Genomic DNA, 72,089 nt, shown 5'->3' with positions numbered 1-72,089 from the left:
CTGCGCCTCTGTTTCCTTGCAGATGAAGATGTACAGGTGAGACCCTCCTCTCTGATGGACACCTGAAATTCAATTATTTTTTCAAGCCTGCTTTGTTCAGTGTACTGCATTACATCTGAATGTGAATAGAATTGTTGAATCTCTTTGTCTTTTCTTTATTGTCCTTGATTAGCTCTGTGTTGTGTTTTTTGTTTCCAATAAAAGACGGACCCCCAATCTCCAAGTATACCACACAGTCCAGTGTCTCCTTTCTCAGGTGTTTCAAATTAATCTCTGCAACACGGGATTTGAGTCTCAAGCAAAAGCGGTTTATTTCAGAAGGTATAACATACAAAAGAACATGGCAATGTCTAATGCACAGATGACCTGTCTGGATGCTGGCTGAACACAAATCAAAGAACATACAGCTGAACAGTGGTTTTAACCCCCTGACGAGAGAGCACGGGCTTACCGGGGCTTCAGCCCCGGGGCCCAACGGCGTAAAGGGCCCACAGCCCGCTGTGGGCCCTTTCCGCTGCACAGCCCGCTACGGGCGTCCTGCGTTCCTTGGAGCGGACTCGAAGTGGCTCAAGTTCAAAGCTAAGCGCGATTCGATTGCCGATTTGATTGGCTCTGTGACGAGTATTTACATACCGGGATTTGATTAGCTGGTGATTTGACTGGCTGCTTGAGTGAAGTTTTGTGAGCGACTTCGACTTGAGAGACAACATAATATAGCCAAAGATGTCAATGGAAACTCAAAGAAAAGTGAAAGTGGGTCGACTAAACGTAAAAAAACAAAGAGATAAATTAGAAAGGGAAACACATTTACTGACAAAAATCCCAAAGTTAACGGGGTATTTCAAAGTAGCTGCAAGTGCTGGGCCTGAGGACGAAGACCCTGCGTCAACATTGGCCGATGAGTCGCCGGCAGTTAGAGCTGAGGAGACGGGCAACATCAGCCACATGCAGGCTAGGCCTTTTGCACACCAGATATTTTGAGCTTGTAAACGAGAATGACAAGTTTAATTAATAAGGTTGATTAACGTTCTACTCCATTGTAACAGGGCCGTAATCAAAGCTATTAATTACACCGATGTAGGCTACGCCTACGATGGATGCCCTGTCAAAGTAGCTATATAGCTACCTGCCTGGCTGTGCAACAGGACTATGCTCTATAGCTAGCATAGCTTTACTCGTTTATGAAAATGTAGCGAAAGCTTTAGCTAAATTCAGCTGCTGCAATGCTTCATAAGAAATACCATTCAGATTAATAAGAAAGATGGACCTGTCTTCAGTATTTCCAAAGATGGATATAGCCTTAAGGATTTACTTAACTCTGCCTGTATCCAATGCCTCTCGAGAGCGCTCCTTTTCAAAACTCAGACCTCAAAAACAGACTGCGCTCTACAATGGGACAAGAAAGACTCAACCACATGACATTGATGTCTTTGGAAAATGACATTCTTAGAGCACTTTACCGCTCTAATTAGGAACTTTGCCAGGCGTAAAGCCAGGAAGAAGCCTTTTTAAAGGTAAGAATGCATTGAATGCAAATCAAATTTAAACCTAAGGCATTATTAGCCTACCTGCGCGTTTCTATTGATCAGCAGGCTATCTTATGCTTGCTCTACTTGTGAGTGGACAGAATGATGCGTGCAGCCAGGTTGTATGTGATGAATAGGTTTTTGTTATTGATGCTCAGGGCTTGTGTTGGTGAGGGAGGGGGGTTAAAGGGAGCGTGCCTGCGTCATTAGTTCAGAGTGATGTTGGCGCTAGAGTGTGGATGTTGAGTTGCTGGACCGGAGTGTGTGCGCCTGGCTTAAGAGTAGAATTGTAAATTTTGACTTATAAATATGAAACTTGGCTCAAATAATAAGCAAATTAATAATACAATATGCTGAGTTGCAGAGATTGTTACAATATAGTGAAATTATTTGTGTGTGTTGGTAGCAGTGGTGGGGGTGGTGTTGCTGGTGGTGGTGAGGGTACTGTTACTGGGAGGGGGGGGGGGGGGGGGGGCTAGGAAAAAGCCTAGCCCCGGGGCCCATGGGTGCCTTAATGCGGGCCTGCCCACACCCTCCCTACGTCCTTCGAGACAAAGCTGTCTCTCTTTCTTCTCAATCATGCGGCCTTGCAACTAAGATAGGATGAGGCGCCTGACGCCCTCGTATCTAAAGAGTCGGTGTTTGTGCACCACATGAGAGACTGTCACCCTTACCCTAGGGACATATACAGCTATACGGTGGGGACCCTAGCTTCCTCTGACTAGCTTCTATCAGTCCTGAACAGAAACAAGCCAGCCACGCACATAAGCCAGGCTGGATCTGGCCTGGTTCTGCTATTCTACTCGCTTCTAGCTGCCAAAGAAAGTCAAATAATCCCTTCTGTTTTTAAGGTTGGCAAATCAGTTTATCACTGTGTTGTGACTCAGCTGCCCTAGCATCATACGCGCAGTTTGACTTTTTGATCAGGGGGGGCAGTCAGTCCCAGCCCCCCCCCCCCCAACCCTAACCCTCATCAAATAGGGATTATAATAGCGCATGGAATGCGCATATTCTGTTACGGCTGCATGATTGACCCACAACATTTCAAAACACAGTGCTTATTCTGTCCGATATCCACGTTTCGTTCAACTGCGCCGTCCATTAGCACAAAAATGTGGAATTCGTTTCAATATAGCCTAGGCCTACTGATATGACCTGATCACTTTCTTCCTTAAATCTGGGTGCTGGGACGAAACCCGCAAGCTCACACTCACAGCTCTGACAGTGCAGAAGACAACACACCCACACACAATGTCATGTCCACTTCCATTGGAGAACATTTCAACATTTCATGAACTTCTAAAGGCAATGGCACAAATGAGCCATGCCTGTCCACAGTCAACTTAGCGTCTTTTCTAGTCAGTGGTAGCCTACAGGGTTGTTGAAGTGTCAACATTCTTGTATCAAGAATAAAGTATTATGACTGAAAATGCCCACACGTATTAAATACTTAAGCTAATAAATGAGACCAAATAAATGCTTTTAGGCAGAGTTTACAGACTTTTTATTTCTTCATTAAAACAGAATGTATGCTACGCCTTTCATGCTTCAATGTCGGGATGTGTCATTATAAACAGCGTATTAGAATCCAGCAATTGCCTCTTCACATGTAGCCTATCTGCATTTATATCAAAGAATAATCACCAAAAGAATAATACTGCTTGCATAATCGATTGGCATGGCTAGCAATGGTAGACCTACAGCTATGGGATTAGCTCATTTGGGTTGCTGTCAAAGCTACCACTCTTATGTTGCTATAGCCTACAATTATCAGAACAATATGAACATTCAGTTGAAAGTTTTCCATCCACCCATAACTGGATGAGGAATAAGCACAGCAAAGCGATCAATTCTCACACAAGCAGGAGCCAGGCTGTTCAGTGCATTTCTCCGATCCGGTCCTCTAGAATACATGTTTTGGACGTGTTGCAGACAGTTTGCGCATCTGGCCACCAGGGGGGCAGTACCCCCCCTTGCCCCAGCCAATCTGCGTGCCTGCCTAGCATCTCATTTTCAATTGACATGACTGCAAGACTGTGAAGCACTTTCTGACCCATTGTTTTACGCAGCCAGGAGTGCAGTACTAAAAGTTCATATTTGTGTTAGTCAGATTTCACTATGACTTTGAAATTCTCTCTTAGGTTATTATACTGTATACTGCAAGAAAAACTACAGAGAAAAAAATAGACTTTCTGATTGAACCAATCCAGAGTATAGTATAATAATTTATGTAATTAAATAACATTCTTTGGACTTTGCTAATATATTTAATAGAGAGAGGATATGGCATAGCTTTACTTAAACACATTAGCACAATCGGCAAATGTATACTGTATACTCTCAAAAATATTGTTAAAAAAATTAGCACGCACACAGTAATAGTTCCTTGGGGCTAAGCCCCACTAAATCTAAAATCCTAGTGACCTTCCCTGGTTTTGTTGATCATGCTTCAACTGAATCAGTCATGTGCAACTCCTGATCTTGTCTTAGAAGTAAGGACTCTTTTAGTCTGCAAAAAGTCTGTGGATTCTGGAGTGCCTCTGCTCTTTATAAGGTCACAGCAGATGCACCGAAGGCTGGGAGCCTAATGGAAAGAGAAAGACGACAGGAAGCACATGTGATGATGGGGTACTTCCTCCCCTACAGCCAATCAGACAAGGGATAAATGTCAAGCTGCCAAAATGCCTCGCTCAGCGCAGGAATTAAGAGAGCGGTTGACTTCCTTGACATCACGTCATGAAGGAAGATCAGCTGAACCGAGTCATGGAAGGTTATGAAAGAGCCAATCACACGACAATGATAATTTCGGTCATGATCTGAAAGCCTATTGAATGAAAATGTTTTTTCTGAGGAATATGTGAACATTTTTTACAAAAAAAAAAGCTAAAATCTACCCTGCTCTCAATGGTTATTGTATTTTGGGAGAAACAGAAGCCTCATGCATTTTATATGTTCAGCAATAGTCATGTTGAGGACTCTTGGGTAGTGTGGATGTTAAATAGTAATTGGAATTGGAAGTTCAACAGAAAAAATTTTTTTTTACACTTCACCATATACTCTCTCAGCAGAGCATGAGTGCTGTAAGCAATCTCTCTGACTGCAGAAAACAGAACGGGTCATTTAGTTGAAACCAGGGAGCAGCAAAAACACCCATCCAAAAACGCAGAATAAGTCATACACACACACTCTCACACACAAACACACACACACACACACACACACACACACCCACACCTCACTGATCCCTGAGAACACACACACACGCACACATACACCACTGATCCCCGAGAACACACACTCACTCTCTCTCTATCTATCTCTCTCTCTCTCTCTCTCTCACACACACACACACACCTCACTGATGCCTGAGAACACACACACTCACACAAACACACTCTCTCTCTCACACATACACACACACACAGACACACTCACCGCTGCCACAGGAATTTGGAAATGTCAACGAATATGGATGCTGAAGTCAATACCCAACTGCTGAGTTATTGGGTAAAACTTCTGAAAATGTATGAGCTGATCAGACTCTACCGAGGGTTTCGCATATCCTATTGGAGCTGTGAATCCTGCTGTTTTTATCACCAGGTTTGGCCCACAGTTGGTGCACCAGAGTTGTAGCAGTCATTGCATTACAGAGTAGATTAAGATCATGTTCTCTCACAAAAACAGCAGCCCTTATATGAACTGTTTATTTTGCAGTAGGCAAAGAGATTACAAGAATTCCAATGTACCTGTACCTGTACTTGTTACACATGGCAAAATAAACCTTCTATTCTATTCTCATTCTAGGCTATGTTTTGCAAGAACCAATTTCGTTTTTCAATAGCACTCTCCAAATTCATGACTGAGGAAACTGGAACACCAGATAAGAAGCTCAGGACCATCTCATATCTATTTCCCTATTCTCCCTAACTCTACTCTACAGTCAGTCTGTTCTTTGATGGAGAAAAAAGAAGATCCAGGTTAGAATGAAGTGGTACAGGCATTCTGAGAAGGTTGAAATGAGATCACTCAAAGCCACGGAGGTACAGTAGCAGAACCCCTTTTCTGACAGGTGAATAACAGATGAAATGCTCCTTGTTTTCTAAGCTCTTGATGCGAGCGGCCGCGCAGCGTAGCGCCGGTTCTGATGAGCTGGCGGCCCCAGGCGAGAGAGAGAGCAGCTGCTGGCCTGATGGAGGGAGCTGAGTAGGTGAATGTTGACCGTCCACACTGCCCTCCTACGTGACTGTCATATTTGTCACAAGTGTGGGAGTAACTATGACAGTACAATGCTACTTTTGTCTGACTTCAGACTGCGTGAGAAAGAAACCCTGTCTCACTCTCAGCTACAATATAGGAGACGAAGTACTGTGTAGTGGGATGAGATACTGTGTAGTATGTCATCCCAGTTACTGTAGTCTAACATGCAGTACCCTGTCTCACTCTCCTGTACAATATATGAGACGAGGTACTGTATGGATATTGTTGCATATTTTACTGTATGGATATTGTCGTATATTTTACTGTATGGATATTGTATATTTTACTGTATGGATATTGTGTATTTTACTGTATGGATGTTGTCATGTATTTTACTGTATGTGGAAATGCTTTATCATCTCTTTTTACAGCTTCTATTATGGTGTCAGTTTTAGGCCCAGTTTGAGTGATTGCTTGTGCTTGGTTGTATTTTATAGGCTACTGTTTGCTAGACGCTGAGCACATACTCTGACTGGGCAGGATGCTCTGCATGTCAGGAGAGGTCACTCTGCCTGTCGGGAAAGGTCATTCTGCTTGTCAGGAGAGGTCACTGCCTGTCAGGAGAGGTCACTGCCTGTCAGGAGAGGTCACTGCCTGTGAGGAGAGGTCACTCTGCCTGTCAGGAGAGGTCATTCTGCTTGTCAGGAGAGGTCACTGCCTGTCAGGAGAGGTCACTCTGCCTGTCAGGAGAGGTCACTCTGCCTTGTATTTCGGTACACCTTTATATCACCCCACTCTGTCTTGCCAATAAGGTAGTGATGAATCATAATTTGTCTTGCCAATAAGGTAGTGATGAATCATCATCATTGACTGTTATAAAGTCTGATATAATGCTCTATCAATTCAATTGATGCCGCAGCCAACTTGGGACTTGTTTTGTTGTTTGTTGTGTGGCACTAAAATGCAAGGTCTCTAACAGAAAACTCTTCATCTGCTGAATTGTTTCACAGCCGTGATTTCTGCTACAATACGAAGAGCCACCCTTAGCTAGTATTGAATTGAATTTAAACCTTTATTGCCCCAGAGGGGTTTAGCACACGTCAAGCATACAGAAAACATTAAAATGAACGCCCATCACCAACACCACAATGTCACTAACCACCATCATCGTCATCACCATCCTCACCAACATCATCGCATCAACATCATCATCACTGCAACAGGCATCAACAGCTGAACAAACAAACAGAGCTCTCGTGTGCGTGTCAGCCGAGTGCCGTAGTAGCCAGGCATATCCAATCTCTGGCTTGTGTTCTAGAAAATGTTTAATGCAACACTACTCTGACAAGTGGCATGGTGGTACAGTACTTTTAGCAGAGGGTTCGATTCCCGCTTGGAATGATGTCGGCACTGGGAATGCTCTCCCCAGGGTTGTCGGTACTCAGGTGGGGTATCTCCCCTTTCTGTGCAGAGTTTGCATGTTCTCCCCGTGATTGCAGGGGTTTCCCCTATAAGGAACCCACTACGAAAAACATGGAGAAGAACAGATGCTTTTCAGTCCGGTCCCTGACCAGCACTTGGACATGGTCCCCGGGTGCCATGAATGATGGCTGCCCACTGCTCCTGCCTGCCACTGGAGAAGGATAGCTTGGATGGGGGTAATGCTGAGGACAGTGTGTACTTACTGTTAACGACTTTTGAGGTACTGTGTACTGTAGCTTGTCAAGAAAAAATAGGAAGTGTGTTTTGCTATAAATCATATAAATGTAAGACTCTGCAAGTCAGCGATCCATGCTTTTAAAAATATTACATAATGCATATTTTTTATCCTCTGTAGAAAAGGTTTTGAAAGGGCTTGAAAGGAATTGAATGATGACTAAATTAATTCTTGTGTGAATATTCACAGTAAAACATTCTAGCTGTAAACGAGTCTTCTTAGAGGAATGAGCACAGCCAGCCTGACGAAGGCTACAGGCCGCAACGCGTAGGTGATCAACATGGTGCATTAAATTATTTATACTCAAGGAGACCTAGAGTGTGCGGCTTTCTTTCTTTCTCACAGCCAGCAAAGGAAAATGACTGAGACTAACTTAAAGAGATTAGATGGATGGATGGATGGATGGATGGATGGATGGATGGATGGATGGATGGATGGATGGATGGATGGATGGATGGATGGATGGATGGATGGATGGATGGATGGATGGATGGATGGATGGATGGATGGATGGATGGATGGATGGATGGATAGATACTGTAGGTAGTTAGGTAGATAGATAGATAGATAGATAGATAGATAGATAGATAGATAGATAGATAGATAGATAGATAGATAGATAGATAGATAGATAGATAGATAGATAGATAGATAGATAGATAGATAGATAGATAGATAGATAGATAGATAGATAGTTCTTTGGGGGGCGCCGGTGTTGCTTATCACCACCTCAGACAGGCAGCGCTGCAGATGGACGCTGCAGGTGTCCTGTCGGTGAGGTAGTCTGTGATCCAGTCCACCATGTCGTAGTCTTCCTGCATTGATGGGAGCTTTAATGCCAGCCAGTGGGCAGAATGGTGTTGAATGCACTGGAAAAGTCAAAGAACATGACTCTCACTGTGCTTCCTGGCCTCTCCAGGTGTGAGTAGGCTCTGTGGAGCAGGTAGATGATTGTATTGTGAATGATGATTGTAGAAGAATTATTTGATCTAAAGTAAAAAAGGATTTGCCAAGGTTCGCTCAAAGAGGTTAAGTCTGGTTTATTGAGAAAACATACGAGCGCAAGGACAAGGAGACGCACGTAAGTGGCATCCAGCAGAAGTGCCGCAGTCTGGTGTTTGCACAGCCTTATATTCAAAGCAATACACAGGTATGACCCTTCCAGGGATGTGATTGGCTAACCTATCTGTACACGTCATAATAAATGGCATACGTCATCAACAGTGGTCAAGAGTTGAGACACGTGATATGAGAAAGAACGGTAAATCTTGCAGGGACAATAGAACAAAGAATGGTTATTCAGGCCAGACAAAGTCTAGGTGTGTTGACCTCCTGAAGAGAGTTCATCCTGTCATAAATTAGGTTAGCACAGCTATGTGAAAGGTTGAGGGAGGTGGTGAATTACAAGGGAGGTGGTGAAACTACAATTTTCTATGACATGATGGAGGGGGGCAGGTGCATTGGGCTGCCCTTTGAGCTCGCAGGGGAGTGTGTGTGTGTGTGTGTGGTTGGTGACAGCCAGGTCAAACCGATTGGAGAACTGGTTCAGTACATTAGCATATTCTTGACCTCCCTCCACATCTGGGCCCGAGACACTCTGCCCAGTGATTTTTTTCATTCCGTCCCATACATCCTTGCTTTTGCTCCAGGTTACCCTCCGGCCTATCCCTGTAGCTGTTTTAGCCATTCTCAACTCCCTCTTCCGCTCCTTCTGGACTGACCTGGCCTCCTCCCTCCATCAGGGCCCTCTTCTTTCTGTTGAGTAAGGCTTTAATATCCTTGCTGATCTACGGTTTGTTGTTGGGGAAGCAGCATACCTTTTAGATGGGTATGATGCATTCCTCCCCATAGTCCTCCGTGAACAGGTCCCAGTCTGTGGTCGGTAGGTTCTCCACAGCCTCTCTCGTCCACACCTCCACAGTCCTGGTGGTAGCCAGCTGCCGCCTAGCAACAGACATCTACCTGGGGACTAGATGTTTTAGGTTGTGGTCTGATCTGCTGAAGCGTTAAGAGAGGGGGGTGGAGCTGTATGCCTCTTTCACATTATCATACAGTAGGTCCAGGATCTTCTTCTCTCTGGTAGTGCATTTCACATACTGGGTGAAGCCTGTCAGTGTTTTGGAGAGGGAGACGTGGTTGAAATCCCCATTGATGGTAATGAAAGCCGGGTGCTGTGTCTGGAGACTCGTGACAGTGGTATGGATGACGTCACCGGCACGCGCAGCCACAGCCGAGGGCAGGATGTTAACAACGACAGTAATGTACGAGGATTTGCGAGGGAGATATGTACAGTATGGTCTCAGTCCTATCGCTAGCAGCTCAATGTCAGGAGGGCAGATTCTCTCCTTCACAGTTATTGTATGTGTCCGGCGTTGTACCATCTCTTGTTGACCAACACTGCTAGCCATCCCCCCCGACTTCTTACCGTTCTCTGGTCCCCTGTACACTCACACTAGCGTGAACCCCTGTAGTTCCACTGTGAAGTCCGGTACGTTTCCATGTAACCAAGGCTCCATGAAAACAAAGCAGAGCTCTCCCTGTACTCACGTTGGCTGCTCACTAGAGATAAAGATGAAAAAAGAGAGAGAGAGAAAGATGAAAGGAGAGAGAGAGAGAGAATACAAAGGCAAAATTCAGTGTACATTGAAATGATGCCATACAATGTTTTATATTAGAATCATTTCGAGATGAAGCTTAAGATCATATGGTTCATTGACATCTTACCAAGCGACACATTAAAAAGGCATTTTGATCAGTAATATTTCACACAGGACAGTAAAGAGGCTTTGCCCGTGGTATATCGTGAATATACAACGGCTCTTAACCAATCAGATTGCGAGGTCGGAACTACCCGTTGCATAATCACATGTTGTTTAGCATGGTACTGTTGTACAGTAGTATAGTCACATGTAACCTTTAGCATGGTAGTACAGTAGTACAGTAAAATGCTAGTACAGTAGTATTGTCACATGTTGTTTAGCATGGCAGTACAGTAGTATAGTCACATGTTGTTTAGCATGGAAGTACAGTAGTATAGTCACATGTTTAGCATGGTAGTACGGTAGTATAGTCACGTGTTTAGCATGGTAGTACAGTAGTATAGTCACATGTTGTTAAGCATCGTAGTACAGTAGTATAGCCACATGTTGTTTAGCATGGTAGTACAGTAGTATAGTCACATGTTTAGCATGGTAGTACATTAGTATAGTCACATATTTAGCATGGTAGTACAGTAGTATAGTCACATGTTTAGCATGGTAGTAAAGTAGTATAGTCCTATACAAGGGTTCGACAGCATGGCTGAGAGAGCGAAACATGCCGGAGTAGTGAGGAGGAGGAGAATCTGTCATTTCTGCTTTTCTGTGTGCAGAACGGTTTGTTGTTCTCCAGTCCTCTAAAAGGTGTCATGATCAACATAGTGCTGATGCTGAAGGAATCCTCAACTAGCCAGTGTTGATACAGTAGGTGCATGCTGAAAATGATTGACCTTTGTGTGGTCTGTTTGTTTGTGTTATTTAATGAATTCCTTCCCAGTTTCCATGTGGCTTATCATTTGATGTTGTTTTTATACATTGTGAGACATTTGGACCAATTCCTAAGGAATTATGTGATGCTCAATAGTACTATATATTCTTACACGTGGAATATTGGTGAGTGTTATTCAACAGTTTTGTGAAGGGCATGTCTTTATGATTTAATGTTGTATCTTAATTTGTCGCTGACAAGCTTAAGTCACAGAGCTTAAGTTAAAACACTTCCTGGACAAAGACCATGTTGTATTGAAATATGCGATTCGGAACGCAGCCCTAGTTTTTATGTAACCTCCGGAAAGGTAGAGGACAGAGAAGCCTGGCGTTGGTCCAGCTTCAGATGGGTGTTGGCCTGAATTGCAGTTGGCAGTGAACGAGGCGGAAGGAGGATGCACTTGAGAGAAAAACAATATGGAGGGTTGTTATGAAACAGCTTTCACAGCAGTGGAATGCTGGTTTGGAATGTGTAGATAACACACACATGCATGTATAGCAATAAGCTGATGTTCCCAGCATACTGGAGCCCACAGCAAGTCGAAATCTAGCCATTCATCTGGTTACCAACGAGTTCTGTCGTAAAAAAATAAAAATAAGTGATTCAGATTACTTATTTATTTTTTAGCGCGGGCAGTCGTAAGCATTCTATTTTTCGCATAGAACATTTCTTAAAGAGCTGCTGTCCAATCCGTCACAGATCACCCCGGGGCTGTCTGCTGCTCGGGGAGACCTCTCCAGCAGAGCTCCCAGCCTGGGACAGAGAGAGGGGACAGGCAAATCGATCCTGTCGCTGTTAGATCCATTATCGGGCCTGTGCCTGGCCTATCAGCCAGGAAGCCGTGTGGTTATCAGATTTTCCATTTTCTTAGCAGGCCGGAAACCGGCCTCCAAACTTCGCAATTACTGTAAGGTCTCTATCTGAGTGTGTGTGTGCGTGTGTGTGTTTTGTCAGGCTTCCCCATGTGAGGAGTTATGAGTGTCAGATGGTGAGAGATCTCCCAGAACCCTAAACCACACCACATTTATACTGTGAACATGACTTCAGTTCTAAATGTGTGATGCCTGCAGTCATGCTCTGTTTCAGCTGGTTCTGTGCTGTGCTTGAGGGTACTGTACATCTTTTCTTTTTTTATAATAGTTTTTTTTATAGATTTTCACAAAACATTACAAAGACAATACTTACTGTACATCTTACAGAGTGGTAGAATTCAACCTGTACCGTACCAGGAAATACAAGTGTGGTCCTGCAGAATCATTCTATTTCTGTGCATCTATGAGGTTCTACGTTACAATGTTGCAAAATAACATTATTATAGTCATACAGAAGAACATTATTGTAGAATGATAACAAGAGAGCAAATGCAAAAAAACAAAGTCTGATGTCTGCTCAGAAATGGAATTGTAGATGAAGCCATTTTGAATGAAGACACCATTATAGTGATATTGTGAATGAAGACACCATTCTATTTATGCTGGGTCCTCTGCTCTCAGGTCTATTCCATCGGCATGGTGCATTTCTGCCCTCATGATGCTGGTTTTGCATAATGATTCTCTGTGGAGAGAGGCCTGTCTACCTGCCTGCCTGTCTGTCTACCTGCATGTCTGTCCACCTGCATGTCTGTCCACCTGCCTGCCTGTCTGTCTGTCTACCTGCCTGTCTGTCTACCTGCCTGTCTGTCTACCTCTGTGCCTGCCTGTCTGTCTGTCTACCTGCCTGTCTGTCTACCTGTGTGCCTGCCTGTCTGTCTGTCTGCAGGGTTGTCGGTCGAGGTCGAATCCTGTCTTCTCCTGTCCACATGTCGAAGTGTCCTTGGGCAAGACACTGAAACCCAAATTGCTCCCAGTGAGCAGGCTAGCACCTTGCATGGCAGCTGCCGCCATTGGTGTGTGAATGTGTGTGTGAATGGGTGAATGAGAGGCCACTGTAAAGCGCTTTGTCCATTAAGGTAGAAAGGCACTATAAGTTCTATAATTTATATATCTGTCTACCTGTCTTGGCTGTCTGCCTATGAACATGATATAATACTAAAACAGGGTTAATACTAATTGAGTATCAATAAAGAGGAGGATCAATAAAGTAATCAATCAGGGTTAATGAATGTATTCCTATAAATATGTGCAATGCCCACTCCTACTTAACCTCTTGACAGCCCTCCTGTCTCAGTCATGCTAGTCAATAAATGGCAGAGCTGAGGATGATAACAGCCAACATGACTTCTGATTTGATAACAGCCAACATCCCTTTTGATTTCTTCCTCTGATTTCTCCTTTTAGACCCTGTGTAAATGTATTTAATTTTATTCTTAGATTTCACTACTTCAGCAAATCTCTTTTAAGATAAGATAAGACTTTAAAGGACATAAGGCATATCAGCAGTTGAAAAATTACAGAAAGGTTCGACAGAAGAGAAACACTAGATACAGAGTAACAAAAAAAGACACTAGATAAGGGGGGTAGCAGCATAAAAAGATGGATATCAGGAGCGATATACATCCATATGTACAGTAACTGTGCAGTATAGAATAGAATAAGATGTATATGTAACTGCATACATTCAGTCTGTATAAATATATATAACTATACAAGTATATAAGTCAAGGAGTATACATACATACATACATACATACATACATACATCCAGGCTGTCTACTGTAGGTATATCTACTGTAGTAATACACATGGATACATACAGTACGTGCATACCTCTATGACACGGAACGCTCAGGCACTATTGTATAGTCTGATGGCTGCTGGCACAAAGGAACCTCTCCGTATTGCACCTGGGTGGGATGAGCTTGTGGCTGAAAGTGCTCCCCATCTACTGTACCACAGCTCACCATGGAGGGGATTGGAGGGGTTGTCTAGGATAGACTTCAGTTTGTCCCTCATCCTCAGTCTCCAGGCTGTCCAGTTGTTGCGACGGAGCCAGTCCTCCTCACCAGCTTGTTCAGCTTGTTTGACTCCCCAGACCTGGTGCTGCGGCCCCAGCAGCCGACAGCAAAGAACAGTGTGCTGACTACAACAGACTGGTAGAACATCCTCAGTAGGCTGCTACACATGTCGATGAGCCTCCTGAGGAAGAACAGTCTGGTCTGTCCTTTCCTATAGAGGACCTCAGTGTTGTCAGTCCAGACCAGTTTGTATCAACCTTCTCCCCCTTGATGCTGATGGGGGAAGGAGGCCCCCTGTTCTTTCTGAAGTCCATCACCAGTTCCTTGGTTGAGTTGGAGCTGGTTCTCCTCAGAACATTCAACGAGTCTCCTGACCACGTCCTGTCTATTCTGATAGTCATTTCCTCTCTGACAGGATGTGCTACCCATTGTTTAAGCACAATATAATGGGTAGTAGGGCATTCTGATAGTCATTACCCTATAATGGGTAGTAGGGCATTCTGATAGTCATTACCCTATAATGGGTAGTAGGGCATTCTGATAGTCACTACCCTATAATGGGTAGTAGGGCATTCTGATATTCATTTCCTACTTGAATGTAGGAATGTACACCTATAGTGTGCTTATAGTGCATCCTGTCAGAGCAGAAATGTCTATCAGAATGCCCTATGACCCATTATTGTGCTTAATTTATGAGTAGCATCCTGTCAGGTAGGAAATGTCGAAATGTAAAGCACACATTTAAAGCACACCTTGGTGTGATAAAGAATATCTACCACCATCTGCATTGGACCTGTTGCTGTTAAATTAAAGTAAATATGATGCAAATGGTTGATTTCACACCAGCAGAGGGCAGTAGAGTTTGCTGATAAACCTGCACCACTTACTTTACCACCTGGGTGTGATGTTTTAATTATTAGCCAATCAGATGAGGATTCATGTACTAACTGTGAACTAACACTGGTGGCAATTCTACTTGAAAGTCAAGGCGAGATGTAAGGTACTGTGTATCATCTACTGTAGTACAATACTGAGACAGGGTAAGCAGTAAGCACTCTAGTCATGACAAGGCAAGGCCTCATATTTACCAGCGTATGTTTCTAACACAGTTTGATTTTCCACGTTTCACTGGGTTTCAACTCAGGACATTACCAGAAGTGAGAGCCCCTTTGATTAAACAGTCCACGATCTAGTATTGAGATTGCAATGAAAAGTGCTTTATAAATAAAAATTAATCATTATTATTGTTATTATTATTATTTAGGGTTGTTTTGAATGCGAGCTAAAGTATAGATAGAAGTTAGAAGATAGAAGTTAACTAATACAGTATGGTTATTTTATTTATTTTATTTCATCTTTATTGAAGCAGGGAAGTCCTGTTGAGATCAGTGTCTTTTTTGAAGGAGCCCTGGCAAAGACAGCCGCTAGCCCTGGTCCAGGTCGGTATACTATTGGGGGCTATCCCCTGGTATACCGCCCTGCCAGAGACCATTTATTGCGCCATTTACTTTTTTCACTTGCAGTACATTTCTGAGAAGCATACAACAACATGAAGGTAAAGCACGCATCTGTCCTCCACAATGTGTCATCCTCAATCCAATCATCACCCTTTATGAACGACACAACCAGGACCGCTGTAAACCAATGAACACCGCCACCCACCAAGGACCACCCAGGAGGAGACACTTCTGGTTGCCTAATTGCATCGGTGACATTGTCGGTAAGTGGATTGTTTTTGTAATGAGATCCGGCAGCAGTCAGAGGTCTGCATACGAGTGTCATGAGGGATGAGGACGCTTGAGTGTGTGTCATCACATCCTCGAGGGCGACGCGGAAAAACTTATGACGGTTAAGGATGGGCCTGCCTCACGCCTCCTCCCCGAACACGGTCTGAACACAGAGAGTAATTTGCTTGCAAACAGTTGCACAGAATAATAATTACTGGAACAGTCGAGGATCTTTTATAAGCCACACGGCAGTGATACAGACAAATACACGTGAATGAGCAACACACTACACACACACACACACACACACAGCTATGGTTGCTGGTGGAATTTATCCTCTGCATTTTTCTCATCCAAGCCGTCCTCCTCCAGGGCCAGCCAGGAGCAGTGGGCAGCCTCATCAGTGGCGCCCAGGGACCAAGTCCAAGTGCTCAGTCCAGGTCCTGGTCAGGGACAGGAATGAGGAGCATCTGTTCTTCTGCATGTTTTTCATATTGGGATGTGGAGGGAACCCGAGTGAGCACATGGAGAACATGCAAACTCCACACAGAAGTACACCCTCTACACCAACAGCTGCACCTCCAGCCACCAGTGTGTCAAGCTCCTGAAGTTTGCGGACGATACCACCCTCATCGGACGATACCACCCTCATCGGACTCATGCCTAGTCTGCCTACAGGTGGAAGATTGACCAGCTTCCTTCCTGGTGTGGCCAAAACAACCTGGAGCTCAATGCTCTCAAGACAGTGGAGATGATTGTAGACTTTAGAAAGAAACCAGCCCCATCACACTAAATGACACCCCGGTGTCCACTGGGGACTCCTTCCACTTCCTGGGCACCACCATATCCTGGGACCTCAAATGGGAACTTAAGACCAGCTACCTCGCAAAGAAGGCACAGCAGAGAATGTACTTCCTGAGGCAGCTGAAAAAATTCAGACTACCAAAGAAAATGATGGTACTCTTCTACACCTCCATCATCGAGTTCATCCTCGCCTCCTCCATCACCATCTGGTACTCCGCCCCCACAGCCAAGGACAGGGCCAGACTGCAGCTTGTGATCCGATCCGCCAAGAATGTGATCGGCTGCAACTTGCCCTCCCTCCTGGTCCTGCACAACTCCAGGACCCTGAAGCGGGCCAGGAACATTGCGGCTGACCCCTCCCACCTCAGCCATAATCTCTTCATACCACTCCCCTCAGGCAGGAGGCTGCGGTCCATCGGGACCATATCTGCACACCAGAGGCAGCTTCTTCTCCACGGCCATCAGCCTCTTCAACCAGGCTTGTGTCCCCCTCTGACTTCCCCGGCCCCACCACCACTGAGAGACACTGTCTATAGACACATGACCTGAATGTACTGTATAGACGCACTGCCCTCACATATCACGCCACACACACATACACACATCCACTTACACATTACACTCTGCATACTCACTGTATATACACTACACTACTTTTTGTATATGTTCTTTTGCACTCGCCTTTTGTACTCGCTCCTTGCTCATCCCTGCACCCTGTCCAATGTTGTCTCAATGTTATGCACTACGACCGAAAGCAAATTTCTAGTACGTCAATAAACGGATTCTGACCATATTCTGCACATATATACATCAGACTAATATATGTCATACATACCTGTATATACAGCATCAGACTAATATATGTCATACATATATACAACATCAGACTAATACTGTATGCCATACATATATACAACATCAGACTAATACTGTGTACAGTATGTCATACATATATACAACATTAGAATAATATATGTCATGACTAATACTGTGTATGTCATACATATATACAACATCAGACTAATACTGTGTATGTCATACATATAGACAACATCAGACTAATACTGTGTATGTCATACATATATACAACATTAGACTAATATATGTCATGACTAATACTGTGTATGTCATACATATATACAACATCAGACTAATACTGTGTATGTCATACATATAGACAACATCAGACTAATTCTGTGTATGTCATACATATATACAACATTAGACTAATATATGTCATGACTAATACTGTGTATGTCATACATATAGACAACATCAGACTAATACTGTGTATGTCATACATATAGACAACAGCGTGTGAACAAGTGTGCGTGTGACAGGAGACACCAGGAGAGTTCTCTAGGCGGTGGAGGGGGGGGGGGGGTTGTAGTGTACATAAATAAACAAGGTTAGGACATTTCTTCTCAGCGATGCCTCGTGGGCACCGACTACAAAAGCCTCTTTCTGTGGGCCATTAGGGGCTGTAATTTAGTTGTGTGGAACAAGGCCAGTGACCGAAGCCCACTGAGCAGAATGGAAAGGTCAGTGGACACAGCTTATTGGGTTGCTGTTACCCTGTCCTGGAGGCTTCCACCATTTGCAACAAATCTCTTCCGACAGATAAACGGATCAGCCGCTATTTGTGGAAACATAACATTTACTTACCATTCGATGAGCTTGAAGGCTGGAGCCCCGATGTGTGTTCGAGACCATTAGCAAACACCTGGAGACCCAAGTACAACACTTATGAACTTATATGCTTGAGACCATCATGTCAGTTGTAAAGTTGACAATGACAGCAGTGATGCTGAAACATACATGCCTTCATTCATGTGTACTGACTGACACACTGACACAGTACTGACTGTACATCCGGTATCGTACCAAACAAGATCCTACAAGCCTGGGAAATACTGAAGTAATGCGTGCATAATGGTGGGTGCGGTTTTGATAAGTAATTAGTTGGTTATTAATTATACATGAGTTCGATTTGGTGGGATAAGTCACTATGACTACAGTTGTCCTGTAAGTGAAGAGTACTTCTAACTAGTAGCTGACAATTCAGGTCACCTTCCAGACTGATTTTGAAACTATGTTATGTGGAGGATGAGCACAAAATAGATTCCGTTTCTCATAAATTATAAGCGAGGATGACTTGCTGGACCAACGCATGACAACTGGACAACTGGAGAGACACAGGCAGGTTACGCAGGTTTTGCTGGGTCAAACAGGCCAGCTAGACATGAAGCAGAGGACCTGATATGACAGCTCAGAAGAACCAGGGCACTACAGTATGATTTAATCTTGCGTCTCTTGAAAGGACCACGGATAAACTGCTTCAACAGCTGTGGAAAGATCTGAAGACCTGAATAATTGAAAGGATTAGAGTTGTTTGAGTTTGATTTCTGACGAGCTCCAGGATTGACAAAGCAAAGCTGATTGAGGTCTAACTTTCAGGTTGACATTACCTAGATGTAATTTATGCTGAAATCAAAAAGACAAAATTGATTGAACTCATATCCAGGCTTTTTTCCCATGGGTCAGCTACTTCACAGCTTTCAAAATACACCCCACTTCTAAATCCTGCCTATATTACGTCTGTCAATCAAGAGAGTATCTGGTTCATGTACGGTGAACAACAGACACAGACAAAGTTGGCACTGTCACAATATTCTGTGATTTAGAAGATCTGATTTACTGTGTTGTTTTCCTGTGCATATTGCTCATAAGAGACGTGGGCACGACCTTCTGAGAGCTCAGTACATGTGTTCTCCTTAGCTGCCACCCAGGTTGTTGAGCGTTGATTGCAGACGTGTTGTCAGCCGGGTGTCTGGAGATGAGTCTCAGCTTCGTGGGGCTCGCCGGTGTCAGTGATGTCCTGGTTGTTGTAACCAGTGAGATCATCTGCCGTCTATCTGCCAAGGTAGACAATGGATAGCCCTAAGAGGGAAATTTGCAGCGGCCCGGGTTCCATGTCCTCCTCTCTCTCTCCTACCTTTCCTGTTTACATACTGTACTGTCTTAAATAATGAAGCAGAAATGCCTTCCAAAAAATATATCTTCTTTTTTTAGTTGATTTTATGGTAGCCACTTTTCAATTAGAATGTAAAAAAAAAAAAAAAGAACTATAGGGAGGACTATCCAATGACGGATACTTTGCATGAAAAAAATTCAACCATTAAAAAGATAAGAAACAAGCATTAGATTGTAATCCTGCTTTATGAGTACAGTGTAACCTGTGAGTACAGTATAACCATTGAGTTTATATTCGCAGGCAAAGATGAACTTGCACTTCAAAACAGTGGCTGTTAATTAATATAAATAATATAATACAAGAAAATAAGGCCTTTGAAGGAAAAAAATACATTATTCTCCAACTCTTTACATTGATCTGTACATACATTATTATTTTCATAGTCCAGAACATTTAACACAGAAGAGATAATGTATTTACAGCTACTGAAGAAGTATTGTGATGTCAAGGCATTTCTTTAGACAACATATATGAACAAGTGATACAGAGTCTAGATGAGACTAAGATGAGAGTTGTTTTTACATCACAAATCAAACTGTCTTTTCTACATTATCAGGTAAAAGCCATATGTTCACACACTCAGTAGGGGGTTACAGGGGGGAAACACAATTTCAGCTTGTGTAACGTTCATCAAATAAAACAAGCTTGAATACTGTCTTAAACCATCTAGTTCAGACGCCCAGCATGGTAGAGGCCTAAAGGCCTTTTTTGACAAACATTCCTCGGATATCGTTTTTCACTTTGGTTCTCTGAGGAGCTGGAAAAAAACAGTCCACTGAATGTCAGCATCGCCTACGCTCTGAATTACTGATAGGCTGTTTCTGAAGCTCTGCCTCTCTCGTCGTGAATCCACGTGAACCGTGACACAGTACAACAAAACCGGAGCGCCATCGGTCTCTGTTGAAGCGGTCAGTGCTGCTGAGCAATTAGCCACACTCAAACGAACAAAGGTTTATTTGGATGACGCAGGACAATTAAGAGCTGTGCTGAGCCACTGGAACCACGAATTGCAGGTGCAATAATCACGCTTCCCTCCTCAAACAAAGACATCATAAACGTCCGCTTTGCCCGGTTTCTCTCATTCGCTTGCTTGACAGTTCTACAAAAAGCAGGCTAGAGTAGTTTACTGCAGTATCCCCGAATGAATAAGAATGGGTTCACAGGGTAAACACTAAAATATGTCTTTGATCATACAGTATGCCTAAGTAATAACTATGGTTGCCCGCGGGACTGAATGCAACAACAAGGGCGTTATGCAGGAGGACGCTGCTCGTAATTCCGGCCTCTCGGTCTCCACAGCGACATCCTGAGGGTGCTGCGTCTGAGAAGGGCTGGGAGGCGATGACTTGGCTCCAGATCGCCCCCCCCCCCCTGTGACAGCGACATAACGCCCCCTAATGAGATGTCGTATTCCACCAGAGAGGCGTTGACTGAAACGTCCCTCCCGCATGTGGCTACAGCTAGCGGAGGGCGTCAGGCAGCGTTCCGGGTTGCGGGGCTGGCGTCGGGGCTGGTTCAGGGCTTGCCTGCGAGCGCGGCCATGGTAATTGGCGGGAAATTCCTGATACGGTACATGGACACACGCGACAAGGGCGCGGGACGCCCTGGGAGGTTCCTGTTTCTGGTTATCCAACACTCTGGTGTCATCCGGGAGGTCGGAGGTCACGGGTCGTGTCGGGCTCAGGCGGGGGTCGTGTGATGTCACTGCGGCAAGCCCCTCCTCCGCTGTTCCAGCATGTGAAGACCCTCCTCTCGACCCAGAGCATGCTGGGTACCCACTTTGTGGGCAGTCTCGGTGGCAGTGATGTCAATCTGGGCATACTTAGTGGAACTCTTTCCTGTTGAGACACAGAACAGGCTCTCCTATAACTCTGGCGGTGAGCAATGTCTCTCTAGTGATGCATGTAAATTGAATTTAAAAATGCAGAGGAGTTTATTGCAAAACTGATTTGAGCATGGATGTGTATGATTATAATTCAAATGAGCAATATATTCCTGTCTGCGAGCTATGAAAAGGTTGTGAAAACAACTTTGAGTTATGCTTTCCCTAGGCAGTCTCATAAATACACATGCATCCACACTCTCAAAAATATGACCCCATTAGCACAATTCAATTCGCACCAGAATTCTGAACGACCCTGTGACCCCCGCCCCCGAGCATCTTAGACAGGAGACACTCCTCCTCGCAGATAAATGATGACATACCGCAATGGAAACTGTATCGCTGCCACTGGAAATTAACCTTTCTCCCAGCGAGCCGGAGTGCTCCTCATATTCCTGGGAGTAATGACGTTAATAGACGACCGACCTCTAGCGATTAAACCAACACGCCCCCAGGCGTCATGACGACAGCGTCTCGCCTCTCACTTGGCGAGGCAGGAATAATCAATGTGATGGTTTAGGGCGTTTCCGTATCTCCGGCTGAGGTAAATAGAATTACTGGACCCTCGTTTACCCAGCGTCTCTGAAGTCTGATTGAAATCAATATAAGCTAGCGGTCGTACACAATATTCTACCCCTCCTGCCCATTCTATTGGGATTAAACAACAAATCTGAATGATTGTACTAATTGTTATATTTTGCCTTAGCAGGCACTTACACAATTACATACTTCTACTGCATAATATGAAGAGTTTTGGCGGACAACAACGTTATCACGTTCTGCAGCGCAACTTCCAAATGTCACCTCAAACTAACAGAAGAAAACACTTAGGCCCACACCGGGGAATTGGCTTGTGGGATAGCCAGTAGGTTTGATGTCCTGTCAGGTGAGGTGTGATGTGTTCTTACTCTGTCAGGTGTGGTGAGGTGTGGTGTGTTCTTACTCTGTCAGGTGTGGTGAGGTGTGGTGTGTTCTTACTCTGTCAGGTGACGTGTGTTCTTACGCTGTCAGGTGTGGTGAGGTGTGGTGTGTTCTTACTCTGTCAGGTGTGGTGAGGTGAGGTGTGTTCTTACTCTGTCAGGTGTGGTGAGGTGTGGTGTGTTCTTACTCTGTCAGGTGACGTGTGTTCTTACTCTGTCAGGTGTGGTGAGGTGTGGTGTGTTCTTACTCTGTCAGGTGACGTGTGTTCTTACTCTGTCAGGTGTGGTGAGGTGTGGTGTGTTCTTATTCTGTCAGGTGACGTGTGTTCTTACGCTGTCAGGTGTGGTGAGGTGTGGTGTGTTCTTACTCTGTCAGGTGTGGTGAGGTGAGGTGTGTTCTTACTCTGTCAGGTGTGGTGAGGTGTGGTGTGTTCTTACTCTGTCAGGTGATGTGTGTTCTTACTCTGTCAGGTGTGGTGAGGTGTGGTGTGTTCTTATTCTGTCAGGTGACGTGTGTTCTTACTCTGTCAGGTGTGGTGAGGTGTGGTGTGTTCTTACTCTGTCAGGTGTGGTGAGGTGTGGTGTGTTCTTACTCTGTCAGGTGTGGTGAGGTGAGGTGTGTTCTTACTCTGTCAGGTGTGGTGAGGTGTGGTGTGTTCTTACTCTGTCAGGTGACGTGTGTTCTTACTCTGTCAGGTGTGGTGAGGTGTGGTGTGTTCTTACTCTGTCAGGTGTGGTGAGGTGTGGTGTGTTCTTACTCTGTCAGGTGAGGAGAGGTGTGATGTGTCCTTACACTGTCAGGTGATGTGTCCTTACTCTGTCTTGTCAGGTGACGTGTGATGTGTCCTTACTCTGTGTAGTGTGTCCAGGGACGTCACATTTTTTGAGAGTATACAGTATACATTTGCCGATCGCGCTAATATGTTTAAGTAAAGCTATGCCATATCCTCTCTCTATTAAATATATTAACAAAGTCCAAAGAATGTTATTTAATTACATAAATTATTATACTATACTGTGGATTGGTTCAATCAGAAAGTCTATTTTTTCTCTGTAGTTTTGCTTGCAGTATACAGTATAATGACCTAAGAGAGAATTTCAAAGTCATTATGAAATCTGACTAACACAAATATGAACTTTTAGTACTGCACTCCTGGCTGCGTAAAACAATGGGTCAGAAAAGGCCTCACAGTCTTGCAGTCATGTCAATTGAAAATGAGATGCTAGGGCAGCTGAGTCACAACACAGTGATAGACCGATTTGCCACCCTTAAAAGCAGAAGGGATTCTTTGATGCTTCCACCCACTAAGTAGTCATTAGCCTGTGATTCCATACCACCTCTCTCTCTCTCTCTCTCTCTCTCTCTCATGTCAACCGTTTATCACGACTTTTCGTTCCAGCAAAAACGAAATGTAATCTATTGAATCGCTCTACACAGAGCGAATTTCATAACAATTTCGCTCTGGACTGGACGAAACTTTAGCCCATGTATTTCTATGGAACGCTGACTGCCTTCCGAAAAACAAGTGCCCTGCCGGGCCTGGTCCCTGGACGGTTTCCCGGGCAGGGCAGTCATTTTTCGGTACAATAGCTGCATATCTGGGTTTGTGTGAGGGTCTGGAGGTCTGGAGCTGCACCTGATTTCATTCTTAACAACTAAATTGAATGATTAAAATTTGTGAGACCCGAAAGTAATCCACCTAATAAACATAGCTATCACATCAAGCCTAATATATATATTTATTACCGTATTTATTACCGTATTTGACTCAGCAGTGAGTAGGGTATGTAGGTTTGTCGCTCGAGAATTGATTGCTTACTCCGGTACGGTAGGTGGCGGTATGTAAAGCTAAGATTGAGATATGTCAATAGCCTTAATCACCTACATCCTGATTCTGGTGGTCCAAAGGGACATTACCGTATTGTAGGAAATTAATTCCACAATGTTTATTAGGTGGGCAAGCTTGTAGAAGTTTGGTTATAAGCCCTATTAACCATCATGTGAAATTTTGAAGATGTACCTCCTTTGACTGCTGAGAAAAATTATTTGGCTACATGATTTGTCTCTTCCTACTCTGGGGTCTAGTTCTACTTTGCTGGTTATTAAGAGGGTAACTGGAGTAACTGGGTAAATGTTTCTGCACAGCTGGCTGGCTCAGGACTTGGAGAGGTAATACCTCTTGCCCTCCTCAGCACCAGCCTGTTCTGTGGCCTGCTCTGAAGGTGCGGCATCTTCTTACCACTCGGTGGACCTTCCCAGGAGCAGTGGACCTACCCAGGAGCAGATGGTATAACCTACAATAGGTTAATGTTAAGCCTATCAGTTCTTGGTGTGTTCTTACTCTGTCCTGTGAGGTGAGCTCTGGTGTGTCCTTACTCTGTCAGGTGAGGTCAATGTGGCGTGTTCTTACTCTGTCCTGTGAGGTCAGTGTGGTGTGTTCTTACTCTGTCAGGTGAGGTCAATGTGGCGTGTTCTTACTCTGTCCTGTGAGGTCAGTGTGGTGTGTTCTTACTCTGTCCTGTGAGGTCAATGTGGTGTGTTCTTACTCTGTCAGGTGAGGTCAATGTGGTGTGTTCTTACTCTGTCAGGTGAGGTCAATGTGGCGTGTTCTTACTCTGTCCTGTGAGGTCAGTGTGGTGTGTCCTTACTCTGTCCTGTGAGGTCAGTGTGGTGTGTTCTTACTCTGTCCTGTGAGGTGCGTGCTCCCCCGTGCCCCGGACGCAGCCTCCTGCAGCTCCAGCTCCATGTAGTTGAGCTGCTTCTTGGACGTGGGGCTGACGGGGATGTTGACGTAGTTCACGCCGTCACCGCGAGGCGGAGGGGGAGGTCTGTCTGGCGCCGGCACGTCCGGCGGGAACACGGCACCTGAGCGAGCAGGAACAGGAGGGCGTCACATAATCGTTCCTCGCACGCGGCGTCTGTGTGGTGTAACGATGTTCAGGGGGCATCAGCAGCTGTTCATCAGCAGCTGGGCAGTGAGAGATGCGGAGGATGGCCTCAATACAAAAGAGAGGTGGCTGGGAGAAAATGCTTGAGAAAAGCAAATAGTCTTCATCTGTTAACTTTATTTCAATGTTTTACTGAAAGGCATAATCCATCATCAGGCTACGGTGATTTCCTAATAAAATGTTAACTTTGAACCCCTGCGGGACAGCTTTAGCTGATAGAGTGCTTACACCAGTTACCTCAGTCACATGTGGCCAACGGGACAAAAAGGTGTGATTTACTGCTGAATGGTTGGGCTGAGTGAGAGCCCTGTCTGTCCGGACTCCCCCTGGTTTCAGAGGTAGGAGGTGCCCTGTCAAACTCTCTAATGGAGATGTAGTTGGCCTGTAAAGTGTCGACCCGTCTGTGATTAGGGGAGGCTAGTGCTGGTGTGAGGGTGTGATCAGGAAAGGCTTGTGAGGGTGCGATCAGGAGAGACCAACGCTGGTGTGATGCTCTACTATCTGTTTAGAGCCATCTGCCATTTTCATAAGGAACAAAATGCTTACAGTACAATGGAACAGTAGGCATCTGGCTATAAAAACTGGGTCCCCATGGCTCCCGGAGAGGACCCCCTGCCATCCTCTTGTCCAGTTCCATCCCAATCTGTGTCGCCAGCTGTTCCTATCAAGTCGCCCCCCCCCCCCTTTTTTTTTTTTTTTGTTTTACTCTTGGCTCTCTGCTTTTTGTCTCCCCACTTCTGCTTAGCAGCTATACCTAGTTTACTCTACATTTTTATGAGCCTGTCTGCTACGTGTGCTTTGTTATATGATTCACTTATATCCTATTATGGGCTACAGGGATAGCTACAGTAGCACATAATGGCCTACCATGTAGGCAACATCTCTGTAACCATTGATCTACTGTACTGTTAGTCATCTCTAATAATAATAATAATAATAATAATAATAATAACTTTAATGTATATAGCGCCTTTCATGAAACCCAAGGTCGCTTTAATCAGAGCAATAAACAGACAAAAGACAACAACAAGAACAAAGAACAAACACCAACACCAACAACAACAACAAGGACAACCAATCTAGCTGCCAAAGGCCTGGGTGAACAAGTGTCTTTTCAGTGCAGACTTGAAACTGTCCAGTGTTGGCGCATGGCGAATCTCCATGGGGAGAGAGTTCCACAGGGTAGGGGCTGCTAAAGGCTCTGTCCCCGAAGGTTCGCCTGCTGGTGTGTTCTCCTTTGAAGTATTTAGCCCATGTTTATTGCTCTGTAAATGTTCTTAGCTAATAAAAACAATTTCCAGGAGCTTGCTCGATCGTCTCGTTGAGAGAGGTCAGGGAGGAATTTTTACAGTTTTTCGTCCCTTGGGTGAACTGTTTTTTTGCTTCCCTCTGGAATATGTAGGGGTAGATGCTATGTCCTTATGTCTTAACACACATCTATGGCTTAACACTGAACTCTATATCAAGAGTCCTCACTATCCAGTCACAGAGAGATATCAGCCAGTACTCACTACCCAGTCACAGATATATCAGCTAGGCTGCACTACCCAGTCACAGAGAGATATCAGCCAGTACTCACTACCCAGTCACAGAGAGATATCAGCCAGGCTGCACTACCCAGTCACAGAGATATCAGCCAGGACTCACTACCCAGTCACAGAGAGATATCAGCCAGGACTCACTTCCCAGTCACTGAGAGATATCAGCCAGGCTGCACTACCCAGTCACTGAGAGATATCAGCCAGGACTCACTTCCCAGTCACTGAGAGATATCAGCCAGACTAAACTACCCAGTCACTGAGAGATATCAGCCAAGACTCACTACCCAGTCACAGAGATATCAGCCAGGCTGCACTACCCAGTCACAGAGAGACACTTCCTCCTTAGTCACTGGAGAGGCGTTTGACCCTGGTGTCAGTCTCTGTGTTCTGTCCCCTGGGGTGTCTTAGTAAGCCTAGCCTGACAACACATCCTGAATTGGATTTCGCTGCACTGCTGTATCTACTGCTATATATGATTTATACTACTATAATTCAAATCTGAGTTTAGTTTATTGGGCAGTTGTTAAAATGCATGATAGAGCAAGTAATGCAACATAAAAATGTCAAGGATAGCACAAAAAGTCAAAAATCTAATTAAATCCACAGAGAATAATGATAGCTGGCAGAGCAATTTGAGTATGGATTTGTCAGGCTATCATAAACCAGCCCTCACACACACACACACACACACACACACACACACACACACACACACACACACACACACACACACACACACACACAGTACACACACTCTGTTCTCAAAGCAGACTATCATAAACCATCCCTCACACACACACACACACACACACACACACACACACACACAGTACACACACTCTGTTCTCAAACCAGGCTATCATAAACCAGCCCTCACACACACACACACACACACACACTACACACACTCGGTTCTCAAACCAGGCTATCATAAACCAGCCCTCACACACACACTGTTCTCAAACAGCTGTCAGTGCAGTCCCACCTGTTGGGCTGGACAGCAGGTTCAGGGCTAGAAATGTCTAGGGTCATTTAGTTGTTTACCCACAATGACCCCAGCGTCTGGGCAGAGCTGAGGCCTCACCTCTGTGGGTTCTCTCTGGGCAAGTTCAGAGGGGTCAGCTTTTAGAACACAGGGTCTTTGCTAATGAGTAACCAGGCCAGGTCCAGCCTGGCTTATGTGCGTGGCTGGCTTGTTTCTGTTCAGGACTGGTAGGACGGAAGCTAGTCATGCCACTGAAATAACTGAATTGAAATGACATGAAATGATGTCTGATAAATTAAGATAAGTTTTGTCGCCTGGACACATCAGTTCCAATGCTTCCAATGCTAATCCTGCACAATAAGAGCGAGATAGCCAGTTAGCTCATGAGCTCACAACAACTAACCTAGCAGCAGCTTCCATGACATTAATGGTAGCGGTGAGTGGCTAAAGCAGTTACACTGATGATTCCTGTAATGTTAGCTATTTCGCTGCAATTGGTTCAACTTCGGTTTCTGGACAAAGGTAAGGGATAAACCCAGATAACAAAAGGCTAGCAGACCTACAGCAGGTCCCCAATGGATGAGTTGGTGGACCTCCAGCGGAATATAACACAAGGCTAGCGGACCTACAGCGGGTCCAAGATGGATGCTCCACCACCATTCCACCGGTAGTTAATTGTCTATATCCTAGGTCCATTGGCCGTGGGGTCAGTGGCGTGGTGGTGAGACTCCGCCCCCTCGCGTCAGAGCGGTTCGGGTGTAGTGCAGTTACTTCCTCGCAATCTCCATACACCCACTGGTGAACACCGTGTCTCTAGCCCGCTCAAAGGCTGAGTTGTGGAGTTCATGGCATGGATAGTGGCGTGGTGGCGAGACTCCGCCCCCTCGGGTCAAAGCTGGTCGTGGACAGTGTACTGTACTGAACTCAAATACTCATTGAATTGCTGAAACTGAACAAGGAACCACTGTCTACCTAAGCCTGTTGCTGCCCTTTTGTGGCCGAAAACGGTAAATGCTCTTGTGGTAGCAACATAGAACTGCAGGTTCTGGGACCACTGCCTTTTATGGGAGCAACATAGAACTGCAGATTCCGATCAACAACGGGGCAGAGGCAGCTAGGGAGTAAGCCAGGGAGGGACTGCAAATGGATATTTGCTATCCTAGGTGCACTGGCTTACAGCCACGCACAAAAAATATATCCATCTGTCAGTGATGAGGGCAGCTCCAGGCCAGGTGTGTGTCGGGCACTGAGGGCGCGCAGCATCGGAGGGTATCAGCAGCCTGGGTGGTCAGAGCTCCCCTGACGCCCGTCCCTCTCCTCACATCACCGCCGACATTCAGTGTGTGTGTGTGTGTGTGTCTGTCATCTTAGAGCCACCGCAAAACACAGTGGCTCCTTATGCTACACAAGTCTGCATAGAAACGCAATGGGCGCACGAGACGCTCTGCCGTTTCCATGTACTGCCCAGATGTGGGCCGCCGAGGCCGTAGGTGTGTGAAGCCGTAGCTGTTCTACCTGCACTCTGTCCCTCAGCCCCGTCTGTGCCATCATCCTGCTCTCTACGTAGCCAATCTAAATGAGCCTCATTTCACACAAATAAGCACAGATGCACTCATCCGTGTGACAGGTGTTGATGTTGTTTCATGATGACTCATCAAAATTATTTCTGGACTGTGAGCACAGGCAATTATGGGAAACAGGGCAGAGTGAAGTTGAACTTGTCTGGAACAAACAGAGGCAAACCCGCCAATGGAGGGAGATTAAATGAATCTGTCATGGCCGCCACCTGAGAATGTCTGACCGGCTACAGCCTCATTTGTACTTCGTGAGACAAGCCCTGCGAGACAGATTCTTTGGGCTCATGGAAGTAAATTTGGAACGGATCCCAGGCTGCGAGCCACTTGGATCACGCCTCCGGAAATTTCCAAGGGCTCACTCCACACCATTACATGTCTAGCTTTCTCCACTTCCCTGCTCATCTCTCTGCTGTTTTAATGGACGGGCCGACATTCCACCTTCTTTCGCGCCTGTTCTCCACCTTGAGTACTTCTTATTCCTCCAGCGTTAGTGACTCTAGATCATCAATCATCGCCATAGTTGCATAGTTGCCATAGTTGCTTGGGTGAAATCAAGGTGAACAAGGTAAACAGAAACACATGTGGGGTCTACAGTTGCCATGGACACTCGCTCGCACCTCGGCGCAGCTTTGACGTCGCCATGGACACGGGACGCTTGTCGGTGAGCCGATCTATTGACAGCTACCGTGTGAGCTGTGAGCCGTACGTCTAACGTTTGTTTGCTGTGAGCTTGCTGGTCTATGAGTGTTGAGATGGAACACTGGCAGTTCTGGAACACAGAATGCACACTTACCCTCAGTGTCCTGATGGGGCCTCTGGTGTCCACAGCTGCCCATGAGCTCGTACTTGCTTCTCTCTTCTTGCTGAAAGTTAGTCAGGAAGCAGAGAATGCCATAAATAACAGCAATCTCTTCAAAGTCTCAAAGCATCTCTTGTTTACGCTTGGCTTTGGGGTTAGATCTAATTATCAGCTAAAATGTAATTATCAGTAGCTGGAGGCACTCGAGGTTAGATCTGCTGTATGAGCTAATTGGAGTCCATTTGCAATCTCACAGGCCTTGATGTCTGATTCATCCCTCATTACAGAACTGTATTCATGCCTTTCAGATTGCGTCAATGAGGCAGGGTTTCAAACAGACAGGCAATTCAGCGCTGGATCGGCGACCGCGGTGTGAAAGCGGCGGAACATTGCCCCCTCACCGCCCCTGACCTGGCACGGAGCGACAGACCCTGAGGTAAACTCCGGTGCAATCTGTTCCAGCTCTCAGCAACAGAAGGCACTGCGAGGCTCTCATCGAAAGTCGCATCGCCCGCACGCAACTTTAAAAACATATGAAGCTCGGTTTGGACATAATGCGCTGACGCTGAGTGCTACGCGTGTTAGCCGGATACTCCGGGGTCTTCATACAGTAGGGGAGAACCGGGTCAAAAGTCGCGCGGGACCAAAGTCGCGTTGCCATTTTCTCCAGAATGACTGGACCTGCAATCACGTGGTTAAACATGCCTGCGCATATTACCGTGTAGGAGCTCCCTTCAAATTTTGGGCGCGATCGCAGCATATTTGACGGAGAGAACGACGGAAAACCACTTTTGCCCCATATAAGTAAAATAATGGTCTCATAAGCATTTTTCGATTGTAAAATTGTGTTCACTTGTATTAGTTTGCAAACATATGCACTTTTCTTAGCACATCTGCTGGCTACATGATAGCATAGGTTTCAAGTTTCGTGCGATCAAGTCGTGCCTGCAAGCCAGGGAGAAATGACAGGAGACCGTGGCGGGGCAGAAGTCGCGTCCCGTAGAGGGACAGAAGTCGCGTTGTGATGGCTTAGAACCAGAGGGGTGCGCGAGTGACATTTGGGCAGAATGAACAGGTCAAATGAAAGCTCTCTTAATGATCTTTCTAATGCTATTGACCAACTTTGTATGCAGATTATCACTTACCTATAGCCTAAATATTGTGGAGAAGCAGACGCAACTTGATGTGATAAATGGACATTTCACTTCGAGCGAACGCACTGGCAACTGACTGGTAAGGGTCTCCGCGCGCACCTGGATAAGTGAGGTCAACTAGGGGTGGTCTTTCCTGAAAGGATGATAGCTGCTAGGCTGTTAAATTCCTGGAAGAAAGACAGCTCATAGGCTGTTATATTCAAGTGGAAACGAGACAAGGAAATGACTAGTGCAGACTAACCATTCGTCTAATAAATTAATTTCCTGCCGATAGGCTATCCTATCGCCAAACATTGCTGTTAACCCCGCATTATTTCTATGGATTTTGAACCTATAACATTGATTACTTTGATACAAACATGATATTATGTCTAATAATACATTCGTTGAAAGTAAAGAGAATTACATGCCCAAAAAACAGAGATAGGACACATTTTGCAGCCGTGCGACGTTTGCCCCTCTCCTATGAGACTTCTGTCCCGCTCGGCAGGGACAAATGTCGCATTGCACTCGGTCCGTTCTCGCCCTATTTATGTTAAGCTCTTATATCCTAGCACGAAAATTACAGTTGATAATAGTGAAGGACATGTGCAAGTTGTGTGTCATAACATGTGGAATCTCTATCTCTATTAATTTCGGAGTAAATGGAATCAAACCAAAAAGTGCGACTTTTGACCCGGTTCTCCCCTACATGAAAATGTAGGCCTACTGACATTATTACACAACCGTTCTGCATTGTGATTTTCCACTAGTGTCTAACTCTACGGTGAAGAAAAAGTGTTGCCCCTTCAGGCCCCATAGGGCAGGCAGTTCTTTTAACAGTAGACGTTTCAGCCTGTTAGCCTTCTTCACAATCTACGACTCTATGGTCCCATCAACCGGATGTTTTTTTGGAGCAACCACTAACAGTGACTACAGTATGCCACAGCTGATTGTGGTGCTTACGTAGGCTACTGTATGTATGCCAGCCGTTATCAATCACTGTACCCGTGTATTAACTCTGTAATGAGGCAGCTATATTTCCCCTTTCATCAAACGCTTTATACGAGTATCGTCCGTCACATTACTTTTTTTGAGCGCTGAGCGGGAAATAAAGGTTTGCTAATGTGAAGTGGACGAAGGAATCACAGCTGCGTTGGCCGACCTCAGCGGTCCTCTCCGAGATGCGGTTCTCCATGACCTGGTAGGCCGGCTCCCCGCTGCCTCTCTCCTCTGTACTCTTCCTCTTCTTGTCTGGCGGAGAAGGAAAACCAAGAGCGTCAGAGATTTCGAGACAGTGAGACTCCAATTAAAGTGTCACTAAGCCTGAGAGCACAGCCATTATCACATGCTCTCACGCGTCGGTGGAGAAAAACACATGAGCTGTCTGATCCGAGAGTCGGAGCGACTGGAGGAGATCGCAGGGATGATCTATCATTGTCTCACAGAATGTCTCTGGACAGGATGTATGGTTACATCATCATCCCTGTCTGGAGCTCCTTGGTGTGGTTGGGATGAGTACTGCCTTACTCACGTCTCTGTTACAGACACAGTGGCCAACACAGTGAGCATCTTGTCTCCCGTAACCTCAAAAGGCTACAGCCACAAACAAACAATAACCACAAGCAGACAAGCTAACGCCCGGGTGGTTTGTAGTGTTCTAAAATCATTGACATACAAATAATCACGTTCTGTTTCATCTGGAAGCCTGTTGAGATTCCATGCTTCTCCACCAGCCTTCAGAGCAGCTCAGCCATGAAATCAGTACAATGTGAGAAGAGCAGAAAAGAGCTGGAGACTGCAGAGAAAGGAAAACTCACTCCAAGAACAGAGAGGTCATGGTCTTTTATTAATATCAAAGAGAACAGAAGAGAGAAGACAAGAACAGAGAGAAACAAACTTTAAGGGGGTGCAAACGTCGGAGAGGACTGCCAGGAAGGCTGGCTTTTTTTGTTAGCAGTGAGTTCGGCTGAAGAAGAAGAAGAAGAAGTAGTTTAGATGCTGAGGACTGGCACCCTTACCTTCATCTGTCACTGATTTAGCTTTCACCTCCTCACACTGAAGGTCTCCGTTTTGGACCACATGGTCCACCAGCTGCACTTGTGTTGGGTGGTCTTGTCCAGACGGCCGGGCCTCCACCAGACCTCTGTAACTCTGCTGAACAGCCTCTGCGGTGGCGCCGTTCCTGACGCAGTGAAGCGTTGCAGGCGTGGCCCTTGGCGGCGGGCGGCAGCTCTCCCGTCTGCACTTGGAGCAGTTTTCGTAGACTATGCTCTCTCTGTCTTTACAGAAGCTTAAATTGTGTGAAGGTCCACAAGCGACAGGCGGCTGGGATCTGAGGACACGGCGGCTAAATGCGGAAGCCATCGACTCGTACAGGTTCAGTCTGCCTGACTGTGTGCCTGGCTCTCCGGCCGGGCTGGGATAGCCCAGGAGGTCAGCTAGGAGGCTGGTTAACTTCTCATAGCTTTTGTTCTTTGGCGCCTGCTCCTCGTTCATCTTCTTCAAAATCCGCGGGACCGAGCTGTGATCGGTCAGCTGGGTAGGTAGGGCGTCGGTGTCCACGGCTGCGCTCGAAGCTAAAATCTTGTGCCGTTCTGCTGAGCTGTTATGTCTGCATGGACACTTGTCAGAGCTTTCTTCTGCTGGATTTAACATGGAAGACCCTGGGGTGAATCTTAACACTGCAGTAGTGTTCACAGGCTCTGCCCAAGCATCGTGATGCATCTCCTCATGAATATCACAAGTAAGGAAGTCTGCACATTGATGTTAAGTCAATGTGCAGACTGGCCTACAATACGCATGCATCAAAGTCAAATCTATTCAAATCTATGTACATACAGGTTTCCACAGTAGTGATATGCACACTCATCCCTGGTTGATCCCACTGACCTGGTATGGCAGGAAGGGCCGAGCCCCCCATGTGGGGCGGTGTCCCCTGGGAGAAGAGAAAGACAAGTCAATCTTAAATCATTGAGATTATATGAAGCTATATGTAGAATAATAGTTGTTTGGGGGGCAAATTAATTTGATACTTATGAGTATTTCAATGTTGTTTTTATGTATTTTTCTGTGCTCTGCCACCGAATTACAGAGGGAATTCACTTCCTGAGGTCTTCAAAGCCACAATAACTGTTCTCTATCTATTCTCTATAAATCTCTGTTATCACAAGCTACCGTAGCTCGCCAAGTGATTTATAAAAAGGCAGTTCCGTTATAGATAGAAACCTTTATTTAAACAGAAAAAACTCACACTCTGGTGTAATAAGACTCACACTCTGTCTGGTGTTATAAGACTTACACTCTGTCTGGTGTAATAAGACTCACACACTGTCTGGTGTAATAAGACTCACACTCTGTCTGGTGTAATAAGACTCACACTCTGTCTGGTGCTATAAGACTCACACTCTGTCTGGTGTAATAAGACTCACACTCTGTCTGGTGCTATAAGACTCACACTCTGTCTGGTGTTATAAGACTCACACTCTGTCTGGTGTAATAAGACTCACACTCTGTCTGGTGCTATAAAACTCACACTCTGTCTGGTGTATTAAGACTCACACTCTGTCTGGTGTTATAAGAATGGTGCCAGATAGAGATAGTCAGTGGCAATGAAAAGCTCAACTACACTCCTGAGGAAAGCCTTTAGTGATGACGGAGAGCTGAGCCAAAAACAAGGGGAAGGTAAACACAGAAGCAAGAAGTAGTTTGCAACAAATGTCATCAACTGCTTCTGCATTCACATGGCAATGTACTGCCAGTAGAGAGCGCTGTAAGCTTAAAAGCTCTAGAAAAGTAAAATAAAATACCTAGAAAAGGGAAGATAGTAAATGTTTTTGTTTTTTAAATATCAGGGGTAAAACACACAAGTAGATGAACTGAAATTACAGTAGATGAACTGAAATTGTGATATAGTCACAGTTCTGCATTATCTCAGATATTCCACAGAACACTTTGATATGATAAAAAAAGAGATAGGCCTACTGTATGTTATGTCGCAATAGGGATTGCCAGGATTTGAACACCCGATTTTTGCATGAAGTTTCCCAGATCCATAGAGAGATCTGCAGCATGCAGTAACATAGTTAGCGTAGCTTACGTGGTGTGTCAGCAAAAGAACTCTCATGGGTCTGGCATTGAGAGTACCTCATCACTGGAACAGCTTACCAGTCCACATTAGAAACTGTACCACTGGAACATCTTACCAGTCCCCATTAGAAACTGGAACAGTTAACCAGTCCACATTAAAAATTGGAACATCTTAGCAGTCCACATTAGAAACTGCAACAGCTTACCAGTCCACATTAAGAAACTGGAACAGCTTACCAGTCCACATTAGGAACTGTACCACTGGAACATCTTTCCAGTCCCCATTAGAAACTGGAACAGTTTACCAGTCCACATTAGAAATTGGAACATCTTACCAGCCCATATTAGAAAGTGGAACATTTTACCAGTCCACATTAGAAACTGCACCACTGGAACAGCTTACCAGTCCCCATTAGAAACTGGAACACCTTACCAGTCCACATTAGAAACTGGAACAGTTTACCAGTCCCCATTAGAAACTGGAACACCTTACCAGTCCACATTAGAAACTGGAACAGTTTACCAGTCCACATTAGAAATTGGAACATCATTCTTACCAGTCCACATTAGAAACTGGAACAGCTTACCAGTCCACATTAGAAACTGGAACATGTTACCAGTCCACATTAAGAAACTGGAACAGCTTACCAGCCCATATTAGAAACTGGAACAGATTACCAGTCCACATTAGGAACTGGAACAGTTTACCAGTCCACATTAAGAAACTGGAACAGCTTACCAGTCCACATTAAGAAACTGGAACAGTTTACCAGCCCATATTAGAAACTGGAACAGATTACCAGTCCACATTAGGAACTGGAACAGTTTACCAGTCCACATTAAGAAACTGGAACAGCTTACCAGTCCACATTAGGAACTGGAACAGCTTACCAGTCCATATTAGAAACTGGAACAGCTTACCAGTCCCCATTAGAAACTGCACTGCACAAACTCATTCAAGAAGCAAACCATACATTTCTTATTGGCTCAATTAAGCAATGCAATTTCATAACCACCACTTCCACAATACTCAGGCTTCCTAAGTAAACCTTCACTTCCACAATACTCAGGCTTCCTAAGTAAACCTTTACTTCCACAATACTCAGGCTTCCTAAGTAAACCTTCCTTTGCACCTTTCCTTTATTCATGTCAGTAATTATGTTTTTTTTTTCTTTAGCTGTTTTATGAATGTCTTTGTATGTATTTTATGTTGAGTGTTTGTCATTAGGAGGGCCACCTGAAGCCTCTGTTTTTTGTGTTCCTACTGCACATTTCTTTCTTAGGTTTTGTATTTCACTTCACCAAGGTCTTCAGTTCCTTTTCATCTATCTGTTTTTATTTGTTTTGTATTTTATTTCTTATGTGATAATAAACTCAAACTCAATAAAGTTTCTCAATGTTTCTAGGTTATTTCATTTGCTTTGATTCTGTGATGTGATAATTTCTCAAAGTTTTCTCGAAGTTTTCTTTTCCTCATGGCGTCGGTTCTGAATATTGTATTCCCGATAAACAGATACTGTACGTAGAGCCAGTATCGGCCCCATATCCATACTTGGTGTCCGTACCGGTGACCCTTCAGTGAAACGCACCAAGAGACAATAGAGCAGAATCAGGCTACAGTAGCAGAACTCACTGTACCTTGAGTCCTCCGCAGGTGGAGCAGATTAGGAGGATGGTTTTTGAGCCGGCTGTCTGGGCGCTGCAGATCTGACAGTAGTCGGGGTGTTGGTGACCGCCACCGGGCGGCGCCACCGCGCTCTTACCCTCCTCCGGCAAAACCCCAGGAGCCTCTCCTTCGCTCCCCGCCGCCGGGGCCTTGGTGGGGGGAGGCGGGGGGGGTTCGGGCTCCCTGGGGCCCCCTGCCCCCTCCTGTAGTAGACTCCTGGGGGTGTCGTAGAGGTACCTCAACGATGTGGGCACCTGGTACTCGTGTCCCGGGGCAGGGGGGCAGCAGCAGGGGTTCAGGTCTACGGCCAGGTGGGGAGGCAGGCTGAGCAGAGAGCCAAACTCCTCCCCTGGGCCGATGTCCAGGCTGCCGGCGTAGGAGGAGAAGCTCCCGGAGTAGGAGGAGTGGCTCCCCGTGGCGATGCCGCTGTCCGACGAGCTCTGCCGACCAATCTCCTGGAGCTGCCGGGGACCGGGCGGCTTGGGCACGAGACAGGCCCCGCCCCCCTGGCCGACGGAGAACTTCTCCTCGCTGGGTGTCGCCACCGTGGCCCCGGACTGACCAGCGGTCTGCAAGGAGGCGGGGCTAGTGGCCAGCTCAGTCCAAATGGCCAGCCGGCTTCCAATGCTGCAGTCTGATTGGCTGGTGTCTGAAGCGTCAGAAGAGCCGGATATGCTTCGGTCATCCCCTGCCACAGAGGGGCTGTAGGTGGACGCTGTCAAAACAATGTCCAGGAAATAGTCATTTATCAATACTATTTACTCCATTAAAACCAGTCCTTAATCACCCTATCAAAATCCAACTATATCAAATGTTTCAAAATATAAGTCTCGTCAGTCACTTGTCTGAATTGCATTCACAGTATAGGCATCAATCATCTTTGTATCAACTATGCACACTCCCTTAAATACTTTTAACATGCATCACACCCATAATTTCCAGTGAAGGTTAAAGGAAAATGCTCGTTTTTGACAACCTGGACCTTATTTACGACATATTATAAGAAGTTTGACTCACCCAGATCACTTTTGTGTTGTTCGGAGGCCTGTAGAAGAAATTTAAAATCCAGCGCGAGCCAGTATATCCATGTAATGGCGGCGCACGGGGCATAGGGAATGCAGTTTCTCAAAATCCATTTTCGGCCGCTAAACGGTTGTTTTCATCAATCACATTGCATGAATCGACAGTTGATATTCCTCTACGCGAGCCATTCTTTCGGTTTTCAAATACGTGGTCTGTAGCCTCTGTAATATGATCTTTACACTGGCTATGCTCCCTCACATTCTCTGCGCTACGATCGGATTGTTGCTGACGAATGACGACGACAATATTCTCGGCACCAACTACGATCGTAGCGCAGAGAATGTGAGCCGGAGAATAGCAGGCTGCGCGCTGGCCTGTGCGCATGCGTGCTGGAGCAAGTGGGGGAGAGGCTTGTAAAGATCATATTACAGAGGCTACAGACCACGTATTTGAAAACCGAAAGAATGGCTCGCGTAGAGGAATATCAACTGTCGATTCATGCAATGTGATTGATGAAAACAACCGTTTAGCGGCCGAAAATGGATTTTGAGAAACTGCATTCCCTATGCCCCGTGCGCCGCCATTACATGGATATACTGGCTCGCGCTGGATTTTAAATTTCTTCTACAGGCCTCCGAACAACACAAAAGTGATCTGGGTGAGTCAAACTTCTTATAATATGTCGTAAATAAGGTCCAGGTTGTCAAAAACGAGCATTTTCCTTTAAGGCTATTACAAGTTCCAGCTCTTACAGTAGCTAGCTAGAGTAGTGGAGGTTGTTCCAGGTTGTTTGCTAGCTAGAGTAGAATAGAACAGAATAGAATGTTTATTTTGCCATATACAGTATAACCAGTACAGGTACAGGTACATTGGAATTCTTGTAATCAATTGTCCTTAAAATATCTTATCAGGACTAATCAATTCCCCATTCCAGTCCTAGGTACACAACTAGACATTATAAGGTTCCCAATCTGGCCATTTACTATATGTAGTGCAGTGTCCTTGTTTTTTGTTTACAGTGAAACCTGTGTGGCCTTTACTGCAGGCCTTCATGGCTAGAACAGGGACTAGTTAGGGTGTGTTTGATGTTTGAAGGACGCTGTGTTTAGAGATGGCGCACCTGTGCTGCTCTGGTGTGACAGTATGCTGAGGCGTTTCTCCAGCTCCTGGGCCTCATGGTTCACCCTCTCCTCCCAGTCAATGGGGCTGGCATTTGGATCTGTCAGAGCAAACACACATGAGTTACCACGCATGTGAACTGAGGAATGTAAGAGTGGTCTCTGCCTCAGCCTTGCACCTTCATCCTTCCAATAAAATACCCAAAACACATTTTAGGAAAATAACTCGGGAGACTTCATAAAATATCTCAGATCAAAATTGTCAGGAGGATAGAATCGGTCTCCTTGATTGGTTATCTTTTAGCATCGGTTGATTCAAGCGCGTCAGTAACTCACTTAGCCCTGGGGGTTCAGCTGACATCACAGGGACATGGGATCAAACAGGTGACGCGCTGCAGGGTTTTGTACTGGGCTGACACCGGGACAGCTGTGAACACACTCATTAAAATACTAAACACGAAGGGCTTCGCTTTAGTGGTGCGTATCGCGTGTGGGGGGCCTCAGGTCTTGTGTCCCTAATTTGACCAAATGATCAGCACAGTACAAATGCAGTACAAGAGTCAAGGGAAAGAACCTCATAGCGGTGGCGTGTGCTGCAGTGCCCTCTGTCTGTCCGGGGCGAGAATGACCGCACTACAGAGGTACAGTGACAGGGGTCACACAGGGGAAAACCTTGCTGTGTTTGGGCAACGCTACGGTTATTAATAGCATGGCCACGCGGTCCCAGCGGTACGCTCCCCGCGGATCTGCTGCGGCTACAGGCCGTTAGCGCCGCGCGAGGATATAATGTACCTCAGACGGGACATCAGCTGTCACTGTGTAAAGTTACATTGTTTATCTGGTCTTTGCCTTTCCTCTCCAAGGGGAGCGGGTCAGAGTTGTTTTGACTACAAACACAGCCACATCTGCAAGATTACCTCATGCCGCTCAAATGGAGATCTCCAAGTGGCGTACGTGAAATCTCCTCATGTTCTGTGTGATTTGCCAAATAACTAATCAATTGCAGCTGTCAATCTGTCTTTCAAACGGAGATTGCCGTATGTGAAATCCTCCTAGTGTCGCATGGGAAATCACCTCATGTATAATTTGCCAAATATCTGATAAATTGCAGCTGACCGTCCGACATCGGCGTTCTCTCTTGTGGTCTCTTGTCAACAAGCCTGTTCCCTTACAAGCAAAGACACGGTATTGTTTACAGTGAAGCCGGGAGACCAGAGAAAGAGGGGAGAGAGAGAGAGGGATAGAGAGGAAGGAAGAGAGACTGGGAGGGAGAGGGAGAGAGGGGGGGAGAGGGATAGGAAGAGGGAGAGGGAGAAGAGAGAGAGGGAGCAAGAGAGAGGGAGGGAGAGGCAGAGAGAGGGAGAAGAGAGAGGGAGCGAGAGGCAGAGAGAGGGAGAGAGAGAAGGAGGGAGAGGCAGAAAGTGGGGGAGAGAGAGGGAGGGAGAGACGGAGAGGGAGAGAGAGGGAGAGACAGAGAGAGGGAGAGAGGCAGAAAGTGGGGGAGAGAGAGGGGGAGGGAGAGAGAGAGGAGGGAGAGGCAGAAAGTGGGGGAGAGAGAGGGAGGGAGAAGCAGAATGGGAGGGAGATTGGGAGGGAGAGGGGGAGGCGAGAGGTGGAGAGGAAAGCATAAGGGATCAGAACAGAGGAGAAGAGAGAGAAGTGAGGGAAGAGGTAGGGAGAGAGAGGAGATACTAAAAGCAAAAGACAGAGAGAGAGAGAGAGAGAGAGAGAGAGAGGGGAAAAAAACAAGCCGAGAGAGGGGTGGGTGAGCGAGAGGGAAAGACAGAGAGAGGGGCGGGCGAGAGAGAGGGGTAGTGAGGGGGGCGAGCGAGTGCGGGTGGACGGTGGAATCCTGGAGATGAGGTTACACACATGCCCAGAGTGATTAGGAGGGTTTGGGCGCTCTGCTTGTGTGAACTGTGACTTTGACCCAGAGATCCCTGTGTGACTCCCGCCCTGCTATTTATTCCACTACACACCACAGTAATAGCAGGTGAGCTCAGCCCCTGATTGGGTAAGGAAGATGTGCGAAAACAAGAATACCCACAAGCCACAGCTGCCTGGCCTAACCTCCACCTCTCCCAGACGCTGACTTGTGCTCTATACAGAGGTGACGGAATTGAATTTGCTGCTATAATTAAAGTTAGTACAGTACCTATTACATATGTGTAAGGTGACCCTGTTGTATATCTTGCCTACAGTGCGTTAGTCCAACGGTTCTCAAATTATACTCTCTAATATCACGGCCGGTTGGTTCGGAGAGCGATCCAGCTACACACGAAGCAGCTGTCAGTCATAATTCTGCAGGATCAAAGTGCGGCGGATGGGGTTTGACGACGCGCTCTGCGACGAGCCTGAAAGTGGCTGCATTCCAGACGGGCAGCGCACGGCGGGGGGAGGGGTGGGGGGGCGCTTCACTACTCTGGTGAATCCACTACCAACCAAACATGGCAGGAGTTTGATTAAGTCTTTGCAGGGTAAGGAGGCAAAAGTGCAATGAACAGTTAACTGAATTTACACAAAAAACGGCGACCCCCCCCCCCCCACCCCCGAAACACACAACTAAATGCGGCACCCTGTGTGGCACCCGGGATGATTTTGGGATGGGGATCCGCGGTGCGGCTCTTGTATCTGAGCTCCGGTGGTACCGACCTGGGAGGACCAGCCGCAGACCGGGGGGCGGCCTGCTGGGGGACATGCCCCTGACGACGCAGTCGAACAGGAAGCTGATCTGCTCGCCCTCCGCCGACGACAGGAAGAAGACGCCGGCCCCTGCGGGAAACACACATCGCCCTCCCGTCAGCCTCGCCTCTAACACCGCTGTGTTTCATCACTCCTGTCTCTGCTCGGGCAGATTTACTGTAAACCTCAAACAACTACCTGATCTGTTTTGCTGACAAGCTAGTCAATTCTTGTGTCACGTCTTTTCATGTCTGGCTGCAGCTTGAATAGATATCTATTTCATGAAAAAAAACAACGGATACAGGATACAGGTAAGAGAAAGGCATCTTTTCACGTGGGTAATGTTAACCCTGTAATTCTAGAAAATCAGCCGAATAAAAAAAAAAAAAGGTTGTAAATCTTTCACTCTTTATCTATAGTGCAACCTTTTTTCAATTCAGGGGGTTTGAGGGTCAACAGTCATGCCCCTTTTGTGACCCTTGCTAACTGCCTATAACCACCCAGGCTGCTACCCTAACCCTCCATCCACAGCACCACAGGGGGTGTCACCAAGAGGTCCCTCTGCCCCGGGACCTCCCATGACTGGGACAGCATTCCACACACTCCACCGACCCTAACCAGGGTCAGAGGTCGCCAGCTAAGAACACTCAGACGTTTGCTCCGACCCGGCCTGAAGACGTTCGTCACTGTCCCCTGTCCGCACGAGTCACACAACGTCGCCGTTCATCATCCTCCAGACAGATTTATTACAGCACCCTCTACGGCAAGCAGCCCAAGGGCACCATTTTGGTCCGACAAAGGCACCTATTTGATTGATTTTGGACAGACTTTGATTTACTTTTGATCAGTGTTCTTAGCTGGTTTAGGCGTCACAAAATGACAGGTGAGATAGCTCCCCCCCTCCCCCCATCTTACAATAATGACTAGTTCTGCTATACAGAACCAGAGCCATGAACCAAACCAAGGAGCTGCCGTTGGATCGGGGTAGAGTGTAAATTGACTCTAATCTCTGTGGCGGGGCAACAGGAGTCAAGGTTGGGCCTCTTATTTTTACCCTGGATCAGTAGCGGTCCACAGCCAAGCAAGCGGCTATAAACTGACACCAGCACCGGGAGATGAAAGCTCTGAGTGCTCCTGAGTGGTGTGTGGAACACTCCTACGTCCGTCTCTGCCCTCTATATGCCACGTTTCGCCACAGGACATCCTAGCCCTAACCCCCACCGGACATCCTAACCCTAACCCCCCACAGGACACCCTAACCCTAACCCCCCCCCAGGACATCCTACCCCTAACCCTCCCAGGACATCCTAACCCTAACCCCCACAGGACACCCTAACCCTCCCAGGACATCCTAACCCTAACCCCCCCAAGACATCCTAACCCTAACCCCCACAGGACATCCTAACCCTCCCAGAACATCCTAACCCTAACCCCCCCCAGGACATCCTAACCCTAACCCTCCCAGGACATCCTAACCCTAACCCCCACAGGACATCCTAACCCTCCCAGGACATCCTAACCCTAACCCCCCCAAGACATCCTAACCCTAACCCCCACAGGACATCCTAACCCTCCCAGGACATCCTAACCCTCCACAGGACATCCAAACCCTAACCCTCCACAGGACACATCCTGGGATGCCATTTAGTGTTAGTCTCCTGGGTTCACCGGTCAAAAGCAGGTCTCAATCACACATTATCCAGAATGAAAGTATGGGTGATTTGAACATACTTTCCGGAACCAAGAACAAAGGCTTCACTGAGTGTGTAGTAAGTAGCGCCTCGACACAATATCAAATATCCCAAAGACATCTCCTTAAGAGTTTGGCTACCCACCTCCTATCCACCGTGACTCGGGTTGGATGTTTCAGCAACTTTGGCTTGGGTGTTTCTTGTAACGTCCTTATAAGGAGGGACCCAACAGGGACAGACTGGAGAAGCCACTAAACCAGACACCAGGCCACATTAGCCAGGGTCCGAGGTCCAATAACACTGCCTCCTACCCCACCCCCTAGGTTCTCCATCTGCTGTGGATAAACTGTCCTTCCCGTGCGCATCTCTGGAATGCATGCCCTTCAAGACACATAAACATTCACCCCCACCCTGGTGGACAGATACCCCATACACACGCGCATATTTACGCTTAGAAAAGAGGACATTCTGTTTTTGTATAAGTAATAACCTTCAGATATTACGCTGCGCCTCTAGCCCTAGTCTGAATGGAGCTATATAAATCGGGGGTTCACATACTGGGGGTCTCGTGTTTCCACAGGGTGGTGGTGTATTAATGTTGCTCCGATGTGGCCAGCAGCGCTCTGTGCATGCCGGTCTGTCCACTCCAGGTGTCGACACACCGCCAACCACTCCCCCTTAACGGTTTTGCGTCTATTCCAAGATGTACAGTAAACTGCAATACAACCAGCCTGTCACAACCATATACCCAGCCTATCACAACCCAGCACCATATACCCAGCCTATCACAACCATATACCTAGCCTATCACAACCCAGCACCATATACCCAGCCTATCACAACCCAGCACCATATACCCAGCCTATCACAGGCACAGCCATATAACCAGCCTATCACAACCATATACCCAGCCTATCACAGCCATATAACCAGCCTATCACAACCATATACCCAGCCTATCACAACCATATACCCAGCCTATCACAGCCATATAACCAGCCTATCACAACCATATACCCAGCCTATCACAACCATATACCCAGCCTATCACAACCATATATATATACACTTGTTCTAGATGGTAAAATTATAAACTACTGTATAAGTCAGGTCTGACTGCTCAACTAAATCTTTATACTGTACAGCCCCATTCATGCTTGACCAAGATTAGCTGAAACTAGATTTGAAGTCAGAGTCGGCCACGACTACCACGGTACAAAAACACAACTCCAGTCAACCCCGAAAACACAAAACCTGTCTCTGCCAACAAAAAGACTATTATTTGCACACCGTGCAGTTGAGGAAAAGGTGCACTGAGTGCTCTGTACCAGTGCCAAAGACAACAGGGATCAGACAAAACGAAGACATGTTCAGCTAGTGTGTCTCTCCAGCTGTAGGTCTCTCCAGCCGTAGGTCTGTTCTCTTAGTGATGCCTGCTGGTAGGCGGAGATGAACAGGGGATTCAGAGTAAGAATCCACTGTGATCTAGGCCAAATGTACTGAATGCCAAACTCCAGCTCATGCTTTCAAAGAAAGAAGGCCCAGGCATGAGATGAATCATGAAAGATGCAGTCAGACCATGAGACTGACTTGTTAAACTGTTTTGCCTGGTCATAAATCCACAATATTACAGATTTACTCAAGCAGGATTGTAGGACATATTATTCTAGGTCCTCCTTGCATATCAAAGGTCACCTGGTATTGGCGGAAACGTCTCATTTAGCTATTGATATACTGTGTGTGTATGTGGTAGATTTAAACAGTTTTGTTTCGTGACAATCTGGAATGTCGAGAGTTCTAAAACAGCTGTTTTCAAGATTCAACCTGTCAACTCTTATATGAAAGACTCACAACGAGACCGGCGGTATAGACTCTGACTAAAACTAGCATCTCGTTGGCGGCTGTTTTACGTGATCCCGGCTTCAGAACCATGAATGACAATGACATTCTTATCTTTTATGAGGCAGCATGACAGCACGATGGTAAGCGAACCAAGCACAACAGCAACAGAAAGGCAGACCAACTCACAATAACCGCAGCGTGTCCCCCCCTCAAAGACGAAGCCGTTTTGTACAGGCCCATATCTGCGGAGGTCTGGGAGGTTCCACTGGCCAACGATGACGGGGGGGGTGTCCCTGGCTAGGACCAGCAGGTTGTTACACAAGTGAAGCGTTGCGGGTCCGCTCTCCAGCTTAGTGCCTGGTAAAACACCAACGCTGAACCTGTGGACTGAACAGAAGTTGGGACACCAATTAAACAACCGGCAGCAACAACAGACGAGGTCACTGACTTCATGAAAACATGTTATTGTACGTTAGTCCTTACATAGAGAACACAGTTTCATCATAAACGCAATTACTCCAGCATGGCTTTGATGGAGTCCAGTAATAAAGGAAGGCTGAGTACTGGAACAGCCAGGCTCAGATCTGAGATCAGCAAGCTGCTGGAACAGCCAGGCTCAGATCTGAGATCAGCGAGCTGCTGGAGCTGCCAGGCTCAGATCTGCTGGAACAGCCAGGCTCAGATCTGAGATCAGCGAGCTGCTGGAACAGGTCAGGCTCAGAGCTGCTGGAACAGCCAGGCTCAGATCTGCTGGAACAGCCAGGCTCAGATTCCAGCGCAATCAGTCCTGTCATAAGCCCTGTCAAGAAGACAGAGTAATAACTGAGTCAATCTTGCGGCCAATGAGACACACAGAGGAGAGCTGGCCTGAGATGGGAAGATACACACTTATGTTTGTGTGGTGGTGTGTGTGTGTGTGTGTGTGTGTGTGCTGTGCATGTTTGTGTTATGCATTTGAGTTTCAGTAAAAATCATGTGCTGGTAGTTCCTCAATAGCAAACAGTTAGTACAGTAGGTACAGTATATGACTGATAGATGTTTAGTAAACTCTTGTTGGGTCAGAGATTGAAGCTTAGTAAACTCTTGTTGGGTCAGAGATTGAAGCTTAGTAAACTCTTGTTGGGTCAGAGATTGATGGTGAGGAAATGTCAGCTGGCCCGTTGCTGTCATTGCTCAGTCTGAGTGAGATTAATGGGGTGTCACAAACCATAACAAAAGCACTGGCATACAGTGGCCCTCTGCCACAGGCAGGTGACATTTCTGCATGCCTGGACACACTCCGCACTGGGATACGACAATCAGGCACACACTCACACACACACAATGCACACATTGTACACACACAGATACACACGTATATAAACATGTGACACAGAGCTATCCATGAACACTATACAAACATGACACACACACACGCACATATTGTACACACACACACACACACACACACACAAAGAGGGCAGCTGCAAAGTATTGTCTGGACTTTTCACCTGCTCCACACCCTTGTGTCTATTACTGTAGCCTTGTGATTTGTGACCTCTTTAAAACTAATTTCTTCCACAACAAGTTCAATTAGGCAGCTGAGTATGAGATGCCCAAAAGAATCTGGATGTCCTAACGCCCTCCGAAAGAATCAACATCGCAGGCATGAATTGCCAAAACACATTAGAGCTATGCAAGGGACGACTGTATCTCAGGAGGTAGAGCGGGTCGTCAAATGATCGTAGGGTCGGCGGTTCGAATCCCGGCTACTCCTGTCCACATGTTGAAGTGTCTTTGGGCTCTGAACCCCAAATTGCTTCCAAAGAGCAGGCTGGCACTTTGCATGGCAGCTGCCACCATTGGTGTGTGAATGTGTGTGTGAATGAGAGGCCACTGTGAAGCGCTTTGGATAAAAGCGCTATAAGTGCAGTCCATTAACCATTACAATACTATTAATACATAATAATACTATCTATTGTCAATAGATGGAAAGTTAGATTAGCTACAGTATGCATACTGGGGCAGAATTCTGAAAGCACTTCCTTATTACATATGCTTATTAAATCTTCCACTGAGACCATAGAGACCATAATTTCACTGGTCCTAAAATTATGATCTCAATGTTTAAGGTTTATGGTAGACGGACCATAAAAAGGGCTAACTGTCCAAAGCAGCACACTACCCCTTTAACTTATGCCTTGATTACAGCACATTGATCTGAGGCCTTAGTGAAATACAATATCCTCATAGGTTTAACACATCTCTTGAATCATCATCTATCTGAACTCCCTATAATGTAAGGATACTGCACTCTATTACGGCAACTATTAAACTGACTTACTGAGTAATACTACATACATCTACTGTGCCAAAGACGACACTCCCTGCCTGTACAGGGTCACGTAGGTCTTTACTGGAATTGCCGAAATTCGTCAGAAGACAGAGCATGTCCTCAGAAAGTCATTGGCACCTGCAAATAAGGAAGTGAAACTTTCCATGCAAGCCAGCAAGCAGAGCACAGGGACCTTTCCCCTCCAAACCTCAACCCTGACCCTTGACCCCTGACCTTCTTAGTTTGCCTCCAACATTTTTCTATCCCCTCTTTTAACTCATCTGAATTTGACCCCTCCAGAAAAAAATCCATTCGCCCTCGGAAAAAAAAACACCATCTGCAGCCAGCAAATTTGCATACAGTACTGTAGGCATGCAGATGCATCTTTTTCCCTCCAGTCACGCGCTCTGAAGAAATGGAGCCTCCCCCCCCCCACCCCACATTCTCCCAGGGTGCCCCCCCCTGCCTTCTCCCAGGCTGACCCCCCCCCCCCACCCCCACCCCACCCCACATTCTCCCAGGCTGACCCCCACCCCACCCCACATTCTCCCAGGCTGCCCCCCCCCCCACCCCACATTCTCCCAGGGTGCCCCCCCCCTGCCTTCTCCCAGGCTGCCCCCCCCCTCCCATACCTTCTCCCAGGCTGTATCGGACGCGGATCTCCCAGGCCAGCAGGGCCTCCTTGCTGTCGAAGCCCAGCACAGCAGCCTGGCCCAGGCAGAGGATGGCCAGGGTGTAGCCCACGCCCTCACACCACTGGCCCGTCTCCAGGCCACAGATGTCCTCCAGGGTGACGCTGGCCCGCTCCTTGTGGCCCTGGGCCTTGTCCGACTTGTCTTTGTACACCAGCAGGACTAAGCAGTCTGGAACGGGGGGGAGGAGGTAGAGAGAGAGAGAAAGACAGGTGAATTATAATGATCTGTTTCTACAGCACAGGTTTTGATTGATTGACTTTATTGGATATCAAAAAGACAAGAAACAAACAGTATCCAAGGGATAAACATGTAAAAGCGCGAACATTTCCAACATGGTCCCCGATGTCATTTGTTTTGTCAAACAGGACAGACAAAAAACACATTTAACATATAAACATTAATAAAAACACAATCAGAGCATCACAATCCATTGTCCTAAAAAGCATTTATTGAAAATAATAAATTTTAAAAACTACTCCCAAAATCTGCCACTCCTAAGAACTATCCAGACACCTTATCCCATAGATACTGTAATCGCAAACCCTACCTCTTAGAAACACCTGTAGATTCTGTTGGTTTAATGCTAAGTGGGAGGCTATTCTACAGAGATCCCTGTGCAGAAGAAGGAGCTCTGAGCTAGTGTTAACTCGTGGCACTTTACAGGAGCGAACACTAGCCCTGGTGGTATGTCCATGACGTATGTCGCTGCGTATGAACCATGACTATCTGTGAACCCAGATAGCTAGGCGCAGTACCATGTATGATGTTAAATATAATGGTTAAATGTCAACTGCTCAACCCTGAGGTGCACTGGTAGCAGGCCCACCTTCCTGAGTTCCTCTCTCACTACATGGGTTCTGGGTTCTGGGAAGCAAACTTAGTAGGTAACGGATGGTGTTATTTTGCAGCGCCTGCAGCTTATTTCTAAATTTAACCGTCAAGCCACTAAACCACACAGAACACACATAATCGGAATGGCCCTGAAGTAAGGATGTAAGAAATGTGAGAAATTAAAAAGCCTTGTGTTCCAATACAGGCACATTTAGAGAAGATTTTGGCAGTAATAGGTTCACAAGAGAGAGACTAATCTAGTGATACTCCTACGTATTTAGCATGTGTCTTCCCTGTAACGTCAGCTCCATTGCATGATACTTTAGACAGCTTTCTCTTTGTACCAAAAAGGATTGACTCTATTTTGCCTAGATGTATTGATAGCTTGTTGTCTATTAGCCACTCTCTGGCGCTGTCTAATTCGTTAGTTAGAGTGCTCTCTATCTCCCTAACATCTCTATCTTCCTAACATCCTCACCAGCAGTGCAGAATCATCGGCATATAATAGGAGCTTACACCATACAGCCGCAAGATTAAAAACAAGAGTAGGCCCAAAATAGAACCATGAGGCACCCCACATACAATGTCCAGCGGTTCTTACCTAAGTCCTTCTACGTCACAGACTTGAGTCCTCCCTGTGAGGTAGGAAGTACACCATTTGACGGCAGGCTCACTAAAACTCAGTGCACATGCATTTAAGTTTTGACAACAGTATGGCATGATTCACTAAGTGAAAGGCTTTCGGCAAATCAAGCAAAAATCATGCGAACAAACTTTCCATCATTAATATTCTGTTTCACAAAATCAAACAGATCAATGAGACAGGTTTCAGTAGAGTGTGCTGCTCTGAACCTTGACTGATGCTCATATCAGATTATTTTTTGCCAAATGTTCCTCGACCTGTTCATATGCCAGACGTTCAAAGACATTAGACACGGTCATTAAGATCGAAACTGGACTTTAATTTCCAATGTCTGACTTACTTCTTCTTATAAAGTGGGACCACCCTAGCCATTTTTACTTTTTAGGAGTCAAGCCATGTCTCACAAACTGCTACAACATCTGCTTTAGTAGAGAAGTCGAGCTGCCTTATTTCATCAAGTTTAGGTAACAGGCTCCTCGCATTAACATGAAAGAAGTGTTACCATGGCCGATTAAATAAAGCGGTGCAATCAGCCCTATCATCTTCATCCAAAGCAGGTGCATCATCACACAAACATCATAATCAATAAGTCTTACATTAGGCACCGCTTGGAGACAGCGTATACTACAGACAAGGGGAACGTCAAGCCATAGTTTGACAGCCCTATTCTAAGTGCCATCAGCCACATTTCCGCATTTAATATGCACAAAATTATTGCAAATGCCCGACACCATTGCTGTGTGCTGTGTCCATGGGTCCAGGTGAGTTATAATAGACCTATTATAACAGCACAGGTGAGTTGTAATAGATCTGTTACTACAGCACAGGTGAGTTATAATAGACCTGTTACAACAGCACAGTTACACACAAATGGCTTATTTTCACCCCACGAAAAAGTACCAACACGACTTGCGTCTACAGTACTTGCTTTAATGGTTTTCGGTTTTCCACTGCGCGAGTAGAGGGAAGGCGAAGCGCTACTTGCTCCTTCAAGCAAGCTGAAGCGAAGCAACGTGCAAGGAAACTCAGTTACAGTTACACAAGGAAACTCAGTTACAGTTACACAAGGAAACTCAGTTACACAAGGAAACTCAGTTACAGTTACACAAGGAAACTCAGTTACACACAGTTACACAAGGAAACTCAGCTAAGTGTACTTGTACTATAAATTCGCAATAGCTGCGACCACAAGCTACAAAGCAGGCTACAAGCCTTTTCAATCTAGCTGAATCTTCTTCTCTCTGGTCTAATAAGTGGATTAGTAACAGCTGCAGCGACCGACAGAGCAAGCTATAGAGCTGCTGGTGGCAGCTGAAACCACAGAGGCCTATGGGATGAAACTCACACTGGTTGAAAGACTGTGCTAGAGAAATGTAACTCCTTGCCATTGTAAATGAAATGTTATGATGATAACATCACTGAACATGTCATTTGTATACCAGTTTCTCACTGTTTCGCTCATTGAGTATATGTTCAAATGAGCAAAAATTTACATTTTCCTTTTGGTGAATTCTGGAACTCCCTACTACCTGCAGTGGGAAACAAAGTGAAAACTGCGCATTTGAAAGCGTGCTCAAATAGGCTTATGTGTTGGGCAGGAAATGTTTTGGCTATAGGCTACTAAAGCATTTTTGCTCAATCTGTCTATGGGAAAAAATAAAATAAAAATCCAGCGGATATCTTAGTTACAAGAAGATTGATCTTGGAAAGCATGTTTTGTGTTGTGATATTCCATTTGAGAAATGCACCTGATTGCTGGTGCACAGTAGGCTAGATGCATAGCAGAGGGGAGAAGGGTTCCCTGCCTTCTTTCCTCCGCTACTGTATATCAGTCTTAAGTCTCCTTTTACTGCACAATAAATAGCTTCGGTAATGGCCTAGGTCTAAAACTAATCATTGGCCTGTCCTATATAATTAACAAGGCAGGTGCATGTTTTAGCCCACCATATCTTGACAGTGGAGCAAAAAAACGACTGCTCGACTTCGACTACGACTCGAATCTCAGTCGACTTCGACTACTTCGAACTTCGACTAGGCCCCCCCAGCAGTGAGGTAGCAGGGCCCAGTGGGAGCACTCAATCACTCCTTATCACCAACTCCAATACCCCACCCCAGCTCCCGCCTGAGACAGAGACACACGGACAAGCCAAGACCGTACCACTGTGACCAGTGTGGGAAGAACTTCACTGAGTCAGGAACCTTAAAGAAACACCAGTGTGTTCATATAGGAGAGAAGCCGTACCACTGTGACCAGTGTGGGAATAACTTCAGTGTAGAGTTCAGACTCAGGACACACCAGCACATTCATACAGGAGAGAAGCCGTACCACTGTGACCAGTGTGGGGCGAACTTCAGTGTAGTCTAATCTCAGGACTCACCAGCATATTCATACAGGAGAGAAGCTGTACCACTGTGACCAGTGTGGGAAGAACTTCAATCAAGAGTCTAATCTCAGGAGACACCAGCGCATTCATACAGGAGAGAAGCCGTACCACTGTGACCAGTGTGGGAAGAACTTCACTACGTCAGGAACCCTAAAGATACATCAGCATGTTCATACAGGAGAGAAGCTGTACCAGTGTGACCAGTGTGGGAAGAACTTTGGTTACTCAAGAGATGTAAAGAGATATCGGTGTTCTGGCAAGAGTCAAGATTCAGAACTCTAGACCAGGGTTTCCATTACCCGGTATTTACCATTTTTTGTTTGGGAAAATCTGTTGAAGTCCAACATAATGTTCAGTGAAAATAATTCTCTCTAAGAACAATTTGAATTGAAATTAAAATTTCCACATATTCTGACTTCTATATAAAAAAAGATTATTTTTTTTTATGTGTAGGCTATAAGACATATATGGTGCATGCAGATCATGAAAGCCTAACATATAGCACACATCTAATCATATCGGATGAGAAATAGACATTACCTGTAAAGCTCAATGAGCTAACTTTTTTATAGTTCAATATTCACCTTTATTTGCTATTAGTTTATGAATTGGCCTTAGCAAGACCCCCAAAATAATTTTCATGACATGAGACTACATGAGACCCATTATTTTAGAATTTCGGTGTACCGGTTAGTACACTGGTGGGAAATCGGAAGTGACACGTTTTGCGTGTCACAGTATCAGGAAGACAACAAACACTTCGCCCTGCAAATTCCTCTACATCCATGGAAGTCCATGGAAGTAGCTACAATCTTCCAATCCAGTCTGCTCCACACACATTTGTTACCATACCCCCCACCCCCCCCCCCATCATTACAGCGAGTGAGTGGGGGATTGTGGGAAGTGTGGTTCTTAAAACGCAGTGCCGATTTTATCATGACCAGAGGGGCCGCCAATGTGCCGAGTTATCTCATGTAGCTTTAAATGGCATATATAGGCTGCACTACAACTAATCACCACAACAAACACCTATAATATTATATTATAATATAATGACCGGAATTTCTCCCATTTGTCTGGGACATTGAAATGTTCCTGGACACAAGGACCCTAGCGGAAACCCTGCTCCAGTTTGAATATAACAGAAAAGTGAGTATAGGAAATCTATGATCTGTGATCTGAGATTTGATCATTTTTCTACACAAGACATCTGTTTATAGGCTACAGTTAAAGGAGTAGTAAAGGGACAATGCATGGAATGAAATGGAAATTCAGTCTGAGTGTCAGGCCATCTCACCCTCTTCTGTCCTTTTTCCCTTCTCTACAGGAAACTATCCACTTTCACCAGAGAAGAAGTCAGTTTCTGATAAAAAGCCATTGAAGGCGCCAACGAAGAAGAGCTCCACAGACAGCAGGAAGCTCCAGAGCCCTGAGGGGACTGGCCGACATGGGGAGGAGCCCACCCCAGAGAGGGACGCCTCCCTCGCCAAGAGAGGGAAGAGAGGTAAGAGGGAGGTGAGAGGTGGAAGAGAGGAGGAGAGGAGAGAGGGGGAAGAGAAGAGAAGAGGAAAAGAAAAGTGTAATAATAGATGGTTTCAAATAGAGTATTATATTATTATACTGGGCTAGATGGCACACTACAGTTACTATTGACAAGGTACACTACACAGTTACTATTGATAAAGTACACTACACAGTTACTATTGATAAAGCACACTACACAGTTACTATTGATAGAGTCCACTACACAGTTACTATTGATAAAGCACACCACACAGTTACTATTGATAAAGCACACTACACAGTTACTATTGATAAAGTACACTACACAGTTACTATTGATAAAGCACATTGCAGTTACTATTGATAAAGCACACTACTCAGTTACTATTGATAAAGCACACTACTCAGTTACTATTGAGTAAGCACACTACACAGTTACTATTGATAAAGTACACTACACAGTTACTATTGATAAAGCACATTGCAGTTACTATTGATAAAGCACACTACTCAGTTACTATTGATAAAGCACACTACTCAGTTACTATTGAGTAAGCACACTACACAGTTACTATTGATAAAGTACACTACACAGTTACTATTGATAAAGCACATTGCAGTTACTATTGATAAAGCACACTACTCAGTTACTATTGATAAAGCACACTACTCAGTTACTATTGATAAAGCACACTGCACAGTTACTATTGATAAACCACATTACACTACATCATGTTTTCTAAGCATGTTGATTAACTTTTGTTGATTAATGATTGCTGTCCACTATATGCTGTATATAGATTCATAATTGATCTGACTTGATCATGTTTCCCGCAGAGTTTGGGCTATGCAAGAGACAACGTCACCAGTGACCCCCTCCAAAGAGACTGCTACCTAAGAGACAACATCACCAGTGACCCCCTCCAAAGAGACTGCTACCTAAGAGACAACATCATCAGTGACCCCCTCCCCAGAGACTGCTACCCAAGCAGCAACAAACAGGAGGTTCAAGCCACGCCTCCAACCAAGGCTGAATGACTGTTGTTGATCTGATCTAATGTTGTTGAGCTTTTTCCTCCACATCTCTACCTCCATCTCCCCTATCTCCTCATCCCTCTCTCTCTGCTCTCTATCCCTGCCCACACTCACCCAGAATGAGTTGCCCCTCTTTGGGGGGTAAACACACACACACACACTGCAGTCTCTCTCTCTCTCTCTCTCTCTCTCTCTCTCTCTCTCACACACACACACACACACCTTACATAACTGCACTTCACAGGAGCTATAGAATGAAAAGACAAGAGCAATAGAATTGAAAGAGCTGTAGAATGGTTGTGTTCAATCTCAGCCTGACCCATTATTATAACCCTAACCCATTAAACATCTAGTACAACTCCAGCCTAACCCATTAAACATCCAGTACAACCTCAGCCTAACCCATTAAACATCTAGTACAACCTCAGCCTAACCAATTAAACATCTAGTACAACTCCAGCCTAACCCATTAAACATCTAGTCCAACTCCAGCCTAACCCATTAAACATCCAGTACAACCTCAGCCTAACCCATTAAACATCTAGTACAACCTCAGCCTAATCCATTAAACATCCAGTACAACCTCAGCCTAACCCATTAAACATCTAGTACAACCTCAGCCTAACCAATTAAACATCTAGTACAACTCCAGCCTAACCCATTAAACAGCTAGTACAACCCTGGCCTAACCCATTAAACATCTAGTACAACCCAGGCCTAACCCATTACACATCTTAAATGTGGCAAATAATTTACATTGAAGAATAGGCCACGCACTCGCAGAGGTGTGTATATGAAACAAGAATACTATAAGAAGACATGTCATTGCTTACAACCTGTTATCTCAATTTTGAATAAAGTAGGTCTATAGCTATAGGCTGGAAAACTGTGCTGCGTTCTGACATCCTTAATACCTTTCTTGACTGTAAACTGTGTTCCAGTCCCTTTTAAATACCCCAGTCCAAACCTTTAAATACCCCAGTCCACATCACATGAACTTCCAGGAGCCAGACAGTTCTCTGAATGAGCACCACGAAACATGAACCCGTCCACGCACACGCTAGTGCATTATGGAAAATATTCATCTCACAACACATGCCCTAATGCCCTTAAATGCATGCAAGTTCAAATCTACTTGAGTTCCGATTGCTTTTCTGTTTGTTTCTTTGTTTGTTTTTTGCTGTGTAAATTTAATTTTATTTATCGAAAACAAGCCACGTATAAACGTAACGGTATTGAATTACCATGCATATAACAAAGATAAACATTGTAAAGTGGTGCGCCACTATTTCAACAACGTGTCTGGTGTTACCCGCTTTCAAATATAGAACGGTAAGAAAACCTACCTGCTACTGGCGACGGCTTGCGGAGAACCAGCCACCTAGTCTTCCACTGCGAAAGAGAACGGCACCAATAAGTAAAGACATCACAAAACAGCACAGAAACGTTCAGGTGCGTACGCATTTTATGAATTATTTGGTCAAATAAAACACCTTTTTCCCATCTCTGAATTTGACATATCCCTCCACGACAACAGAATCCGTCATCTTCAGTCATGGTTCCGGACAGCTGCAGTGTCGCTGTCCCGAGGCCGAATGGGGGGTCACTTTCAAAATAGCTTTACTGGAGAGAGAGGGGCGCACACACTCGCTCCCCCAACACACACACACGCAAGCGCACGCCACTTGTACCAATAATGTCACCTCGCCTTGATAATTTTCAACAGGGTCAACACAAAAAAAATGTTTACACAAGGGTTGGGTGTAACGATTTCAGTTACATAAACAACATGTCAGACGGGTCCCCTGACGACTAGTCCATCTTTATGACATGAACTAACCTTGTAGATTTGTAAGTTACTAAAGTTAATCGAAACAGGTAATTCAAAGACAATGGGACACACTGCTAGTTAAATCAAGTCATGGTTTATTTAGCCACAAAATAATATTTTCACAGTTGTATAAAATCATTAAAATCTTCAAGAGTCATGGTAAGCACGGTTAGACAAACAACACAGCCCATACATTAAAGGTGACAGAGTTCCCTTCATCAGGACTTGAGCCGGCGCTTGAGGATTCTGTGGATCCAGGGTATGTAGTTGACGACCCGGGTGTAGACGCCGGGTTTACCAGAGCGCCCGCAGCCCTCACCCCAGCTGATGATACCATACAGGATGCTGACATCATCTCTCACACAGGCCAAGGGCCCGCCAGAGTCACCCTGGGACACACACACACACACATACATAGACGTGCACACATACACACAGGCACACACACAGAAACACACACAGGCACATAAACACAGGCGCACGCACAAGTAAACACACACAAACACATTAATCATCCTCCTGAAACCGTCGAATTACAAATTGCGCAAATACTCTCAATACTTATGAGATTACAACATCTCACGTAAACACAGAGGGAGGACGAAACCCTTCATTAAAAGAAAGAGCTTGAAATCCCAGCAGCGCCCTACTCACACACTCAACACTCAAACACACACACATGATTAGCAGCCCTCTACCCTGCGGTGTAGTGGAGGGTATACGGAGTATACCCACTTCTTTATCCATGGACCATCAGTATACCCACTTCTTTATCCATGGACCATCAGTATACCCACTTCTTTACTGTATATATACACTGACCGCACTACATTTTGTACATTTTTATATACTTGCTCTGTGTCTTTGCACTGTCCTCTCTCGTCCCTGCACCCTGTCCAATGTTGTCTGATGTTATGCACCACAATCGAAAGCAAATTCCTAGTATGTTGAAAAACTACCTATCAAATCAAACTAATTATCAAATCAAACTTTATTTGTATAGTGCATTTCATACACAGAGGCAATGCAAGGCGCTTTACAGAGAGCTAAGGGGGATGGACATAGATCCTACTGTACCCCTATATTTTCCAGAGGGAAGCAAAAAAAATTGTTCAACCATTAGGGCCAATATAGGAAAACTGTAAAACCTGATTCCCTGACCTCTCAACAAGATGATTGAGCAAGCTCCTGGAAAATGTTTAATTCTATTGGCTAGGAACATTTACAGAGCACTTAACATGGAATAAATACTTCATGATAAGAAACATGACTATGAGTATAGTAGATAAATAGTTACAGAGATGTTACCTACGCAGTAGGCCATTACAGTATGTGTTATCTATCCCTGTAGTCCTTAATAGGATATTTAAGTGAATGATATAATAAAGCACAGTAAGCACTTAACAGACAGGCTCTTGAAGAGTACACTAGGTATAGCAGCTATTTTATGCTATATTTTTTAGAACCCTGTCTGCTACAGTAAATGCTGCTAAGTACATGGCAATACAACAAATTCTGATGAACACCACTAATGTAAAAACTGTAACCTTTCTGCAATTTAGCCATGAGAGAATACCCACTTCTTTGGTCACCACTAGCTGGACAGAAGCTGTGTTTAGGAATCAGAATCACAATCAGTTTTATTTGCCAGGTAGTTTTTACACATACTAGGAGTTCATTCTGGTCAGTTGGTGCATAACACTGACGGAGACGACATTAGACAGGGTGCAAGGACTAGACGGGACAGTGCAAAGAAAGGACAGTGCGAAATCCAAAATGCCGTGTTTTTCCTACTCGTCAAAGGACCCCGAGGTGGAACCCCAGCGAGGGTGGGTGAGGGGGGGGGGAGCCAGGCGTGCCGCCCTCACCTGGCAGGCGTCCACGCAGCGGTCCGTGCCGGCGCAGATCATGTTGGCGGTGACGTGGTTGCCGTACACCTCCGGCCGCGTGCAGTCCTCCTGGGGGACCAGCCGCACCCCGGCCTCCTGCAGGTTGGAGTATTTATTCGCCTCTGTGGGGGGAAAAGCAACAGGGCCTAGTTTAGTTTGGAAAGGCGAACGCTCGTGTTTTAAGCCTGTTTGCCACGCGACGGCGCGTACTCTCGTTCATGTGTCCCCAGCCGGTGATGTGACAGCAGTGGTAGTCGGGGAACGTGGTGTCTTTCTCCGGGAGGCAGATCGGTCGTATAAACTGGCTTCTTCTGGCACAGCGGCCTTTTTCCTTCTTCAGTTTGACCAAAACTAACAGGAAGAAAAACACAGTTACAGTATGTTAAGATATATATCTAGAACTACACCACAGTAAATACATGATGAAATCTGAATATCACCATCAAGTGAAAGAATAAAATGAAAGTGAAAGAATGAAGAATTTTAAAAAGTATGTAGGACAAGCACATATATATATATATATAAGCATTATGCTTCTGCCTGTACCTTTTCAGTCACTACCCTGTTGACAATGTCTGTGGTGTTTGTATTTGTTGTATTGTGTGACGACTGAATAAAGAATAAAGAAAAGCATATAACACTCAAACCAACAACATGGACAGATGCTGTGAGTGTCACGCCCAAATGTGTGTGTGTGTGTGTGTGAGAGAGAGAGAGAGAGAGAGAGAGAGAGAGAGAGAGAGAGAGAAAGCATATGGGACACAGCTGTTCGAAGACGCACAGCTGTGGGAGAAGAGACAGGCAGGCATATTGTGTGTGTGTGTGTGTGTGTGTGTGTGTGTGTGTGTGTGTGTGTGTGTGTGTGTGTGTGTGTGTGTGTGTGTGTGTGTGAGGAGAGGGATGGGGAGGATGTATCAGTATACGGTAAGCATATTGCATAAGCGTGTGTGTGTGTGTGCGTGTGTGTGTTTGTGTGTGTGTGCGTGATTGTGTGTGTGTGTGTGAGGAGAAGGGAGGGCAGGATGTATCAGTATAAGCATATTGCATAAGTGTGTGCGTGCGTGCATGTTTGTATAGAGGGTGACCAAGCGTTTATAATAGATTACTCACCAATATCGTGGAGCGTGGGATTGAAGACGGAGAATCTGTCTGGGAAGACGTACTTCTCCACACCGAACGAGCGTGTGTGGGGGCCACTGACGTTGAAGTTCTGCTGGCCCAGGACCACGCGGATGGAAGAGACCAGTGGGCTGGGGGAGAGACAACCCACCCTCTGTTAGGACTTCAGCATTTACCATAAGGGCGGCCGTGGGGGGGTCTGTCAGACCACACACTTCAGTATCGATCAATGTTAAAAGACCTCTATTGCAAATCGAGGGATCTGAGAACTGCAGTGTCTAGAATTCGACGGAAACTATTCTGTCTCCAGAAGACATTCGTAGATCAACTGTTGTAGGCTTCCCTCTAACTGAATGTCTGAAAATAGTTTACGTTCATAAATCCACAATGATGAGGTCAAAGTCAAGAGCGTAAATCACAGTAGATGGCTGGTCTGAGGTCTGTTCTATACAGATGGCTGGTCTGAGGTCTGTTCTATACAGATGGCTGGTCTGAGGTCTGTTCTACACAGATGGCTGGTCTGAGGTCTGTTCTATACAGATGGCTGGTCTGAGGTCTGTTCTATACAGATGGCTGGTCTGAGGTCTGTTCTATACAGATGGCTGGTCTGAGGTCTGTTCTATACAGATGGCTGGTCTGAGGTATGTTCTATACAGATGACTGGTCTGAGGTCTGTTCTATACAGATGGCTGGTCTGAGGTCTGTTCTATACAGATGGCTGGTCTGAGGTCTGTTCTATACAGATGGCTGGTCTGAGGTCTGTTCTATACAGATGGCTGGTCTGAGGTCTGTTCTATACAGATGGCTGGTCTGAGCATCAGCTAAATGACTAATGTAATGTAACATAATGTAATGTAATGTACCTTCTGAAGAAGCAGTGTGCAGCAGAGACCACCCAGCAGGAGGAGACCATGGTGCCGGCGCAGAAGATCTCGTCTCCAATGTAGATGGCCGCCATCCAGGGGTGGGTGCCGGGCAGCGTGGTGGTCCCGCCCATGATGCGGCCCCTGGCGATCGACACGCGCTTCTTGTGCCTCCTCCCACACACAGGCTTCTTGGCCGGCCTGGTGTGGTTGGATCGGGGCGGGTGGGGAACAACCTGGAAGGGGATTATTCGTCTGGAAGCTGTGTGAAGAAAAGGAGAAAAGTTAATCCGGAACAGATCTAGTTCGATCCGTTTCTGCACCGGTTTCATCATCAGTGAAATGACTACAAAACTAGCGAGCCACTACTGCTACGACAGCTACTGAAACTAAACTATGATTAAACTACAACTCCCACCAGCCAGTGCACACCTCTACAGTGAGGTCCCACAGAGACTAATAACTACATAGTACCTCGTCTCATGATTTTGGACTTTGCTGGTAGCTCAGATTCCCCTGAAACGAAACGATCCACAAAGCTATTCCACAGACGTTTGACACAGCAGAGATGAATATTAATATGAGTATTAATGCACGCTCAGCATGTTTCTCATAAAACGAGCGTTGGCTTCCCCCCGATTCATATCCTGTTGTGCGGCGAAACCCGGGGGATGTGGGTGTGGACCCTAACCCTAACCCTAACCCTAACCCTAACCCTGACCGTGACCCTAACCCTAACCCTGTATCAGGACTCACCCTAACCCTAACCGTGTATCAGGACTCACCACACAGGCGCTTAATTACACTTGACTTGTTGATCCTGAGTGACTCATCCGTCTCTTCCCTATCTCATCTAATAATAATAATAATAATACATTTTATTAGTAATCTCAAAATGATTGGCCCATTTTCAACAGCAGTGGCCATGCAGCGGTAGACTAAAATACTTTGGTCATGTTAACGTTTCTGTGAGGCACAGTGACAGTAAGAGTGAACACATTCTCATTTTTATCACGGACAAACACATTCAAATGGAAAGTTTCGAGTTTTAACAAGGGCACAGTGAACATGATATATCGCTTGTGTGTGTCAGGAGCAGAGGAAGCTGGTTAAACAGTCAGGGTTCCTCTGCAGCTCTACTGTATTCTGCTGATAATCCTGTGGTCAGATGGGCCGGTCGGCTTCAACAAGATCCCATCCCATAACATCAACAACTTTTTTTTGTGCACAGATTGTGTTGGATGGGCAGGTGTGAGAGACCATGTTGATACACCTCTGAAACTCGTCTTAGCAGCCATCGGCTTTGTAGAGATGAAACTCACAAAAACAAAGATAAATGACACAGACAGGCCATGATGGTCACGATGAACACTATCACTACGGATCCACCCTAATCTATCCAACATAATGAAACCACCTAAACCCCTGAACCCTCTAACCCTCTGTCCTGTGAAATACAACTATAATTAATAATAACTGTACCCCACAATGCAACTCACCTCTACACAAACCCCACAGTGCACCTCACCTCTACACAAACCTATGAGAATCCTAACATGTAGAACAAGCAAGCAAGGATGCTCCTCAAGCTCTGAAAGTAGAAGGGACTCTGAGTAGAATGGACTACACTTCATATACTTTATTTAATGGACTATACTTTTACTGAGCCACAAAGTATAGTTTTTGTGTACAAAGCAATATATATTGACAATTGAAAAATATATATTGTGGCTAGCACCCCCAGAGGTGGGCCCTGGTAATGTCATGGGAGGACACAAACTAAGGAACTCACAGAGACGTTTTAAAATCAAATTTCATCGGTGAGAGACAATTAAGTCTTAAGGGTTTTTAGAAGATTAGTTGTGTCATGGGTTTTGTCATATCTCCATGAGAGCAGAAAATATTAGGTTTTAGTTAAAAGGAGGATTCAGGTGAATGGGATTGATTTTCAGCTGCTGCAGTGTCTCCGAAAGTGGGTCAACTCTTCATGACTCATAACGACAGTCCGGGTTTTTCAGGGGCAGCCCGTATAGAAGAAAGGACAAAAGAATACCCTTGATAAAAGACAAAAGCTTTCACCAATCCCTAGAACTTGCAAGCTCTATAATTTGCAAGGGGTTCGTTGGGCTAAAGTAACCGTTATCTCATAAAGGTATCGTGTAACTATCTATCTCTAAAAGATCTTCTCAGAAAATATTCACAAATGGTCAAGGAAGTCGATCCCAGCGATGTTGTATTTTGCCAGTTTACCAACATGGCAACCCATTAGCGAATGTCCCTGTACTACTCCGTCGACGAGTATTGATCACAACGATGACCCTATTGGGTTCAAACTGAAGACTCTGCCCCTTTACTCACATAAAGCCGCCACACAGAAAGGCAGGTCACAGTTGTCCCATGAGATGGCTCCGTTGCTGAGGGTGTAACACCAGGGCATCCGGTCCCCGTCAGGATTCCTGCACAGAGACACAGTCGACATGTGACGTGGGTGTCACGCCACCTAGGGGCCACTACTACTGTACATACTACTACAATATATCACCAGCTGATTGGCTGACAGGGGCCTGGTTACATTCCATTGGAATTGAACTATGCAGGTGTGTATTATACATGATACTTTTATTGTTGATGTTGGTTTTACAGCAGGGTTTATTGTACGTCTCTGTTGTTGTAGTCTGGGTTTTTCTGTTATTGTTGTTCACAGGGCATCTTCAAGAAAGAGAGCTAGATCTCAGTACTACCCTGTAAATAAAGGATACATTACCCGGGAAAGGTAGGTAGGTGGGACATGTTAAACATTTGTAGGTTTACAATTACCTACAAATATGTTGGATTTTAAGCATTTCGATATTTATATGTTGCTATGATACTGTAAATCGAGAGGAATCGGTCAGTGAGGACGTCAGTGGAAACCACGTCTCTGTAGCCTGTTGTCCTGACGTCTCTGTAGCCTGTTGCTCTGGCTCTGCTACAGCCATTTCTGTAATTCATTGTCCCGTCAACAGTTAAACAAAAAACGCAGTGTGCACTAAGATTCAATAAGCAACATGGAACATTCATCTATGGCCTTATCTGGGAGTGTCAGTGTACCCAAATTGCTCCAAGCAGTTACATATTGCTACTTTAAATAAGGAAGGTTTTGATTAAATGGAGTTATGTGGCTGGGAATAGGAGCTTGACCTCTTACCTTTATGTAAGACCAGTTCTACCTCTGGAGACTCCAGACTGACTGTATCAAAGTGCTGTTTTGGGTTGCCAGGTTCATTGTTGGTTGCCAGATAATTAAATAAAGTACATCATGCTAGCAGATGAGAGTGGTAACACAGGGCACTCACACACACAAACACACCTGCAGAATGAGTGTTCCCCCAGGCCCCTGCGGGGGGCGTTGTCCACGGTGCCTACGTGGACCTCATCGTGCAGCAGGTCAGAGTTCCAGGGCAGACAGCGGGCGCCGGAGACCGTGGTGGAGATCACGCCACGGTAGTCTGTACCCCGGTTCTTATAGCATTCAGCCTCCGGTTCTAATACACATGCACACACACACATACAGGTACACACACACAGACACACATACACACACACACACGCTTACACACACACACAGACACACATACATGCACACACATGAACACACATACATGCACACACATGAACACACACAGATGCGCACACACACATACACAGTGAATGGATGCTACTTATTCAACTGTGCTAGCTTCAAGTGTGCTGTGCTGTATTTTATGTATTTAGACCAAATATAAACATTGTTAAGTATATATATCACATCTGTCTTTGCCTAATGCAACTTTGTTGTATGTCCAATGCTAGTAGGCCATCAACATGATCCCTGTTTAATGGCTGGACATGCTACAGTATATGCTGATCTAGCCCAGACCATAGCGGTTTTAACAGACCAGACCTGTTTTAATACACAGACTATAGCAGTTTTAACAGACCATAGTTGTTTTAATACACAGACCTTAGTTGTTTTAATACACAGACCTTAGCTGTTTTAACACAAATCATAGCTGTTTTAACAGAATGTAGATGTTTTAACACACAGACCATAGCTGTTTTAACAGACCATAGCTCTTTTAACAGACAATAGCTGTTTTAACAGACCACAGCTGTTTTAACACACCATAGCTATTTTAACAGACCATAGCTGTTTTAACAGACTGTAACTGTTTTAACAGACTGTAACTGTTTTAACAGACCAAAGCTGTTTTAACACACAGACCATAACTGCTTTAACAGACCGTAGCTGTTTTAACAGACCGTACCTGTTTTAAGAGACCGTAGCTGTTTAAACAGACCGTAACTGTTTTAACAGACCGTAGCTGCTTTAACAGGCCGTAGCTGTTTTAGCAGACAGTAGCTGTTTTAACTGACCGTAGCTGTTTTAACAGACCGTAGCTGTTTTAACAGACCGTACCTGTTTTAGCAGACCGTAGCTGTTTTAACAGACCGTAGCTGTTTTAACAGACCATAACTGTTTTAACACACAGAACATAGCTGCTGTTTAACAGACCGTAGCTGTTTTAACAGACAGTAGCTGTTTTAACACACAGATCATAGCTGTTTTAACATTCGGTAGATGTTTTAACACAGAGATCGTAGCTGTTTTAACACACCATAGCTGTTTTAACACACAGACCGTAGCTGTTTTAACACACCATAGCTGTTTTATTAGACCATAGCTGTTTTAACAGACCACAGCTGTTTTAACAGACCGTAACAGTTTTAACACACAGAACATAGCTGCTTTAACAGACCATAGCTGTTTTAACAGACCGTAGCTGTTTTAACACACCGCTTCACTCACCGATGCTGCAGTCGGCGCCGGCGTATCCCGGCCGGCAGGCGCACACCTCCTCGCCGCTGGAGCTGATCATCCGGCACGAGCCGTCGTTCTCACAGGGGTTCTCATGGCAGACTGGGGGAAACACAGCACGTATTCAGGCCGGGTATGGGGTCCTGACAGTAGGGTGGGATTGGGGTCTGAGTTTACGTAGTGCGTAGAGTGACCCAATGGGGGCGGTATAGAAGTAGACGAAAAACTAAGTGAGACACTGAAAATGTGGAGGGACAGAAACGGTAGATTAGCGGACAGAAACGGTAGATTAGCAGACAGAAACGGTAGATTAATGCACAGAAACGGTAGATTAGCGGACAGAAATGGTAGATTAATGCACAGAAACGGTAGATTAATGCACAGAAACGGTAGATTAGTGCACAGAAACGGTAGATTAGCGGACAGAAATGGTAGATTAGTGGACAGAAACGGTAGATTACCGGACAGAAATGGTAGATTAGGGGACAGAAACGGTGGATTAGTGGACATAGATTAGTGGACAGAAACGGTAGATTAGTGTACAGTAGATTAGTGTACAGAAACGGTAGATTAGTGTACAGTAGATTAGTGTACAGAAACAGTAGATTAGTGTACAGAAACGGTAGATTAGTGGGAAGTTTCACCAGTTTCTTTACATAAACCTGATAAAAAGAGGCCATTTCTGTCTGCAGAGAAAGGAAGAGACCTTCTGTGCCGGCGAATCCTGTTACCCCTCCTACTCCTCCCCCAGTTGAGATGAAAGCAAGCACCTCTCTGTTTGGGCGTGTCCCGAGTCATGGTGAGTCACTTAATCTGTCTTTTAGTTTGTAACCATGGAGAGGGACTCTCCTCAGGCACCTCAGACGCAGTTCCCACACACGCCTCCGGAAGGAAGGAAGGGCCTTCAGGTCAATGGTAAATGGACTGCACTTATATAGCGCTTTTATCCAAAGCACTTTACAATGAAGGCCTCTCATTCACACATTCAAACATACATTCAGCAGCTGCCATGCAAGGTGATAACCTGCTCACTGGGAGCAATTGGGGGTTCAGTGTCTTGCCCAAGGACACTTCGCCATGGTAGAGAGCGGAGCGGAGCGGCCTACACACACACGGTTTTCACAGAGGAGCTCAATCACTTACTTCTCGATTTATCATAGCAATATAGCAATATTTATATGTTTAAAATCCTACGTAAATCCTACTGCAGGCTCAAAACTAATCTGGGAGTACAAATTGCGTTAAATTAAGTATATCTTCTGATAGTTTTCAGTCCAGGATAAGATATAATCTAGGTCTAAGGAAAACCAGAATTCACGTTTTAAAGGCCATTGAACGTGTCTGTTAGTCTTTGGATTACAGTTTAACACTGGTCTGGGAAACCAAGCCCTCAGGGGCCCGCTGGAACATTCCTCTGCCGGGAGACAACACTTCATCTGGTCTCAAGTTCCAGCTCCACTCTCCTCTCCAACAAAGGCAAACGAGGTATGAGAAGGGAGGTGCAGAGGGTTGGGAGTAAAGCGACACCAGGATCTAAGGCTGGTCTCACCCGTGTAGCGGACCCTCTCGCAGTCGATGAGTCCGGCCAGGCATGTGCAGCGCTCCACGTTCCGCAGGTGGATCCGCCCCCAGGACTCTCCTGCGTCGTAGTAGCGCAGGTGTCCGGTGTCGAAGCACTTCCCTGACAAAGAGGATGAGCGGAGGTGAAAGGAGCTGGGTGGAAGGCGAGGAGGGGGGGGGGTCGATCGGGGTCGCGGGGGCTGTGATCGGCGCCGTGGGGGGGCAGGATGAGGGGCGGCGCTCTAAAAGCGCCTCCCTAAAGCTCGGAGCCGTTCTTTAGAACCCCATAAGGAACATCATGCTGACTGAAGTTCTCCTATCATTTTGACTTTATAGAAATAGTAGCATACAAGCCTATGGGTCTGGGGTACAGTATTACATAAAACTATTTAATTAGGTACTGTATAATTGCACTTCAGCTAAACAAACCTAGCCACTGTAGGCTACTGTACATAAAAATGCCCCCTACTCAGTTCACACAGCCTTCCGGTGAACGGCTCTGGACAGGAGCACTCAAACGACAGCCTGTGGGGCACCAGGGTGCAGATGCCACCGTTGTGACACGGGTTCACCTGGCAGGGGTCCACCGTTCTCCTGGACGAGTGAACGAGAACTGAAACACAAGAAACACACATGCAACGCGAATAGGAAATAGTGATGGATGGATGGATGGATGGATAGACAGACAGACAGACAGACAGACAGACAGACTGTTCTCAGTTCTCAGTAAACATGCACAAAGGCAGTCTCTTTAGATGTGTCAAGGTCAAGGTCAACTTTATTTATAAAGCATGTTTAAAATCAACTGAAGTTGCACCAAAGTGCTGTACAGTATATAAAACAAACTAAAACAGAAAACAGTATAAAGTGCACATAATCACAGAATAATAAAAGAACAGGACACAAAACAGGACGCTATCAGGCTATCAGGCCTCAAAAGCCAGTGAAAACAAGTGTGTTTTAAGCTGAGACTTAAAGAACCCTAAGTTCTGTGTGTGTCTAATGTGTGGAGGGGGGCTGTTCCAGAGCTTTGGGCCAGCCACCGCAAAAGCTCGGTCACCCTTCATCTTAAGTCTCGATCTAGGGACTGTTAAAAGAGTCTCGGAGGAAGACCTCAGGGTTCTAGATGTCGCACGTCCTCCTGTACTCTAATCAGAAACCTTGTGGACAGTGAGTAAACTGTTGTTGTGTAGCCTGGAATACTGTACAAGGCAGGGCAACGTTCTCCAGTGTGCTTCGTCAGAGCTCCGTGATAAAGCGGTGATGACACACTGGATCCGCCTGGGGCCAGGCCATATTTCCACCATAGGAACGGTCCCACGGAGCCAAATCACCAGAACCCTATACGCAGTGTAGTGAATTTATACTACAGGGCTGGTACACAGTCTACCTTGCAGTGTGAGAGTAGCAGCATGAGGTCTTGACAGGGTTGCAACATACCAGTGGGCTGCATGGCAGGAGCAGCACAGTAACCCCAGCGCCGGTCGCGATCGAAGTTGTGTGTGAGGGAACACCTAGGAGACCAGGAAACACACACATTCCTGTCAGGAACACGCAAGCCGTGACTTGAGACAGCGAATTGACACTTCACCGAACACTTATCACATGCATCATTAAGACTTGAAAGACGCTTGAAATGAGTCACTGTACTTCAGTGAAGTAATCCGTAGGATGGAGCATCAGGGCTGTCACTTCCTGTCATGAAACGCAACCATCTGCAACAATGATGTCATAGTGTCATCATTCTCACCTGTCACAAGATTCATCGTTCTCCATCCACGCCCATCTATTCAGTCGGTGCCGACAGCACACTACCAAAACCTCCAAAACATCTGGGTTTCAAAACCCCATGACTGCACACACCAACCTGGAGATCTAGTGAGATCGCAACTGCTGACGTCATGAGCAGGAAACACACACACATACGTGCGCACACACACGCACACAAGCACACACACACACGCACATACGCGCACACACGCACAAACGCGCACACACACATACACACATGCACACACACATGCACGCACACACACACGTGCACACACACACTTAAGGGCGTTACTAAGAGGGGCAGAAGACTAAATTATATCCATGCTGTTGTTCTCACTTGCACACGCTCACTCCTCTGGCAATAACGCCAGTTATAACTCACTCCTCTGGTCATAATGCCAGTTATGACTCACTCCTCTGGTCATAACGCCAGTTATGACTCACTCCTCTGGTCATAACGCCAGTTATGACTCACTCCTCTGGTCATAGTGCCAGATTAAAGTGGATTTACTCTGCGGTCCCATACTGTTACTTCTTCGTTAAGCCTCCCTGTAACACAGCTTTGCAGCGTTGGAGGAGCTTTGTGGATTTGTTTGTTCTTACAAAACAATTACCATCATGAAAACAAGACCATGACAGATTCTTGCTGTTTCAATTTGAAGCAATACAAGAGGAAACAATTGAGAAGTGAAACAGCATTCATAAAATAGTTATCTACACTTCAGTTACTAAAACCATGTTCTAAATGTCATAATCTTGCATAACTATATTCTAAAAATCCTGCATAACTGTCACTGTTGAAATTAGTGAATAGGCATCATCATCACTGGCTTATGAAGAAATTTAGAAAAAGTACTGCTGGGTAATTTCCCTTGACGACTGTAATTAAGAGGAAGTCAGCAAATGTTTATGAAAGCAGAAACGGAAAGGTCTTCAAGTACAAGCTGTGACGTAAAGCAATGTGTTGCCTGGGCACTGTGTGTGTGCGTGTGTGTGTGTGTATGTGTGTGTGTGTGTGTGTGTGTGTAGCCCTTCGTGTCTACAAGGCTGAAGTGTCTTTCTGAGTAATGGTTGTATGTGGTAGCGTTGGACTGCATGTGCATGTGGTGGAGGTATTTGTTTGCGAAAGCAAAACACTGGATGTGAGCGTGACAGAGGGACAGAGTAACGGAGGGACAGAGTAACGGAGGGACAGCCTCCTGGATGTAAGGGACAGAGTAATGGATGTAAGGGACAGAGGGACAGAGTAATGGACGGACAGCCTCCTGGATGTAAGGGACAGAGGGACAGAGTAATGGAGGGACAGCCTCCTGGATGTAAGGGAGACTCACCAGGGTCTGCTGGAGCTGGTGGTGATGCAGCGATGATGAATACATCCACCCTGACGAAACGGAAACTTACATTCTTTCCCATCTACAGTAAGAACTGGAAAAAGAGAATAATCAATCAACCTTTTCTTGTTAGACATATATACAAACTAATGCAATTCAAAGTACAAGATATGTTTAAAAGGGAATTTTGTATTTTAAAATGTGAATGGATTTACAATCTTTTGCAGGAAAGTTGAGGAATCATATCCAACATTTTTTATCATTTTACTTTTGCCATTATTTCACTTTCTGTGGCCAGAATGAAAAAGCATTTTCTCCTAAATGTTTTTCAATATAGACAGAGAGTTTTGTGTAAATCACCTTGAGATGCAGATGTTTTCTCATGCCTGAGACAATGGCTCGTTTGAGTTGGTCACTAGCTTCAGCCGGGACTTAATCACATTATATTGCTGAGGGGCCCTGTGCTGAGGATTCATAGTAGGCAGCCTAGCTGCTCTGTTAGGACAACAGCTCTGTCCCTAACTCCCTATGACAATCAGAGAATATTGCAAGTTGTATTGCATTAATAATTTATGGATTTAAATATAGTTGAATATCTAGTTTTCTGAAGAGAAGACGCAAAAAAATGTTTTGGGGGAGAATAGGCTCTAGTTGGTTGTGTCAAGGCAGACATTACCTACCTTTATGACCGTCCTGGCTGGCATCTCTCGTGCTCACCGTTTCATATCCCGGGAGGATCATTCGCTGGAATTTAAGTTAAAGATTAGTGAACACAGTGTAGTCTAGCCTACTCGTTTAAAAAGAATAGATCTAGTAGGCTACAGCTCCAAAAGTAGCCTATTAAGCGCTCTAGCCGAACTTCAATGTGAAAGGGACCTCATGAATTGATTTAACTTACCGTCCGTGCAGTTAAGACACAAGGTAAGCCCACTAAAATTAACATAATATATGCCATCATAAAGGTCCGGTGTGATCTGCGATACCAAGAAGATAGGCTGATGTCCCGCCGGAGGATTCCGTTTAACGTTATCACGTTATATCTGTCGGTTCCAGACTGCGCGGACACCTTTTGGTCATGGAGAACGTGGGGAATCCTGCAAGATCGATCTTGTCCCCAGCAGTTGCAAACTGTTTTAAGTAAAACAATTGCGTCATGAGTCAGACTATTGTCTCGTAATGACCATCACTGTACCCACAGCGGATTTCCCTAAGAGGATATATGGACTTCCATGATTAATGCAAGTTGGTGAAATTGCTTATCTGTGTTTGTCAGGAGCTCTGTGGGAAGCTAATGGGGGGACCCTCCTCTCTCCAGGCTTGGTCACCGTGCGCTTCGCGGCTTGTAAACATTCCAAGTGCGGCGTGCTGCGGCAGGAAGATCACCTCTCATTATAGGATACCCACCTACCTCCCCATCACAAAGCCGCTAATATGCACCTTCAGCTTAGCGGGATTCTGTTCTCACTGAAAACAGCACTTTCCCATATAGCCTTAAACAGACATGGCTTCAGGAAAATAATGTAAGCTTCTGAGACGAAATCGTTGACTTAATATGATCTACCGTTAATTATTGACGATTCATCTGACCACCTTGGCAAACAGATTAAGCAAACCAAACAAAAGTCTGGAATGTAGGAAAATGAATTAAGCAAATACATGGGTGGACAGTTAGGGGTCTGTTGAACATATCCTCATTCCTGAGTGAAGTAAACCTATAAATGAATAAACTGAATATATCTACAGAAAAATGGAAATTGTGTCTTAGGAGCAAGTCCGACACTTTCAGAATTATTAAAAACGTGAATGTTTATTGAGTGAAATTGGAACAATCAAATATGAAGCCAGACTACACAGGCTAAACAGAAATTACAGATGAGATCAGTCATCACATTGTTAACCATTAAATAGTAGGTCTGTTGGAAATATAACCAGAAAATGTAACCTATTGAAACAGTCTGTGAAGTAAGTGGCAATTTTCTCACATTCCTATAGTGCCATAGCCTCGAATAATCACTGTCATCTCACAAGCTCAAATCTCCTGATCCATCTGCCAACGGCTCAGGGGCAGGTGTAGGACTTAGGGGCAGGTGTAGGGCTTAGGGGCAGGTGTACAGCTCGGGGGCAGGTGTAGGACTTAGGGGCAGGTGTAGGGCTTAGGGGC

General features: G+C 45.5%; 2 protein-coding genes across 2 annotated transcripts; both read right to left on the bottom strand.

Annotated features, from left to right (window-relative positions):
- Window positions 1–21,124: 21,124 nt before the first annotated feature.
- Window positions 21,125–56,272, bottom strand: LOC311319998 (protein Dok-7-like; the record flags this gene model as incomplete). Its single annotated transcript, XM_084451632.1, has 13 exons — window positions 21,125–21,261; window positions 24,909–25,091; window positions 30,071–30,140; window positions 32,375–32,463; window positions 33,231–33,854; window positions 34,102–34,147; window positions 36,937–37,679; window positions 39,108–39,206; window positions 41,758–41,877; window positions 45,507–45,707; window positions 48,267–48,497; window positions 56,072–56,117; window positions 56,219–56,272. The coding sequence occupies 13 exons, from the start codon at window positions 56,270–56,272 to the stop codon at window positions 21,125–21,127; spliced, it is 2,643 nt and encodes an 880-aa protein (XP_084307758.1).
- A 502-nt stretch (window positions 56,273–56,774) lies between these two features.
- hgfac (HGF activator) lies at window positions 56,775–70,669 on the bottom strand (the record flags this gene model as incomplete). The annotated part of the gene is made up of 13 exons (XM_084451631.1): window positions 56,775–56,945; window positions 58,425–58,567; window positions 58,656–58,796; window positions 59,556–59,695; window positions 60,428–60,689; window positions 62,786–62,883; window positions 63,777–63,951; window positions 65,256–65,366; window positions 66,814–66,945; window positions 67,294–67,437; window positions 68,265–68,338; window positions 69,929–70,022; window positions 70,609–70,669. The coding sequence occupies 13 exons, from the start codon at window positions 70,667–70,669 to the stop codon at window positions 56,775–56,777; spliced, it is 1,746 nt and encodes a 581-aa protein (XP_084307757.1).
- Window positions 70,670–72,089: the final 1,420 nt, after the last annotated feature.

The sequence above is a fragment of the Borostomias antarcticus genome (genome assembly GCF_949987555.1).
Source record: "Borostomias antarcticus genome assembly, chromosome: 17".
NCBI lineage: Eukaryota > Metazoa > Chordata > Actinopteri > Stomiiformes > Stomiidae > Borostomias > Borostomias antarcticus.
The sequence above is the reverse complement of the archived record's forward strand: the minus strand, read 5'-3'. Positions and strand labels throughout refer to the sequence as shown.